General features: G+C 45.5%; 1 protein-coding gene across 5 annotated transcripts; it reads left to right on the top strand.

Moving 5' to 3' along the window:
* The first annotated feature begins 26,016 nt into the window (after positions 1–26,016).
* Positions 26,017–58,257, top strand: LYRM9 (LYR motif containing 9). Of its 5 annotated transcripts, XR_008549415.1 has the most exons (6): positions 34,865–37,972; positions 38,090–38,229; positions 39,813–39,905; positions 41,084–41,226; positions 56,691–56,866; positions 57,254–58,257. XR_008549415.1 is itself a non-coding variant. In XM_037493501.2 (4 exons), exons 2-4 carry the CDS (start codon positions 38,104–38,106, stop codon positions 41,099–41,101), a joined length of 237 nt encoding a protein of 78 aa, XP_037349398.1. In that variant the 5' UTR covers positions 26,017–26,052; positions 38,090–38,103; the 3' UTR covers positions 41,102–51,572. The 5 variants fall into 5 exon arrangements, 4 of the variants coding, with proteins under 4 accessions (XP_037349398.1, XP_037349399.1, XP_054544524.1 ...); XM_037493501.2 differs by lacking the exons at positions 34,865–37,972; positions 56,691–56,866; positions 57,254–58,257 and adding an exon at positions 26,017–26,052 and having other exon boundaries at positions 41,084–51,572; XM_037493502.2 differs by lacking the exons at positions 34,865–37,972; positions 56,691–56,866; positions 57,254–58,257 and adding an exon at positions 29,197–29,206 and having other exon boundaries at positions 41,084–51,572.
* The last annotated feature ends 13,300 nt before the right edge of the window (positions 58,258–71,557 follow it).

Below are 71,557 nucleotides of genomic sequence, written 5' to 3'. Positions count from 1 at the left end.
ATCTTTAATGACTCCACAGGACTCTATAAAGTTCATGGGAGAATTTAGAAAGGGGATGTGAATTGTAGAAACCCAAGAATCCATGTGAGGTTAAATAAGACCTTAGTTTCTAGAAAGGTCTGACGAGGAGACACAGATGTTGAATTTCAGACATGGATTGTATCTTCTCAATCATGTAATAGGTCCTTTCATGTTATATATCAGTACATTAAAGCCAAGAAAAATTAATAGCCCATGGTCCCAGGACCCACTTGGGACCTGTGCCTTACTCCTGACTTATATTCTTTATTATAACACTGTTTCAAAAACCAACCAAACAATAAAGCCAAACAACCAGAAGACAATTTACAGAAGAGGGGAAATGCGGATGTGCAGGCAGATTTTCTTTATTTGACGAAATGGTAGGAGTCAGTATAATTGAGATTCAAAGTATGAGATTTATCCATGAGACTCCCTTTCAGGCCTAGCATGTCCCCAGACAGTAAGGACATTTCTCATTCAAGGCTGTTTGCAAAGATCTAAATGAAAAAAAAATGAAGACTATTATTAGACAAACAAACCTTAAACCTTTTGCTAATGTAAGAAACAAGAGTAAATTGCTTAGTTACTGTCTATGGTATGTCTAGCATAATGTGAGTGTTAAAATTCTTCTTTGAAGTGGAAGCTATAATCAATCCTCCCGTCTTTTTAGCTCAGGCTTAAAAACATGCAGTCCTCTTACTAAGCAGTAATATCCTATCTCTGCTGCCACTTTCCCTGGGAAGGTCCAACCTGACAAGATTTCTCCCCTTCTGTGATGGAGTTGCTGGAAGTAATGTTAATATGTCCACTGGTGTCCTTTGTTCTGGTCCTCTTGACTCACACCCCTCAATTCCATATCCCTGCTCCAAGACCAGCTCATCACTGCTGTTTTCTGCTCATACCAATTGAAGATGTGTGACTTCTGATGCACACCAGCATCTGTGCTGAGGCTACCAGTGTCCTTAGCTGAGAACTGATGTATCTGTGCCAAGAGTACTATTTGCTGCAGCTGTCAGACCTATGTCTGAATCATTGGTGGTTGTGATCTAAGTTTCTAGAACCTAGGCTGAAGTGTAAGCCATCACTTTTGTTGGCTTCCTTCAAAGGTCATTGTAGCTCCCTTCACCTTGGAACTCACTTGATCCCCATCCAAAAGGTCGGGACTTTTCAGGCAACCAGCTAAAGGACAACCTCAGAGTCAATGCTTGCTGCCTTTGTCTTTGAACCAAACTGGGTTGCTTTAACACTATACAGCTGGGTGACTTGCAGCAAACAGCTTACCACTCTAGGTCTAATATTCTCATTTGTTAAATGGGAGTAGGACTTATGTCATTGGGTGATTGTAAAAATTAAATGAGGTCAGGGCCTCCCCGGTGGCGCAGCGGTTGAGTGCTGGGTTGCGAAGCTGCCCGCGGCCTCTGCGGCGCCGGTTCGATCCCCGGCTGTTCCCCGGCCACTGGAGGAGGGTCCCACATGGCGCGCAGACCTCTCCTGCCGCCCGCTGCTCCCCTCAGCAGTGTACTTCGGTCCTTCTGCCTGTTCTGCTCCCCGCTCTGGCTCTGGTGAATTCTCTCACCCTCCCGCGCTTCTGACTGTACCCAGTGCCTGAATAAACAAACAAACAAACAAATAAATAAATAAAACATGCCTCTATTAAAAAAAAAAATGTAAAAAAAAAAAAATTAAATTTGGTCAAGATGTCCATGTGCCAGGCGTGGAGTAAATATTCCACAAACATTATGATAAGTTATCCTTTGGAAACTCTTCTGCCCCCAACCAGTTTTTCTGAACACATCTGACTCCTAAGACTTTTTTTTTTTTTTTAACACTTTTTGTTTCCATTTTTGGAGTACATTCTCTTTTGTTGTTGAGGTGACATTGCTTTATAACATCATACAAGTTTCAGGTGTGCATACTGAGTGCTTTCTATGTGCCTGGTGCAATGCCAGGCACTTGGCATTCATTATCTCATCTATTTCTCACAACAGTCCTGGAAGACAGGTACTCATGAAAGTCTTATTTTAAGGCCCATAGAGACCAAATGGACTTGCCTAAGTTGTCTGGTAAGTGGTAGAGTCAGGGTTTGAAGCTAGAATAAACAAATACCAAGTTGTGTGATCTTAGCTGCTCTGATGTGTCACTTCAGGATAAACAGGATAATCTCTTGCACAGGGTTTTGTTTGTTACTTTACTATTGTTACTGAAGAAAATTCTGTAATGTCATATTAGGCTTAGCAGAAATCCCTAAGCTGGGATCACGGTCCTTTACTCTCCAGTGTGTTCTGCTTATTTGTCCAGATATGCCGGCACAAGAGTGCCTCTCACCCCCTGGCCTCACAGGGAAGCCATGTTATCCTGAGTAGAAAGGGTGTTTCTTAGTCTTTCACAAAACTGGCCTTGGCCCTCTTCTTCCATGGCAAAGGTATAAGGAAAGGCCAGGAAACTTCACACTCCTTTTATTAAAAAAAAAAAAGAATCTTTAGGGGGCTTTCCTGGTGGCCTAGGTGTTAAGTCTCAGCGCTACCACCTCTATGGCCTGAGTTCAGTCCCTGGCCAGGGAGCTGACCCACATGGCATAGCAGACCTCTCCTGTCTAGCCCGCTGCTCCCCTCACCAGTGTATTCCTGTAAATGTGCCTGTTCTGCTCCCCACTCTGTCTCTGGTAAATCCTCTCACACACACCCCTGCCCTGTACCTCTGGCCTACACCCCAGTTCTTCTATGCAAAAATAAATAAATCTTTAAAAAATTCATGTAGACAGAATGTTGGTTTTGCTTATTAAATGGTCATGCCTTGCTTTAGATTTTTAAAATAAATTTTTGTTTTGCTGTCATTTCAAACTTACAGAAGTGTTGCAAGAAGAGTGTGACCTTCACTCAGATTCACTAATTGTTCACATTTGTCCCATTTGTTTTCTTTCTCTCAGGCTCTCTTTCTTTCTTCATTTTCCCCTAAATCTTTAAAAAGTGAGAGACATCATGTCTCTTTTTATTCTAAATAATGTAGTGTATGTTTTCTAAGGCCAACCGCAGAGCCACAGTTGCAATCAAAATCAAGCACTTTCACATTGATACAAGACAATAACCTAATCTATAATTCATATTTGAATTCCCCCCAATGTTCTCAATAATGTCCTTTAGAGATATCTTCTTCAGGTCTCTATATAATCCATTTCAGGATTATACACTGAATTAAATCAAAATTTCTCTTTATCTCCTTTTATGTGGAACAGTTACCTTGACATTCGAAGATTAAAGACCATTTACGAGGCACAGTGTACTCACATGTGTGCCTGTCTGGTGTTTCCTTTAGATTCAGATTATACATCTTTGGCAGAAATACCACTGTCCTTGGTGCATCCTATCAGCAGACACGTGGTGTCAGTTTGTTCCAGTAGTGGTGATATTACCTTTGGCTATTTCATTAATAAATAATTTGTGGTAGCCTTTTAGCATGTCTCCCCTCCACCCCCGCCCGCCATTCATGTATTGAAAACCTAATGCCCAAGGTGATAGGAAGTAGAGACTTCTGGAAGTGTTATAAGTCTGTGAGTGTGTTATGACAGATTTTCATTAGGGAACCTGGCAGCACTCAGAGAGGCGGAGGGAAGATCTTTACGCCGGCGGACTTTACACCGGCAGGCCCAGAGGAGCTCTCTCTCCAAAGTCTGAACCCCAAGCAACTAGGTTACAGGGTATTTATTGACTAAAGCAAGGGGTACAGTCAACTGGGAATGCATGAGTCAGGGTGTGTGTGGCCTTGAGGGCGCTTACCAGTTGTTCCCTAAAACTTTCAGTCTACAGGCTATGTCCCAACTTCAGCTAATCAACAGGTCAGCCTGACATTTTCTACTTCAAGAGAGGCACCCTCAGGAATGGAATTAAAGAGAGAGGCCTGAGAAAATTCCCTTGCTCCTTCCATCAGAGGAGGTCTGGCCAGAAGACACCATCTAAGAACCAGAAGGTGGGCCTTTACCAGAATGCTGACTCTTTATCTTGGACTTGCCAGCCTCTGGAATTGTGAGAAATAAATGTTGGCACGTTTATGAGTCACCCCCACCCCAGTTGTGGTGTTTTGTTATAGCAACAACCCAAATGGACTACACATGGTCTAAGTAAAGATTTGTACTTTTATTCTAAACATAATGGGGTGCCATTAAGAAGTTCTGAGCAGGCCAGTGATGTTTTCAAAGGTCACTCAGGCTGCTTTGGGAAGAGTCAACAGTAAGAGGACAGGGAGACAGGCTTGCAAGTGTCTTAGGTTCTTGGTTTCACCCGCAAGCACAGAGTCAAATATTTAAAGTGCAAGGACTTTATTTGAAAGGAGATTCCAGAATATTGGTGGAGATGTGGGGAACTGGGACAGAGAAGGGAAAATAGTCAATAAAAGATGCAGCGACAAACTGGAACTTAATTCTCCTGAGGAACTCTGGGGGCCAGTGTGTAACAAGCCTCTTTGATTACCTTGTCCTAGGGATGAAGAATGTGGGGTTGTTAGGGGGAAAGGATGTCCTGAACAAACTCCATACAGGCTTTGTGGACTCCACCCTCACAACACTGGGAATTACAAATCCCATCATCACCAAAGGGAAGGTTGCGAGGACCTGAGGGCAGAGCTAAGCAACTAACTCTTGGTTTGAGTATTTAACTGGCCATGTGGCTGGGGGTCACCCTCTTGGCCACATGGCTTGCTGGGTTTTTTCGCCACCTAGGTGGGTCATTGGGATTCCAGGTGAGCGGAACGGGTAGGATGCATTTACAAACTTCTCTCCCTCTTTTTCTCCCTGAGTTATTCATTTCCCCTTCCCTTGTAAATAAACCTTTTATCAACCTTTTGTGTATGTCTGCAGTTTAGCATTAATAAATCCCCTTTAAGCATGCAGATGAGGACCCACAGTCAGGCAACCTGTTTTATATCGGGGTTACTCTGTAACAGGGTGTCAACACTAACTCCGTTCTGTCAGTGGTTGAGGGCAGTTGCCATCCTGTGCTGTGGAGAGCAGGCTTCTTCCATCCTAGAAAGCCCTCAGCCAAGGAGGTGCAGTGATGCAGGTGTGGCCTGCAGTGGGGAGGTCTGGGGGGCACGAGTGCAGCATTATTCATCCAGGGGCAGCAGGCCCCCAAGTGGAGGCTGATGCTGTGGAAGCACATGCTCACTGCTATGAGGGCAGAGGCGGTTGCAACAGTGACTTTTGCAAAAACGGAACCTGGAGAGGGAAAGCTAAGACCTCATGGTCGCCATGGCATTTATTTGAGAGGTCATAACTTGAGAATTCTTCTGGATTCCTGAAAATAACTGGACCATCAGCTGGATAGGAATGTTTTTGCAAGGGACTTTGTGGCTCTAAGAGAACTGACCCGGATGTGAACCAGAAAAATATGCTCTGTTACTATGACATGCCCCATTTCTTCCCCCCAGGGGGTGCACTTTGAATCTGTTTCTCTCTGTGACTGGCCTGGATCTCATGCTCAAAACACAACTTTCCTGCCCAGTTTGGATTTCTGAACATCCACTCCAATTTACCTCCCCAACCTCTGACCTAAACTTGGTGCTCTGAACTCTGTCCCTGCACACACCTTTTTCTCTGTCATCTGACCTGGTCATGACCCTCTGCCAGCACATTGCCTCATCTTGCCAGCCTGGCATAACTCCCAGAAAGGCTGCCCTTGGCTTGTCCTATTTTATTTCTCTCCCTAATTTGACACTGACATCGACAGATAACAACAAGGGAGATCCCAAGCCCTAGGGCATAACCAGTGTCATTCAAGCACCACCAAGTTAATCTGCAGCATCTAGGATCATGCCAGCCTGGAATATGAATCTCCACTGCTTGGCATGAAAGTATAGAACAGCTTTTGGAATCGACAGATATAGAAGCCATTTGTCCAACCAGACAATCCTAATCTCTAGACAGGGTGCTCCCAGACTTCAGTTTCTGGGGAGGATAGAAAAAAACCTGATGTCAGAGAGGAACAAAAAGACCTATAGATCGTTTTCCTGTGTACTTGGCTAACTCACAGCTGCCCCGTGCAACTGTCTTCTGCCCAAATCAAAGCCACGGTTAAGAATGCCTTAGCCCTTGATTTTAAACATCTTTATCATGGCACTCGATTTTACTGAATGTGAAATATCCAGCAAAAAAAATACGTGTTATGCGAGAGAAATCCAGTTAACTACAAATTAATAGGGGAGATGCTTGTATGCCCTTAATGACCACAGTAAAATTTGGAGACCCCTGAGAGACCTTGTGGGCACTCAGGGGCATTCCTAAGTCCTGGATTTGACCAGAAGTTAGTGACTTTAGGCTAACTGGCTGCCTGCCTTTTCAGTAACACTGGTCTTGGGAAAAGCCTTCTTTTATTCTCATCTCTTTTCTAACAAGCCTTTATCTAAATGCAAATGCAATTCCAACCTTTTGATTAGGATATTATATAGTCATCCATTCCAGAAAAACCACTCTTAATGAGTGATTTTATTTCTGACTCGACATTTCTTTGAGTGGAAAGTTCACTTGTGTGCTGCTCCTGATGGAAGTGAGCAGAAGGAGTCAGTCTTTATGTGGAGGGGAACTTCTGCCAAGTTTTCTTAGATGGAAAGGTGTTGGTTTTTATCATCACAGATAGGGGGTGAGAGTGGAGGGGGGAAGTGAGGTGGAGGTGCGACATTCTGCCCTAAAATATTTTTCTAAAACATGTTGGCAGCTAAATCTGGCCATGTTTGTGGGATTGGGTGGGGTTTTTACTTAAAATGACAAAAGCAGGGCATACTTCATCTTAGGATTTTAACTGGAGCTGGGATATATATATACATGCTGTGAAGACCCCTCAGTGGCAACCTGATTCAGTGGGGCCCTTGTTTACGTCCTGGCTTATCACATGACAGCTGAGTGATCTTGAGCAAATTACTTCACCTCTTTGGACCTTCAGTTCCTTATTTGAAATAATTCTATCTAACTCATCAGGTTGTTAGGGGATTAAATTAAATGAATTCATTTTTGTAAAGTGTTTAGAATAGAGCCTGGTATACAGGACATTGCATAAATGATACTATCTTTTCTTGCTTTTCTTTCTCTAATAATATATTCTACCATCTATTGAATACCTTTTAAATGTCAGGCATTGTGCTAAGTCTATTCAGTACTTTATATGCTTTAATCTTTAATCCTCAAGGATACAAAGCAGCATTAAGATCCCTATAATAGTTTGAAGTGTCATCTTGGTTAGGCTATAGTATCTGGTAATTTAATCAAACACTAATCTAGGTGTTGCCATGAAAGTATTTTGTAGATGCGATTAACATCTACAATCAGTTGGCCTTAAATAAAGATTACCCTCTACAGTGTGGGTGGGCCTCATCCAATCATTGACAGTCTGAGAGCAAACCCAGAGGTTTCCCAGAGAAATCCTGCTTCACAAAAGCAGAATGAACCTTGCCTGAGTTTCCAGTGTCCCCTACAGATTTCATAATTACAGATTTCATAATTACAGTCATGTGTGTGTGTGTGTGTGTGTGTGTGTGTATGTGAGAGAGAGAGAGAGAGAGAGAGAGAGTGTATGTGTGTGTGTGTATAAGGAAACTGAAGAACAGAGAAATCAAATCATTGCACAAGGTCAGGTAACCTGGAAGTGGCAGGATTTGAATCCAGGTCCCTCTGACAAAACTAACTTTCCACTATAGGATGTTGTCTCTCATTCATAACATTTCAGTTGTAGGTGAGGGTACTTGGGATTTCAGGCTATTTATGGAGCATGGACTGCTCTCTTACCCTAGAACTTGAAAAAGAATGCAATTCCTCTGATCATCTGTCTCTGCTCTCTATTTTGGTAGCATTTGGAGGAAAGACTGGAGAAAGCAGCAGGGAGAATGGAAAGGGAGAAACAAGGATTTTATCCATGGAGCTTTTGATTGCAAGCAGTGGAAATCAGCTATCACCAAGGTACACAAAAGGAAAGCATTTGAATGTTATAGAGGTGCTTTGGGGGCTGGACCATGGAGTTCAAGCAAGGGACTCACTATAGGGACAGCCTGACGAGCTCCCAACTGTCACAGAGACTGACCTGGAACTGGCTCCTTCTCCTTTGGGTGAAGTGCTCAAAGGGGTGTCTGTCCATCTTAGCAGCTTTGGTCTCATTCTTTTTTTTTTTTAGAATTTTTTTTTTAATTTAAAGATTTATTTTATTTATACAAGAGCTGGGGTACAGGCCAGAGGTGTGGAGGGTGAGATGATTCACCAGAGACAGAGCGGGAAGCAGAACAGGCAGAAGGACCAAAAGCACTGCTGAGAGGAGCAGCGGGCAAGAAAGGAGAGGTCTGCCATGCCATGCAGGATTCTCACCGGCTCGCCGGGATCGAACCGGCAATGCAGAGGCTGTGAACAGCTCCACAGTGTGGTGCTCAACCGCCTGCACCACCAGGGAGGCCCTTTGGTCTCATTCTTGTCCCAGTTTGTGTGTGCGCATGTGTGTGCGCGCATGCGCACACACACACACACACACACACACACACACACACACACAGGAACAGTCTGATGGCAGGAGGTATACTAGGAATTGTTTCAGGGCAGACTGAGGGACACCCCAGAACCCTCCAACCTGCCCGCTCTACATAAATTCTGTCATCTGCCATATCAAGACAAAACATACTCTAGTGCACAAAATCTTTAATAGAAAGGAACTTTAATACAATTAGTGTGCAATAAAGAGATGAGAAGGGAAAGATGACGTTTCTAAATCAAGTACCCCAAGTTACCCATCCCCTTGTGGGTAAATGCCCAGCCAAACAGGGGTGGCCCAAAGCAGGGCCACTGAGGCCCTAACGCTTGCCACAAATACAAGGCACCTCCTGGTGGGGACCCCTAGAAAAGGGCAGAAGGGCCCAGGTTACCAGGGATGAAAGGAGCAAAATCAAAATCAAGATAAAAAGCTGCGATTGTTACGCCCCCGCAACCATGGGTCTCTCACCCACGTCTGTTTCAACCAGTTCAGGACCAAGAAGCAAGTGCAGCTTCTTCACATGTCTCTCTGCTCCACGTGTCTCTTCCTTCTGGCTCTCCATCCTGCTGCCTTCCTACCCCAGTCTCCTCTCCAGCTTTCCCCCTCCCTGTTCAGCTCCACCCTTCCCTGGGTGAGGCAGGGAATCCGGAAACTCCCCTTTTCCTGGGGACTACCCCGTTACAGAATTTCTTTCCACAGAAAAGGAGGGAAGCTTTATTTCCCCAAAGAAAATTGGGGCTCTTAATGAAGGACATGGAAGCTTGACAACTAATATAAATGACCAGCAAAAGATTCTTAGATTGAATCCCTTTTGACAAAATGTTTCAGGAAGATTCTATCACTAGTCTCCAGAAATGGCTTTTAGGTTTGTGGGCTTATAAGGAACACATCTCTAGGTTTTAGCTTAAGATTTTGAATGAAGTTTCTGTGTATGTAAATTTCCACATTAAAGACAAATAGCAATAATAATAACAACTAATCTTCATCCAGCAGTGCAGGCATTGTTCTAAGTGTTTCACTTGCAACCCTGTGAGGTGAGTATAATTATTATTACCATGTCACACAGGAGAAAACTGAGGAATGTGGAGGTTAACTAACTTGCCCAGATGGCTAATGAATGGCAAGCGGTACACAATAATGTCTTTTTATAATTCTAATCTTAGAATATTAAACAGGATAGGAGACTGTCATAAAATCACAAGCTGAGAAGGTCCTAGAGGCAAACCTTTCTCCTGGCTGGGGAACTGACAGGTTCTGATGCTGGTTTGATAAAGACTCTGCCTTGATGTCTGATCTGAGATGTTCAATTCCATTTTCTTAATGGCTGTCAATCAGTTCCCCACTGTTTCCCCTGAGGCCGGGCCCAGCAGGGGTGTCGTCAGCATTTAGGAGTAGCATTAAGAACAAAGCCTGATGGGGCTGTTTGTTTTTCCCCAGTGAGATTGCCCATCCTTCAACACAGTCGGGAATAAGCTCAGATGTCGCTCAGAGCTGAATGAATTGCTTCCCAAATCACTGGGCTCCCCAGAGGCACCCACTATGACCAGAGCAAACCAGAAACAGGATGAGAGTTCATAGGGTGCCTGCTATCCCTTCTGGTTCCAGGTACTTTGCTCTTAGACCAGAGACATCCATAGAATATAATGTGAGCCACCTATGCCGTTTCAAATTCTCTAGTAGCCATATTTTACAGGTGGAATTTTAAAAACATTTTAACACAATAATCCAAATCTTTAAACAATCATTTATTGTGTAATCAATATAAAAATGTGCTGATGAGGTGTTTCACATTCTTTTTTTAAAAAGATTTATTTTTTATACATATAAGAGCTGGGGTACAGGCCAGAGTTGTGGGGGGTGAGAGGATTCACCAGAGACAGAGTGGGGAACAGAACAGGCAGATTGACTGAAATATACTGCTGAGGGAAGCAGCGGATGAGTCAGGAGAGGTCTGCTGCGCCATATGGGTAGCTCCTGGCTGGGGATTGAACTCATGCTGCAGTGGCTGGGGTGAGCTTCATAGGTTGTGTCTTAAGCCCTTGCACTACCAGGGAGGCCCCCATTTCACATTTTTTTATTCATATTGAGTATTTGGAATCCAAGTATGGATTTTGCCCTGGGCACATCGCTCAATCTGGACTAGCCACATATCAACAGCTGGAAGGAAGGCCCTAGGTAGCTAGTGTCTGCCTCAGGGGACAGCAAAGCTCTAGATCATAACCCTTTCAACACCTTCCTCTTCAAGTATGAGCACCTGTGAGGTGCCCGCATGGCCAGGACCATAGAATTGATATTCTGGAGAGGTTGACAGATAGTGAACAAGTAAATATGCAAATTAACAAAACAAGATTATGGGCCTCCCATTAAATCTCAGTGCTAAGGGTTAAATCTAAGACCTAAGGGTTAAATCTCAGTGCTATCACCTCCAAGGTCTGAGTTTGATCCCTGGCCAGGGAGCTAACCCCCATGGCGCAGCAGACCTCTTACTGCTCCCCTTAGCAATGTATTTCCGTAGATCTGCCTGCTCTGCATCCTCTTCTGTCTCTGGTAAATCCTCTCAGCCTCCACACCTTTGGCCTACACCCCAGTTCTTCTATGCAAAAATAAATAAAATAAAATAAATAAAACAATCTTTAAAACAACACCACCACTGGGCCTCCCCTAGTGGCGCAGCGGTTGAGCGCTGGGCTGTGAAGCTGCCAGCAGCCTTTGCAGGGCCGCTTCGAACCCTGGCCACAGGCGAGGGTCCCACATGGCACTCAAACCTCTCCTGCCCCACACGCTGCTCCCCTCAGCAGTGTATTTTGTTGCTCTGCCTGTTCTGTTCCCTGCTCTGGCTCTGGTGAATTCTCTCACCCTCCTGCGCTTCTGACTGTACCCAGTGCTTGCATAAATAAATAAATCTTTAAAAACAAAACAAACAAACAAACAAAAAAACCCCACCACCACAAGATTGTGAAGGGCAGCTGTCTCAGAGTGACTTTGGGTGGGCACTGGAGTGTGGTGGGCAGAGTGGGTGGGGTGCTTTCTCTCAGGAAGGGATGTCTGAGCTAGAAACTGAAAGATAGAAGGAACCAGCTGTGTGGAGAGGGAGGCACAGTCTTCCAGGTAGAGGTCAGAGGCTGTGTAAAGGCCCTGGGGCTGGAATATCTTTGGCCTGGAAGATGCAGAGAGGGTGACTGCATGTTTGGGTACAAATGGCTAAAGAGCTGAGTACACAGAGGATCAGATTGCTTGTTCAGGGTATTCAGGATTTTGGATTTTGTCTGCAACATGAAGAGAACCTACTGACCCATTTTGAAAAGGAAAGTGGCAGAATATGATATCAAATTTTTAAAAAATGGTTATGGCTAGTAACAGAGTTTGGGCCAATAGGGGCCCCTTTCTCTCACTCCCTCCCAAGCACACAGATATGCCTTTTGCTAAAGAAAAAGAAATTAAACAAAACAAAACTGAATTATGTCATTTGCTAGAAAGGTAAATAATCTTGGGCCAGGGACTAAGACAGAGTAGGAATAGTCCAAGGGGATTCTGGTTGCTTGGGGGTGGGAATAGGGCTGGGAGGAGGTTCCAGAATATAATCCTTAATGGCCAGGGGCAGGGGTTTTCATGCTGTGCTGAGACAGGAGACAAGACTTGGGCTCATTTGAAAAGGACTCTTAGAACTGAAACCCCTTCATACGTGCAGGACTCTGAAAGAGGTCCTTCATCTCCCACTGAAATGGCTTCCTTCCCTCACCGGCTCAGGGAGGAAACAAGTCTTGTCTTTGTCTTATAGAAAATAAGAATCTGTAAGAAATTAGAACCTCAATCCTGTGCCATGTGGAGGGGTGGAGTAAAAAATTATGCTATATGAGTGGTGTGGGAATTGGCAAATTAGTCCCAGACCAAAGGGTTAGGCGAGGACTAGGAGAGGGAGACCAGTTAGGAGGCTCCTGCAGTATTCTTGTTGTTTCTGAACTTCAGTGTGCAAATGAACTGCCTGGGGATCTTATTAAAATGCAGATTCTGATTGCCTCGGTCTACGCTGGGACCTGAGACTCTGCATTTCTAACAAGCTCCCAAGTGATGCCAGTGGCCCATGTTGCTGGTCCCCAAGCTATACTTTGAGTAGCAAGACTCCACAGAACAGACACATGGTGGCTTGGACCAAATTGGTGATGAAATGGAGAGAAAAGGATGTATTCAAGAGATAGGTTAGGGAGAGAATTGACAGGACTTACTGCACAGCAGATAAGGAATAAGGGGAAAGGAGAGCCCCTTGATTTCTGGGTTTCTGACTTTGGTAACTGCGTGATGGTAATGTCATTTATTGACATAGGGAAGACCATGGCAAGAGCAGGCTTTGTTTTCTGTTTTGTTTTGTTTTTTGGTGGGGGGGTGTAGAGGAGAGAAATGGAAGATGGGAGGATTGTGTGTGGGAGGGATCAAAAACTCAAGGCCGGGCCTCCCCTGGTGGCACAGCCGTTGAGTGCTGGGCTGCGAGGCTGCCCGCAGCCTCTGCAGTGCCTGTTCGTTCCCCAGCCGCCAGCAAGGGTCCCACAAAAACAACAACAACAAAAAAAAAAACCTCAAGGCCAAGGGGCCTCTCTGGTGGCACAAGGGGTTAAGACGCAACCTATGAAGCAATCTGCAGCCACTGCAGCACGAGTTTGATCCCCAGCCAGGGAGCTACCCACATGGTGCAGCAGACCTCTTCTGTCTCGCCCGCTGCTCCCCTCAGCAGTGTATTTCAGTAGATCCACCTGTTCTGTTTCCCACTCTGTCTCTGCTGAATCCTCTCACCCCCCACACCTCTGGCCTGTACCCCAGTTCTTATATGCATAAATAAATAAATCTTTAAAAACACCCCACAAAACTCAAGGCCAAGCAGTTGCAAATATTATGCCTTATGTCCTTTCTCTGCAAAATGTTACTAGGAGGCATCCAGGATAAGGATTATCTATTTTTCCAGTGTGGGTTACTGACAACAATCTTTGCTTTGCAGGTCCAATCTGACAAGTCATAAAGGCTTAATAAATAGCTAATTTTGTAAGTGAGGTTCAGAAATGACCAGCAAATTCCGCAACTGCCTCTCACATACTCAATACATACCTCCCATGATTAGCACAAGTGATCTCAACACAAAAATCATTTGAATTTAGGATCTATCATTAGAATCTTTCAGACTCCTAGTCATGTAGTCAATGTGAACAAGCAGAGTGCTTATGAATTGCAGTATCCAATAAGTGATATAATGTACATAGTTACATTTTTTAAAAAAGATTTATTTATTTATACAAGAACTGGGATACAGGTCAGAGGCACAGGAGGGTGAGAGAATTCACCAGAGACAGAGCAGGGAACAGAATGGGCAGATGGACCAAGGACACTGCTGAGGGGAGCAGTGGGTGAGGCAGGAGAGGTCTGCCCCACCATGTGGGTTTCTCCCTGGCTGGCCGGGAATCGAACCCATGCTGCAGAGGCTGCGACTAGCTTCACAGCGCTGTGCTCAACCCTCTGCGCAACTAGGGAGGCCCAGTTACATTTTTTGACAAATATTTATTTCAAAAAGGAAAAGAAATGATCCTTGTGTGTGGTGGGGGGCTCTGCTAGATACTATTACAAAGAGTTTCATATTCAGTAGCTAGCTACAATGATTCTTCCAGATAGGTTCATTCTTCCTGTTCTCACACAGAAGGAAAGTGAGGCTCAGAGGGGGATGAGTAACACGCTCAAGTTCCCCTGCAGTCTGTGGATGGAAGGGCTGTCTTGAACCTTTGTCTGCCTTAGTCCAAGTGCTTTGTGTGGGGCTCCCAATTCTAGGCTCTGTGCCATGTGCCAATAAGGATGCACAGAACTTCAGAAAACATCACTCCAGAGATGTTTAATCTAAGCAGAGAGGGAAGACAACCTTGCAAATGTACTTGACATGAGGCCTTGTTTTGGTAGTTAAATCCCAGTGTCACCAGAGATAATTCATTCAGAGTCAGGTTGAGGAAGGCTCAGCAGAGTCTTCCAGATAAGGTGTGCATGCAAGGTGGTCAGAACGCAGAGAGACCCCACTAGGCAGCTATTCCTGGCAGTGACTAATGCAAGCCAGCAAGAAGGTAGCCTCTGCTAGCTAACAGGGTTTCTTTTACTCTTTTCAACCTCCCATTTTCATCACTAAAATCCAACTTGGCTTTTCCAGGTCCCGGTTAAATGCTTGACTTCTTTAGATTGAGACAGTGTCCACTTTCCATTCGCTCCTGACACCCTGTGATTACTTCTATCATTGCTGTTTCCACAGTAAGTGATTGCTTTGTGTTTCCTTCTGAGGCCAGGGACTTGGCTTGGTTAACCTTTTTTTTTTTTTTTTTTAAATAGAGGCATGTTTATTTATTTATTTATTTGTTTGTTTGTTTATACATGCACTGGGTACAGTCAGAAGTGCGGGAGGGTGAGAGAATTCACCAGAGCCAGAGCAGGGAGCAGAGCAGGCAGAAGGACCGAAGTACACTGCTGAGGGGAGCAGCGGGCGGCAGGAGAGGTCTGCGCGCCATGTGGGACCCTCCTCTGGTGGCTGGGGAGCAGCCGGGGATCGAACCGGCACTGCGGGCAGCTTCGCAACCCAGCGCTCAACCGCTGCGCCACTGGGGAGGCCCTGGCTTGGTTAACTTTTGAACCCCCAGAGACAAAAGAGTCCTTGGCACAATAATTCCTGGTTGACCTATTTTATTTTTTTTACTTGCAAGGAACATTTGTTATTGAACTACTGCAACTGTTGAATCATGTGTGGTCCTCTTGTCTGTCCTCTGAGGGCAAGATTTCTTTCCTGACAGAGGTTGTATCTTGCACAGTCTTGATCTTATAGCATGCCTTGTAGCTAAATGCTCAATCATTAGTTGCTGAATAATGGACGAAGAAGAGAAAAGCGTTTTCCTTATGCCAGTACTTTGCCTCTCTGGGGTGGGATCTGTCAGTTACATTGAGTCAACAATGCAAGTAAATCAGCATCAGCCATGTTGAGGTCTCATAAATCTTCAAAACAGTGAGGGACATAACACCCTCTTTCCTGCCCGCTGATGATGCACTGAGTCAGGAAGAGTCAGGTCTGGGACAGGTGACTCTCCTCCTAGGACACATGTCACAGTGTCAAATCCACCACCATCTTTTTTTTTTTTTTAAGATTTATTTATTTTATACAAGAACTGGGGTACAGGCCTGAGACGTGGGTGGGTGAGAGGATTCACCAGACACAGAGCGGGGAGTAGAGCAGGCAGATGGACCGAAAACACTGCTGAAGGGAGTAGCGGGCATGACAGGAGAGGTCTGCCGTGCCATGTGGGTATCTCCCTGGCTGGCGAGGAATCGGACCCGCACTGCAGAGGCTGCAGACAGCTTCACAGCGCTGTGCTCAACCCACTGCGCCACCAGGGAGGCCCACCACCACTATCTTCTCCCCCTTTTCTCTGGCTCTCCATCAGCAGGAGCACCCATTCTTCACTTTGTAATTTCAGGAACACTTATTTTGAGTTAGAATGCAAATATTTGGGGGAAGAGGGAGAAAAATCATCCTGAGGATCAGCATTTTCTAAGGATTCCTGAAACTGCCCTTCCTTATACATTTTGGTCATCTGGTTTGGATGGAGAGGTAGAAATTGCTCACTCACTCAGTGAAACTGGGATACATTTTGTGCATTTTGACACTGGCAGGCCAGCTGTCCCCTGAGAGGTCTGTTACCATGGCAAATAGTAAGGTCATCTTGTGATTACCCACTTGATCTGAGATTGTTGTGTCTAGACACTCATGCCCAGGACATCACCCAAGAAATCAAAGACCCCTAGGCCCACCCTAGTTTCTAGTTTGTCACATCTTCTCCAGCCGCTTGGACCATGACAGGGTTTCCAGCTCCTTTCATATTCAGGCCTGGCATTTCCTTGCTCTCTGCTCTCCAGGGGCAGGGCTGCTTTCAGCGTTTGTTGCCTCTTCCTCCCCCCGCCCCCCCCACCCCCCTCCCTCGCCCAATCCGGGAAGGACCTGGCCTCTAGGACAGCAAATCCATTGCACCACTTAGGTTTAATTAGAGCACAATGACAGATGATTAGTTTACACATCAAAGCACTGAAACAACTCAACAAATTGGCCCCATCCCAAAGGCCAGCACAGGAGCTGGCCTTGAACTCAGAGACTGCCTACAGGAGGGCTGAGGAGCCAGTGATGAAAGCTTGGGCGCCCCATGCAGAGGTGCACTGAAGGAGTTCTGTTTCTCAGTGAAGAAATGGATCCCAGCTGTTTCCAACCTAATGGTGCCTCTGCTTCTCCCTCCCACTTTAACTTTCCCACTCCAAGTCCTGCCTTGGCTGCTGCTTAAAGTTCGTATACAGTCAACTCACAGAGATACAGGGGCTGATTACTAATCTGTAAGTTATGCGGTCCTGTTGGTTCTCTTTTCTACACTGTTACCCTCCCAAGTAGGATTTTGAGCATTCATTAGGACACCTACCAAGGAATGATTGAGAAAACAGATACGTTCATCTTCAAACTAGGCCACTTCGGTGATTTTTTTTTTTTTTTTTTGAGTTTTGATGGGAAAGGAGATAGAAAGTAGGTTGTAATGAGGTCAATAAATTATTTCTGAGCATCCTTCACAGAGACTCTTCCCATTCGTTATGGATGACCAAGAGCCAGGTGAACACATGAGAACATTCTAATTAGATGGTCTTGGCCTTTTATTATACATTTCAGATCCTTTATTGTCATGCTGGAGTCCCAGAGAGACTGATGACATGTTTGGAGACATAGCTGTTTGGTTCTTCTAGCTCAAAAGATTAGTCTGCTTGTTAGGGTTCAGTGTGGGGTGGGGGTGGGGGTGGGGGAAGGTCATTGTTTCCCTCTGAGAATGAATTTGGCAGTCTCCTGTCCAGCAGCACATGGCAAGTTTATTAAGGAAAAAGAGACACCTGTATAGACTCAGGTGGGCAAAGAGCTACAAGGCACAGAGCAAGGGACGTCCCTCTAGATTGCTCTCTGATGGAATTATTCTATGAAATTTATCACTTTGGGGTTTGGTGGGGTTGGTTTTCTGTAACAACTGATGATCCTTTCTGCCCCCACCTCCGGATCCTGAAAACATCCATAGCCAGTTTTAATAACTTTTGTTAATCATCCCCATCTCCACCCCAGATAACTTCCACCTTATTCCATCATGCTCATACTGATATGAGCATAAGAAAAAAACCTTAAAGTCCACTCTGTGGTTGAATCAAATTGACCCTTTTACTTGGTCTACAGATATGCTCATCAAAGCAATTGGCATGTCATGCTTCAAGGTCATGCACTAAATCAACAGCAGAGTGGAGAATAGACTCTAGTCTTCATAGCCCTTATCTCTCAGGATGATGTGATCTTTTTAATTATTGGGGGAAACAGGACTGTGGCAGTTCAAATATCTCACAGAACACAAAGGCTCAGGCTCTCTTCTGAACAATCAATGGAGACCCAGTTCCTGGTGGATACTTGTCCTGACTGTGGGCCTTGGGGGTAATTGGACATCAGCCTCACCAGTGTGATGTGGGCAGACAGATGAATGCTGGCTGCCTCTTGCACAGGACAGTGGCCAGGAGCGAATCTGGGCTCAGACTGCTGTAAGCAAAGCACTTCAGAGGGAGGATGACACTGCATTATTAGCATAAACCAGGAGCCTATTGATCTGGCTGATTAGAAAACCTTCCAAGGCACTGGGGTAATTAGCACAATTTACAGAGCAGCAGTTATCAGCTTCACTGCTTAATTAACAATGTAAATATCTTTCTAAATGACATTTTATAATCATGATCAGACCCTCTAGCATTTGCCCCATAAACTGCTAATTTCTTCCCAGATGTACGGATAGTTGCCTTCTTTCCATGCCGAACATCCCATTTCTGCATCACATCCCATCAAGCGTTGTAGATGCCCCACATTGCCTCTTTTGTATCTTACTAGGGGTCTGTTCAGACTTTCTCTCTCCAGCCTGAAATATACAGTCTGCCAATTGAACTGGCAATTAAAAGTACTTAATTAGACGTGAAAGGGGAGTTCTGTCATGTTCTGGATTCTGAACTATTTTTTATTTATGTGCTTAGCAGGATAAGTCATCTTAAATTAGCATCACATTTTTTCCTCTGAAGAGCATGTGAGAAATGAGGCTATTAGGAGGAGAGGTTTAACACAATATTTGTGTACACTAGTCATGGGTGCAGGGAATCATCCCAAACGCATATGTTGCCTTGGCAAACAGGGTTATTCTTCATATTTATTTTATTTCCTTATCATTTCTCGTTGAATTAATGTTTGTGATAGAATCTTTGGCCTGCTAATCAAACATATGGGCCGGGAACTTAGGCGTTTTATTTATTTATTTTACTTTAAATTCACCCATTCTTTTGAGTACCAGGCCCATACTAAAAGATTATCATTTCATGTCTATTTCCAAATGGCATACACACAAATTCGAAATTTTACAGAGTCGTGGGGCTGAAAAGTCAGAGACTTGTAACCCTCACTGGAAAGAATGCCCTGAAGGTTTTCCTTTACTGGAGGGGTGATGATTTCAGCTGGTGGATTATTCACTTCTGATCTTTTTGCTCCCACTAATTACACAGTGGCCTGCAGTTAAACTACACAGTTAACGGCAGTTAAACATCTCTGAAGTGTGTGGAAAGAGAATTTAATAAAAACCGGTGCATATAACACTGGTAAAATGGGAGGGAAGGAAAAAATGAATTTTGGAGGAATTTGCTGTGAGTTTTAATGAACCCTCTTGCCCTTGTTCCCCATTATCATAGATTTGTGTGATAAGTGCCAATTATATGTGTCATAAGTATACTCCTTTTTGTTGAAGACAAGAGATCTTATGTGTGATGCAAATAAGGGTTCTCAGAATGCTAATTTTGTAATGAGCCAATGCATTCTTCAAGGAGTTTATAGTCTAGAGAGGGGAATAAAACATGTGCATAAATAATTATAATGCAAAGTAGGAAACTGGTGTGTCATGAGACAGCACAGAAAGAATTGCGGCCAAAAAAGAAGGGTGGAGAAATAAATTATAGTTGAGAGTTTCTGGTCTGCTTGAAGGTTGAGGGAAATTGGCATAAAAGCAAATTGAGCTATTGGGTGTGGTTTCCAGATGAGGGGAACAGCTAGAAGAAAACATAGAGGTGAGGCAGCATGAAATTTCAATGAGCAACAAATGTTTACCACTGCCATTCCGGGAGGAAGGTGAAGGAAAGCAGTATAGATATTGCTGGGTGGTGGTTGAGGGCTTTCTCACTCAGAACTTAGAGTCCAAGGCTCCGAATCATTAGCACCATTTTCGGAAGACCAAGGATTGGCAAACACTTTGTAAATAACCAGGCAGTAAATATTTTAGGCTTTGTAGAACACGCAGTTTCTATCACAACTACTCAACTTACTACTGTAGCACAAAAGCAGTCACAGACAAGACGTTAATAAATGGGAATTGCTGTGTTCCAATAGAATTTTACTTAAAGACATTGAAATATGAATTTCATGTAATTGTTACGTTACAAAATAGTCTTTCAATTTTATTACTGGCCTCTGCTATTGGGATAGGCAGAGACATGAAGCTGTAACCATCTCTGAGATTTTCTTGGTCTTTAGCCATATCCTCATAACTGCAGAGCCAAGGTCCGACATGCTTCCATACAACCCCACAGGGAGCTGCGGGGTCAAGGCAGCGATTATAACGGCGCATGCGTGCATCAGCGGTTGCGGTTCTGTTCAGGCTGTGGGCTCGGCCCAAGCATCAGCGCGTAGCACCAGGGCAACATGGGAGCTGTGTGCTCCCGATGGGTTTAACAGTAGATGGTATTTAGGAAGAAATACCTAGATCGGGAGTTTTGGCAATCCTCGTACAGTGAATGGGATACACTGTCCTCTGTTGCCTTGAATCTACACTTTGATACACTGTACCTGGCAGCTCTAAGCCACATTTGCTGTGCCCGCGTAGGTCTTTCTGTAGATCACAGATTAATAATAACTTGCGTTTATTTCCTGGTAAAATGGGAGGGAAGGAAAACATGAATTTTGGAGGAATTTGCTGTGAGTTTTAATGAACCATCTTGCCCTTGTTCCCCATTATCATTGAGGTTGTGTAGTTTCTAGCAAGTGATTTTTTCCCCTCCCACCCCTCATCCCGATCACTGCACCAAATTGCCCTAGGACTGAGACTGGAGTTTAGACTGGTGGCCCTGTGGGGAGCCTCCTAGCACCTTCCAGCTATTCTCCCTGGCCAGCTTCCCTGACAGCTAGTGAGGGGCACGAGGACAAAGGTCCAGAAGGAGCAGTGAGGCAGCTTTTCCTTGGTGAGATCCATCAAAGCCATCATCTATCTCATTTCTAGATACACCCAACATAACAAAGAGTTTTTAAAAGACATAAAATAATATTTTTTTTTTGGATTTGAAATTACAGTTTGTGTTTGAATAAGATTGATCCTATGTATTCCCTTCCCCTCATATTCCTTATCTTCTCTTCTGCTCACCTGGAAACGTCTTCATTTTTCTTTACAAACAAGAGCTTACACTGAATGATATATGACAAGGAAAAGGTTAATTAGGTGACTAGCTTAATTTTACATTTCAAGAAAAGGGGTGTGGTCGACGGACCCAAAGGCCGCCTAGGAGCTGAAGCTAAGGACCAGAACGAGCCCTTATACTTTTGACAGCATGGAAAACATTGAAACTTAAGAGCAGTTTTGGTGTCGTGAAGATGGACACCAGTTGTATCTGTTGAAGCGTGAGTGAGTGGAAACAGACAGCTCAGACAACTTGAACGGTGGCTTCTTTTCACTTTAAATAACCCCTCTTTGGAGTGCTCTCAAGTAGTCATAGGGTGAATATCGTAGGGCCACATTTTATTTCTCTGACCTGATCACATCTACTTTCTTTCCTTGTTTTCTGCCACCAGGACATCTCATATGCACAATGGTTTTGTTTTCTTTTTCTATATCCCCAGAACTCCAAAGATGGCTTGAAACCTGATGGGTGTTCCATAAACAACTGTTGAACAAATGGATGAACTTTAGCTATGATGGAGAATGGAGAAATAGAGTGGAGACAGTCCAGTGTGTCTCAAACTTAAATGTACTGAGGAATCCTCTAGAGATCTTGTTAAAATGCAGATACTGATTCTGGGGTGGGAGATTGTGTATTTCTAATAAGCTCCCAAGTAAGAACTAAGCTGCTGGTCCATGAGTCACATTTTGAGTAATAAGACCTCTAGACCACTTTGGTATGTTACTTAGAATGAACAGGTAGAGGAGAGTAAAGAAGCAGGAAAGAGGCTATATCTGTAGGAAGAAAGATTTTGGGAAGACAGGATAAGAATATAGAGACCCCGCAGAGGGATTGGCTTTTCAAAGGCAGAAGAAAATTTCCCTCAGTGTAACAGGAGAGAAGGAAAAGGGGTAAGTAAAGGAGGACATTCTTCAACTAACAGTTTCTGACCTATCCCTGAGGTCATTAGCTGAGAGTGAGGGTGGGAGCAGGCTGTGGGAGTTCTGAGAAACTCCCCCCTCCCAGGAGATACCCAGTATGCATTTAAGTTTGGATCATAAATTTAAAGAAAATCCTATGAGCTCTGTTGTGTCGTTTTCTCAATATTAATCTCCTTGGGACCAGGTTGAGTAGTGTGGCAGAAGGTGAGAGGAACCAAGGAGTTAAGGGTATTGGTTAGGGAGAGTGATTTTAATGGTGGGCCACAAGAAGTGAGGCACTGGTACAGGGCAAGGCACTGTTTCTCAGTTCCTGCTTTTATGGGTCTTACAGGATGCGTGAGAAGTTTAGCATATCTATGTGGAGAACTCTGAGAAATCTTCAGGGGGCTAAAGCAGGACAGTGGCAAGATCACTGGGTCCCCAATGAAGAGTAGAGAAGGCAGGGAGATTGGGAGTGAGAGAGATGAGTTCAGGGTCTGGGCTATGACCCAGGGCGTAGCATGGCGGTTTGTACGTGGAAGTCTCAACAAATGTTTGTTGAAGTGGAACTACACATTTCATTGAGCAGAACACCCGATTTCCTGTCCAAAATGAATACTGGTTCCCCTTAATTAATGATCCCCCTTTTTTCCTGGGATTCACTTCACTTTATCAGGCCTTTTTCTTTGGGAGAGCATCAAAGGACAACTCCCTTCTTCCCCTCATTCTCCAGTCCCCTCCTTTTTTTCTTCTTTCTCCCCTTTCTCCTTTTATATAACCACCTCTCTCTCTTCCTCGAAGTAATCCTATTTAATAAAGTTGATTGTTTGGCACAGCCTCCATTTCTATTAATTGTGACATTTACTTCTTATCTGTAGCCATCTGAAGACTGCGGATGTAGTCAGTGGAAACAGAAATACATTTTGAATAGGTATTTTAAAGTGGGTCTTCAGTGAAATGCCATCAAAATGCAAAAAAGAAAAATCTTTCCAAGCACGTTTACTCTTTTGATAGTATCTCCACGTACACGTTCAGCATGCATCTATACTTTTTATGGGGAAAGTTCCATTCCAAATGTGATTTATACAAAAAATTGTGCGCATGTGTGTGCACATTATTTATAATCTGAAATCATGAGACTCTGAGCATATTTTCAAGAGATGAAGAAGTGGAGACTCTGATTCAGAGATGACATACGTCTGATCATCAATGTCTTCTCACGTGTGGCCACTGTAAATATATTGCTGGAGAACACATCTAGTGATATAGAGTGATATATACTAGTCAGCAAGTTTAGATTTATGGAGCTGCAGAAAGTAACACAAGACAGAGGTCCAGGAAGGCTAACACCCTGGCGGTAAATTACTCTGCAAGTGCATGTTGTAAACAGTCACGATTGCATCTTTTTCCCTCTTGTGCTCCTTTTTACAAAAATCTTGAAATTTTTGCTCATCCCCCTTTACAACCCAGTAATAAAAAAAAAGTGACTAGATGTCTGAGATTTCACAGAGCCTTTTATACCCAATATTTTCACTGTCTGAAAACCAAATCTTGAGTAACTGGGGAGGCTTATGTTTCACAACACCCTGGAGTGGAGAAGATTGGCTGGTTGGGTTTTCCATCTTTGACATGGTGTCCCCTTTTGACACATTCACCAGTCACCCCATGCCCCTCATCCTGTGTTCTGGCAGGATTTGAGACATGCAAATTGCAAACTGGTAAATAGCAACTTTGCATATTTTAAATAGAAGAGAACAACGTGTTACCACTCATTCAGTTCACAGGGAAATCTGAGATAATGGGGAGTGAGAGGAAGGACTGAGTGAGGGTCCTAAGTGTTTTCTTCCAAGTGTTTATTATGCTTATTAAATCCATTGTACGATGATGAATTAATTTGAATTATTTACATGGTCAACCTTTGAGACAATAACCTGATTTGATCAGAAGATGCAAATGTATCATTTCTCTTTGAAACCCAAAAACAGGCTTCAACTGGAAGAAGCATCAGAACTTGTATCTTTTCTTACAGATCCTGGTTACAAACCTATGGTTGTCAAGTTAAATGACATGATGTCAGAAATCAAGAGAATGTGGAGATGTATTTCTAAGGACAGTCAAGAAACACCCCTGTGAGGACATGTCCCCTGGATAGCCAACTCGTAGATGACAAATTTCTCAAGTAAAAAGCCTTTCAATCTTATTTATCTGAAAATATCCATGCACTCTGACTCAAGGGTGCTGACCTGCTCAAGTTCCAGTATAAAGGAAAATGACATGATAACATTGGCTGGGTTTTCATTACATGATGGGTCTAGTGTCATTTCGGTGAATGTTTGGACTGGAAAGAATTCTTCGGTTTTACTACTAAAGTGGGAAGAACTGAGGGTTGCTGTCAGGTTCAAAGTATTATAACCCAATTATTCAAAACCTAGGTTCCCCATTGTGACTTGGGAAAAAAATCGGGAATGTTGTTCAAGCTTATCTTCTTTTTTTCCCCCTTGTGTCGGGATACATAGAAGGAATTTTGGCCAAAAGTAAAATTTCATGTATTGAAAAGACAGAAGAGGCCCAAGTGATTCTGAAGGTGGAGACTCTCTGAGGTAAAGCGAACAGCTTGCATCTTGAATATTTTATGAGATCCAGGTTTTAGAACAATGTTTCTGATGCAGGAACACAGCGATCTAGGAACAAAAGGGAGATGGGTCCAGGGAACGGACTGTGAAATTTCTTCAAAATATTAAGTGATCCTCAGGCTGAAAACCGGAATGGATGATGATACTGCAGATTTTTCCTAAATAAAGACTTCAGAAGCTTAATGATTTATTGATTGGCTCTGCGCTAATAATGTGCCCCTCACTATGCACTTGTAAATAAGGGTGTTACAAGGGTGCAATTGTGCCTTTCAGATATATTTGGTCCAAGTCTACATTTTGAAATTAAATTGAGGGAGTGAAGCAATAATCTGAATATTTCAGGGGAAGAAACCCCGCGTGATCTGGAGGAAGGTTTGTGCATTGGGTGACCAGGGAAATAGGAGAGAAAGGAGCTAGTAAAAAACAGAAGAGAGAAAAGCCTTGAAAAACCCACTTGTGTTAAGAAATATCCTGTGCATATCCTAAAAAAGAAGATAAGTTTCCAGGTGTTACCACAGAATGATATTTTCCTTAAAAGAAGGAAAAGGAAGAGGAGGGAAAAAATAAAAAATAAAAGAAAGTTGTCCTGTTAAATCAGCTATACATGGAGTCTGTCTGTGTAAGGAAATCAGCCTTTTCATTACAAATACGTTTAAAAAGCCCCAGAGAAGAGAGACGTGAACAGAAGCAATATTATCCACTAACAACCTAACTCCCTTTTAGACATCAGCTGAGAGATCAGCAGCAGCATTGAACAGGGGGTTTGTCTTAAGATAAAGACTCATCTTTATTTCTTTTAGGATATAAAACTTGTATTTAAATCAATTCAGAGGAGCACTTTAGCTTTAAACATTAGAGAGCGGGGAGAGCCTATTTAATAAAACGGTATTATTTCATTTTCAAAGAATGATACTGGCAGTAGCTCGGAGTTTAAATTCTGTATTCTTTTCCTCAATTATAATTATAGATGGGCCTGAAAGGAAGCAAGCCTATTACTGTCATATTTATTCTTTTGACAGGTGTTATGGGACTGTAATTTGATGAAATGACTCAAAACGCAGATTCCCATCCAAATATAATTCCTGTCATCAACACGAGTGTTTTAGGAAAAGTCCTCCAGCAGCAATCCATATTCAGGAATATGGGGGAGAGCCTGCCTTCAGGGCTTATCTCCGAGGTAGCAACAGCCAGAAGGAAGAGTGGGTGTTTAAGGTAAAGAAGGCTGTTAGGGAGACAGCTTTCTTTTTCATCTGGGTGGGGTTAGATCAGGGAAGGGGCACCCGGCGGAGTGCACGTTGGATTCCCTTATTAGCAGACGCTGAGTACCGCGACCGGCCGGCAGAGGGCGCTCGGTGCAAGTCTCCAGGCGGGGGTGGTGCTGCGCCGGTGCGGGGCGGGGGGTGGAGGCGGCGCAGGCGCACTCGAGGCCGCGCGTCCGGGGCTGACGTTCCCCTGTGGAGGCGGGTGAGCGGCGCGGCGCGGCGCAGGCCCGGGGCGGGGGCGCGGAGGGCGCCTAGGGGAGGGGGTCGTGTCGGGGGCGGGCTGGGCCAAATGGAGCCTCGGCGAGACCGAGCGGCGACCTTTCCCAGCAGAAAGCCGGGCGCACCAGGGCGACCTGGAGGAGGGGAGAGGGGAAGGCCGCAGGGCTCGCGGAGGGCGTGAGGGAGCCAGGGACTCTGCGGAGACCGGCCGCCGAGTTCTTGGTCTGGCGCGCATCTCGGCGATTAGCCTGGGCTTGCCGGTTTAAAAAGCCGGCAGAGCCGCTCTAGGCGTATTCGGCTGGAGCACCGTGGAAAGGCTTACGTGGAGTGGCTCCCGCGTTTTGGTCTATGCTTCTGCAGAACAGATCACGTCACTCCCAGGCCAAAACCCCTTAGCCGTGTGCACTGATGTTTTGTTTGCTTTTAGATAACACAGGATTCACCCAGTTGACAGTTGAAGGTCTTTTCCTGTATTTGCAGAGTTGTGCATCCTTCACCATAATCAATATTAGAGCATTTTCATTACCTCCAAAAGAAACCCCTCCTTTGCCTGTCACCTGAACAATCTCCCATTGGCCTCAGCTCTGGGCAGCCATTTATCTCAATATCTATAGATTTGCCTATCCTGGACATTCCGTGTAAGTAGAATTGAACAGTATTTGGTCCTTATGACTGGCTTTTCACAGTGTACTGGAGGCTCACCCGTGGTGTAGCATGTATCACTGCCTCATTTCTTTTTGTTACATGGTAATATTCCATTGTATGAATGTACCGTATTTTATTTATCCATTCATTTATTGCTAAACCGTAGCGCTAATTTAAGTCCTCACTGCTTCCTAGGCCTTTCTGGATCTGACCCCACCTTCCTGGCCAGTATCCTCTTTTCTTATGTCCTCCCTTCTTCCTGGCCTCCTGGCTTGGAGGGTGGGGAGCTGGCACTTCCTTCCTCCCTTAGACTTGCATGTAGGCTGCTTTCTGTTTTTTACCGCTTCTCCATCTTTACCTTCACTTGGCAGAATCCAACTCCTCCTTCAAGTATCGGATTTCCTGTTCCTTTCTCTAGAAACTTTCTCTGGCCCTTAAGTGGACGAGAGACCCAGATTCCACTTTGTAGTAATTTAGCAATACTTGAATAATTGGTGTTTCTTGTTCAGATATAGTTCCATTGGAACAGTGGCTCCTTGTTTGTTTCTCTGGCACTAGTTATAGTTCGTACTATTTCAACACAGGTGTGCACACACATGCACCTACTGGGTGTCAGACATAGCCCTTTGTGTATGAGGGATACAGCCACAAATCAAACAAATTCCCTGTTTTTATGGAGCTCACATACCAGTGAGGAAATACAAACAGAAACAACTGGATATACATTGTGTGGTGAAGAGTACCTTGAAGAAAAATAGAAGGGCTACTTGAGTTCTACCTGGATACCTGGAAACTGGAGGGGGTGAGCCATGTGGGCCTCATGGAATGGTTGGGTATGTGAGGGCCAGCAAGGAAGCCAGAAGAAGGGGGAGAGAGGACAAGGAAAATCCAGGAGCATTTAACTCTAGTCCTCCAGTTCAGGGTATGTATAGAAAGAGCTTGAGTTGGGAAAACAGAGGCCTAGGTACAAAGCCCAGCTGTAGCTCTCACCTAGTTCTGTGTGACCTTGGGCCTCAGTTTCCCTCTTTTGTATAGTAGGAGTAACAGCCTTGTAGATTAGGTGGTCCTATAAAGTACCTGCCCCCTCCCTCTCTACCCCCCCTGCCCCCACCCTCATCTCCCTGCCCAGTGTCTGATATCTGGTAGGCGTACACTACATTGATTTCTTCTTTTTTCTTCACACCAGTGTGATGTGTTGGGAGGCCACTGGCACAAAGCAGTATGACGTTACAACAGTTTGATTTAGATTGCTGGTTGCTTAGCCTAAGACCAAGACCATCATGCTTGCATTTTATATGGCTTTCCTGGCTTTTTTTTTTTTTTTTTTCCTTTGGCTGGGAAGGCTCACCAGAGTTTAAAGAAGAGTGGTTTTGCTCTCACCACTTTACTTTATTTTTTTTTTGTGTCTATTTTATTTATTTTTTTTATAATAAATTTTATTTTTATATTCCCCATACAATTGCAACCCCCCCATTCTGACCCCAATCCCTCCCCTCCCGCCCCCCACCCCCCAAAAAGTGTCTCTGTTTCATAGTTTTTTGTTGATTTTGATTTTCACTTTCATATAGTTATTCATTTTCCTGGTCCTTTATTTAAGTTTTCTAGATTCCTGCTATGAGTGAGACCATCTGGTATTTTTCTTTTTCTTTCTGGCTTATTTCGCTGAGCATGATCCCTTCCAGCGCCATCCATGTTGCTGCAAATTGCATGTGTTTATCTTTTTTGAATGCTGAGTAATATTCCATGGTATATATGTACCACATCTTCTTGATCCAGTCATCTATTTTTTGGGCATTTGGGCTGTTTCTAAAGCTTAGCTATTGTAAACAGTGCTGCTATAAACATAGGTGTGCAGGTGCTCTTTGGAATTGATGTTTCTGTGTCCTTTGGGTAAATACCTAGGAGAGGAATTGCTGGATCATATGGAAGCTCTATGTTTAGTAGGTCAAGAAATCTCCACACAGCTCTCCATAGTTCACCACTTTACTTTAAACTAATAAAAGCTCAGGCTTCTTGGGCTGACAATATGAAGTTCAGGTTGGCTCCTGGAACTTTGAGACAGCAGGTGTGGTATAAGCAGGCCAGGATTCAAATCCAAAGGACTTGACTTTGAGACCTGGCTCTGCCCTCTGCTGGATTTATGACTCCAGGACAGTCACTTTCCTCCTGGCTTTAGTTTTCTTTTTGATAAATGAGAATTACTCACTGCATATTTATTGAGCTTCCATTACTTTCTGGCACTGATAACTCTGGAGGGGTGATGAATACAAGATAGTCTCTGTTCTCTAGAAGCTTCCACTCAGCAAGGACCACAGAGAGCCAGGGAGAGCAGGAAAAGTTAAGGTATATACTCGCTAGCACCAGTACTAGGTACTTTACATGTTAGCCTGCTTTGTCTTCACTCCCCCTGAGGGGCAAATTCTGTTCTCCAGTTACAGAGGAGGAAGCAGAAGTCCAGAGAAGTAAACAAGTTACCCAGGATCACCCAACTGGTAAATGGCAAAGACTGGCTCCTAAATTAGGGTTGTTTGTCTCCAAAACCTGCCCTGTGTGCTTCCATCACATTGTTACTGGCTGATCACAGAGCAGTGTGGTGACCCTGTCATAGGTGTTTGGACAGCACTGGCTGGGCACCTCCAGGAGGTGACATGGGAGCTGCATCTTTAAGGCTAAAAAGGAATTCTTGAGACTGGTAAAGAAAGCAAGGTAAGAGAAAGATGTTGAAGACCACAGCATGTTTCAGAGATGCTATTAACAATGACAGTGATTGATAGTAAAACATAACCTGTGCTGGGCATGGTGTTATGTGGTTCAGGAGCACTGTTTACACATCACAGTGATTCTATGTAAGAAATAGTATTAGGGCCTCCCTGGTGGTGCAGGCAGTTGAGCACAGCGCTGTGAAGCTGTCCGCAACCTCTGCAGCCCTGGTTCAATCCCGGCTGGCTGGCGAGAATCCCACATGGCACGGCAGACCTCTCCTGTCATGCCCGCTGTGTCCCTTGGCGGTGTATTTTGTCAGTCTGTTCTGTTCCCCGCTCTGTCTCTGGTGAATCCTCTCACCCTCCTGCACATCTGGCCTGTACCCCGGTTCTTATATAAATAAATAAAAATAAATCTTTTTAAAAAAAAAGAGAAATCGTATTAGTTGCCCCATGGACAGATGTGCAACACACTCTGAGATAGAGGTTAAGATACTTGCCCAGGGTTTCACAACTGGTGAGCTATGGAGCCAGGATTTGAACTCAGACTATCTGATCCCAAATTCTATGACCTTAACCTTCAAGTTCAGAATGTGGCTAAAATGCAGGAAGTGTAGGAAGAAGGCTAAGGAGAGGAATTTGATGAAAGAAGTTAGAGCCAGATTTCAGAAGGTCATGGTAGAGAATGCTCCACAGAGGTTTTGGAGAAGGGGCTTTATTTGGTGTGGTTTTTTTAGGATGTGTCCTTGATGGACCTGTGGGGGTTGTACTGGAAAGAGGGGATGACTAGGAGGTGTTTGGGGAGACAGTCTTACCAAGCCGGGAACTAAGATAATGCCAAAGGGCTTGAAGGCTATACGGAGAGGGATTGGAAGAACTGAGATTGCTGCCCCTTTTCTAGCTTGGGAGAAGGGGCACATGCAAAATGGAATGCTGGAGCTTCTTGCAACGTTCTCCACCCAGAAGAGTGATTGCATATTTAAACAATGGGCCAGTTGTGCAGGCTTAATTCAGCTTCTGTTATTGCTCAGAGGGTATCATTTCTGGTTATTTTCTGTAGTTCTTTCATTAAAAAAAAATGGCTTTGCTCATTCATATTTAGGTGCCCTATGTCAGGGTTTAAAGTGGGGTTGTAGGTCTGTTTCTCAGCATCTATGCTGGTGATACCAGTTGGCTCCTAAGAAATTTCCTTTGTGGCTTCGTTTTCACTCTTTTATTAGTCATATTCTCCTTTGGATTTCCTGAGAAATTTTAAAGCATTTCCTTAGTCCTCCTTTTCTTTGTGTAATTAACATCAACCTGTGCCTTCCCCCCACCCCCCACACACCTATATTCAGGGGTAAACTGTAGGTGATGTTCTTGGGTTTCTGAAAAGTGTGGAGCAAGGTTTTGTGGAGAAGGTTGGGAATTAGGTCCTGGGTAACGGTACAGTTGTGTGCTTTTATGAGTACTTAGACCTGGCCCTGAACAAGCCCCAGGGAGAGTCCTCTGAGGGGTCCTTAGCCCTGATCTGGGTGGCATTTGTGGAAAGCTCAGATATGCACATACCTGCAGCAGGTAGTATTAGAAGCAGGTAAGGGCATGGGCTTTGGCATCAAATCAAGTGTAGGTTTGCTTCCAACCTTACTATGTATCAGCCGTGTGGCCTCTGGCAAGCTATTTAACCTGTCAGAGCCTCAGTGTCTTCAGCTATAAAATGGTGTATAATGATACCAACCCCATAAGATTGTTGTGAGGACAAATGAGTGCTTAATGCTTACCTGGCATCTATTAACCACTCTCTGAATTGTAGATCGTAAGACAAATCATCAACAGTGTGGAAGGTTCCTGGTAGAAGAGTGAGGAAACGTGTCAGGCTCTTCCTCCCTGTGGCCCTGGGGCTGAGTCCAGGGCCAGAGTCCAGGGCCACACATGCTAGGTGCTGAGTGGGGTTGCATGGGTGACTGACATTGCTTGCAGGGGTTAATCTCTCTCTCATTGTACCCCATTTGTAACTGGTATGGGATTGTCTCTGTGCTTTTGTTGTGCTGAATTGAGTTGAGTTGGATAACAGACAGGATCAGGCACCCAGGAGATTGTGGTAGATTGTGACTCTGGATTGAACTAATAAAATACAAGATGGGGAAACAGATTGAAGAATAGTTTTTGGGAAAGAGGTGCCTTTGAGCCAAATGCCAGAGCTACATGAGGGTCCTGCTCAGAACACAAGAACGCTGCGGTTTTTCTACTGGACAGTATGTTTAAGAGTGAAATTGATAAAGAGGGTGTGTGTGTCCAGAGGAGGGTGAGTAAGATGGGGACAGTGGAGATGATAGCACCTTCAGGATCGCTGACTTGGGAAAGAAACAACCTAGAGGCTGGGGTAATTGCCTTTGAATAATCAAAGACTGGACTTGGGAGGTAGATTAGGGGAGATCTTACCCCAGAAGGGCAGTGCTCAGAACAAATGGGTAGAATTTTACAGAGCAGATTTAGCTTGTGATCAGAAGGACTTTCTGACAGCTTGGGATGAATGAAAATGAAGTGCTCAGCCTCTAGAGGTCATGAGCTCCCTGCACAAGGGTCATGGTAGGGGAGAAAAGCTGATGACTTCCTGCCAGGGATGGAGAGGAGAGAGTGCTTTGATGCTGGATAGGAGAAGGTCGATTGCAGCACTTGGTTTTTGAATGACAGCCTACTTTGGATTGTTTTTTATTCACTGAGCTAACACCTTTCACTGGCAGCCTACTAGGAGTTAAGCCATGCTACCTGCAGTGTTTTTTTCCCCCTCCATAACTTTATAATTCATTAAAGACTGCAGGATGAATAGCCAGAACTCAGTTCTGATTCAGGAAAAGGTTAATAAATTGTACTTAATCTTTAGTTTAAGAGAAAAAGGGTGCATTTTTTCTCTTTAATGTATACAGAGCCAACTGAATCAATGAAATCCATAAACCTCCCCAGTCTCAGTTTATATCAGGGACTTCTTCTAGTAGGCCATTCTTATTTTTTTAAAATATTTTATTTATGCATATAAGAACTGGGGTACAGGCCAGAGGTGTGGGGGAGGGGAGAGGATTCACCAGAGACAGAGTGGGGAACAGAACAGGCAGACTGACTGAAATACACTGCTGAGGGGAGCAGCGGGCGACTCAGGAGAGGTCTGCTGTGCCATGTGGGTAGCTCCCTGACTGGGGATCGAACTCGTGCTGCAGTGGCTGCAGATTGCTTCATAGGTTGCGTCTTAACCCCTTGTGCCACCAGGGAGGCCCCATTCTTACTTTTGATAGAAGTATTAAATAGCTGCAGAACATACTGTTTTCCTACTTTTCCTGGCGTGGGAAAAGGGTGGGTGTGTTCTCTCATTTAACCCTCCCATCAGTCTTGCCATGACTTGGACCTTTGTACTTTCACTATCTTACTACTTAGTCTTCAAGGCAAAGGAAAGTGGCCTGAAAGTTGTTGGTGAGGGGATGGGGTTCAATTGGACACTCCTCTGTTGCGTGACCCCTGTGTGCCAGGCACTGTAGGAGTAACACAGTGACAAAGGAGCATGTAGCCCAGTAGCAGAGGAGAGGGAGCCAGGAAAAGTATAGCATGAATGGGGGGATTTGGTCGAAGTTCACTTGGAGAATGGCTAGTACTCTAGGCAACGCCCACCACGGGCTCTGGAGCCAGACTTCCTGGGCTCGAAATCGTGGCTTCTACACGCAGCTCTGTGACCTTGGACAAGTTTCCTGCTTTCTTTTTGGTCTCTGTTTCTTTATCTGTAAAAGGCAAGTATAATGGTACTTTCTTAGAGTCATTATTATTATTATGAGAGTTAAAATTAGTTGATTCACATACACTATTTACAGTAGTGCCTAGCATATGATACATATTCCATTGGGCAACAGTAGTAATAATTGTAAGTAATGATGGTGATTGTTATTAAAGGAACAATAGGTGGTGTGTCAGAAGGCTTGGCAGGTAGAGGAGTGATGAGGGAGGAATCTGGGCTTGTAAGAAGGCTGTAGGTATTGTCAACCGAGAGTGTTTAAGACTCTATACACTAGTGATAGGGAAGCTGTGGAGGATTTTTCCAAAATAACTTTTGTTTTGAGAATTTTCAAAATATAGAGAAATTGAAATAATAGCACAATAGCCACACTTACACTTACTATCTAAACACAATATTAACATTTTGCCACATTTGCTTTATCATTTCCTCTACCTTTCCTCTTTCTGTGTTTTTTTTTTCCCCTGAATCATTTGAAAGTAAGCTGCAGATGTGATGATATGTCACCTATAAATCCTTCCACTTGCATCAGCTAAGAATAAGAAAATTCTCCCATATAGCTATACTGTTGTGATGCCTAAGAAAGAGAATAATTTATAATCATTGGAACTATCATGTAATGTCTAGCTGTGGAAATATTTTAAGTTAGGAGATTAGGTATTGTGACCAGGTGTGGAAGATGACTGGAAGGGCAGGTAGATATCATTACTGTAATCCAGGTAAGAGATGATGAAACCTAAAAATAAGAATAGGAGAGCAATTTGAAGTGTCTACAGTCTTCCCACTGAGTATGGGGGCAGAGTGCTAGGTCAATTAGCACCTGGAAGCCTAAGGACTTCCAGGAAGAAGCACCAGACCTCTGAGAAGTGCTGAAGGCTCAGATCTGCAGGAAGCAGATAGGGGTATTATAGGTAGGAGTAGGAGTGTTCTTTCTTCATGGGGATATTGGATATCTACTGTGATAGGTAAGTTTATGGGTCAACTTGACTGGACTATGGGGTGCCCAGATATTTGGTTAAACATTATTCTGGATGTGTCTGCAGGGTGTTTTTTTTTTTTTTTAAATTATTTATTTATCAATAGAAGAACTGGGGTGTAGGCCAGAGATGCGGGAAGTGAGAGGATTCACTAGAGACAGACTGGGGAGCAGAACAGGCAGACCTACGGAAATACACTGCTGATGTGACTAGTGGGTGAGACAGAAGTCTGCTGCGCCATGTGGGTTAGCTCCCTGGCTGGGGATTGAAATCAGGCGGTAGCAGTGATAGCACTGAGACTTGACCCCTAGGCCACTAGGGAGGCCCCTGTAGGGTGTTTTTGGATGAGATAAACATTTGAACCAGGACCAAGTTCCCTAGTGTGGGTAGAACTCATCCAATCACTTGAAGACCTGAATAGAACAATAAACTGACCCTCCCTGGCGTAAGAATTCTCTTGCTTAATGGCCTTTTAACTGGGACATTGACTCTTCTTGTCTCTACAGCAGCTTCCGGCCTTCAGCCTCAAACTGGGACAGTGGCTCTGGAGACATGGGACTTGCCAGCCTCCATAACCAAAGGGGCCAATTCCTTATGAGAACTCTCCTTATGTACATGTATATCTCCTGTTGTTTCTGTCTCTCTGAAAAACCCTAATACACTACGTCAGGATTCTCTCACAGTGCTGAGGCCATGACAGGTAAATGCCCTAGGCTGTCATGGAGCCTGCCACTGAGGGCTCAGTCTACCTGGACTCTGCCGCAAATGGTGGAGATGTGACAAGGATGGGCAGGGGCCAGATTACAAGGGGCTTGAAGCCCAGGGAAAAGAGTATGGATTTTATTCTGTAGGTCAGTGCTTTCCAAACTTTACTGCCACTTACATGATTTTTTGTCATATCCACATTTCAGTTATACTATCTGTTTGATACATTTAAAAAAATCAAGTGTCTGCCCATTCACTTTTGAAACTGTCTTAAGCCATAACACATAGGAAATTTTAGGATTTCCCCCCTCATTACACGTGAAAATAATAAAAAAAATTACAGTAAAACAATGTTGGTTTATATGCTGCTTAAAATAATTTCAGGAATTTGTTTCACATGAATGATAGGGAGTAGGGGTGGATGTTAGGGGTAATAGGCAGGGTCATGACAGGCTGAGGTTTATTTTGGAAAGACTCACAGTGGGTGCCAGAGTGGAGGTTAGATAGGAAGGCAGGGAGACCTGCTGGGGACTCTTGCAGTGGCCTGCATGAGCTATGATAAGGGTCTGAACTGAGGATGTGCGGTGAGAATAGAGAGGGACAGAATTGAGGGTGATTAGGGTAGAATTTGATAGGCGATAGAGACAAGTGGCATGGAGATTGAGGGAGCAGGAGGAGTCCGGGTTGATGGTTTGGGTTTGGTTGCCTGGGAAGATGGAGCTGCCTTTAAAAAGGGCAAGAAGACTGGGTGGGGAGGCTAAGGTCACTCCAAAGAGCAGGATATGCAAAACAAGCACTCCCAGGGCCATAGGGTTTGACTAGGCTTTAGTGATGATGCTGTGAGGTTCATTGTCCCTTAAATAATAGCAAGCCTACACTTTAAATTAAATTAAAACATTTTTAGTTTAGCTCTTTTGAGTGGACCCACACATGCATTCTCTGCCAGTTATTACTGAGAATGACTAAGTATTATAATTGAGCTGAAAATAATCTCCCGCCCATACTTGCTGGGTTGGTTTCTAAGTATTGCTTGGGTTTTTAAGTAATGAAACAAAGTTGTGCTCTTTCCAAATGTTAATTTTGAAGACTGCAGATGGTAGCCATCTGTTACGCGACTAGGATTTTACAATATTTGATTAGCACTTTATATAGTTTGGGGAAACCTGCCAGTGGAGTCTGCCCATCAGGTTGGGGTGGTATGTCCTCTATGGCAACCCTTGAAGGTCTTTGTCCCAGTTGTATCGGACTCCCCACTGCTTGTTGGGCCAAAGTGTGGCCAGTGGATTGGCAGGTTGGTATTTATTGCAGAAGGACCTTAAGAAGCTCTGCCCTATTTGCATTCTTCCATGGAGCTGGAGCTCATCAGAGTTTATTGTAGAAGAAATTGAGAGGTGAGCCTCTGTCTATCAGTTAGGATTTTTTTGGTTGCAGAAACAAAATAGCATCTCCAACCTGCTTTGGTGGAGGGGATTCATTAGCTCAGATCACTGGCGGTCTAAGGGTGGGGCTGTTTTCAGGTGGATAGTTTTAGGCACCAAATGAATGCCTCAGATGGTTTTGCTCAGGGTCTCAGCACTGCCGCCAGCTGTGTGGCTTCAGTCTGAGGCTTCAAGAGGAGGCACAATGGCTTCCCTGAAAGAGGATCAAGTGTTTTCAGCTGAGTCAAGTCTAGAGGGAAAAAGCGGAGTCCTTTCTGGTCCCTCAGCATAGGTGTTGAGAGTCACTGTGATTGGACCAGCTTCCACCGCGTGCCCATCTGTGAACCAATCCCTGCCACCGCTTGGATGAAGGCCCCTGATTGGTCAAGCCTGCAGTGAAGCCCCTCCCAGGCCTGTGGGCTAAGATCCGCTGTGCAGCCCTGAAGCCTTAGTTGCACTTCTCCCCCTGTTACCGGAAGGAGGAAGGACGGTGGGGGTGGGCGTCCACCTGCCCACTGCAGTGTCAGAGCGAGAGCTCAGGGTACCAGGAGGCACTGGCAAATTTAGCTGTGGAGACAGACATTTTTTGTTGCCAGGAAGATAACATGTTGGAAATGGAATGAAGGGGCCTCTGAAACCAGCAGTTAATAAGTTTCCTTTCTTAGTTTAAGGGCCTCTGATAGATTTAGTATGCTGGTTCTCCTTATTTATTTATTTTTTTGAGGGGGAGGGCGTTGTCTTTCTTCTTTTATGTTATTTTAAAACTAAGGCCAGTCGCTTAATCTTGGTCTTTTAGCTCCTTCATTTGGAACATAGTGCATTTCCCTCTCATACAGGGGAAATCTGCACAGAGGAGATAACAGATTCCATTCAGGCCAGTATAATAAACAGGGCATGAAGCGCTGGGGCCTGGGCCAGGCTCCACAGGCCTGGCAGCAGATGAATCCCTGGCAGTGTGGGAAGCACTGTGGTAGCTCCTTGAACAGGGCACTGTCACTCCCTGGGGAAGGACAGTCAGGAAGGGCTTCGCAGAAGAAGTGACACTGAGCTGGACTTGGAAGGCTGAATGCAAGTTGCCTGCACGCAGGACATGGGGATGGGAGCTCTATGCTAAGTGGTGGCTTGTGCAAAAGGCACCGAGAGGTGACATACTTGCTGGTTTGGACGGTCTGGGAGAAGGTCCCTTGGATCACCATGGAATGAGCCCAGGGTGTTGGTTCGGAGGTTGATTTGAGCAAGAGTGTGGAGGAGACGGGGAGTGATGGAATGGAGGCAGGGAAACCAGGAGGGATGTATGGTGGAGGTCCAGGCAGGAGTCTCTGGGGCATCTTGTTAAAATGCAGGTTCTTTTCTAATAGGTCTGCAGGAAGCGGCTGCATTTCTAATGAGCTCATGGGTGAAGTCGATGCTGCTGGTCCAGACCACACTTTTAGTAGGGAGGCTCAGACCTCTGGGCATCCCCAGGATTGCTGCCCAGCCCTCCCCTGCCCCAGTTATCTGAAGTCAGCTGCTTTCTCCATGACTTCAAGGCAGGGCCTTACTGCTTGTCTGCCCTGTCAGTGATACCTCCTCACTCACAGGCTGAAGTTGGTCTCCAGAAAGAAGATGCCAGGATGAACCTGCTCGTTTTACCTTTGGTCCTTGCAGGCCTGCTCTGACCTGTGATTTCTGCACAACTGAATGCCCAGACTGAGCTCAGGTCAGGGTGTGCAGGGCACCTGGTCTCAACGCTGCTGAAGCCTGCTTCACTGTGTGCTGGAACCTGGGGCCTGGGGCCAATTATTGTTGCCATATAGAAGGATGTTCTGTTTTCCAGGCACAGTTCTGCAGATGGCCCCACTGCCAGGGGCAGAGCTGGTCCAGAGGCCGGTACAGCTCTACCGGTACCTGCTGCGCTGCTGCCGGCAGCTGCCAACCAAGGGCATCCAGGAGCATTATAGACATGCTGTCAGGCAGGTGGGAACAGATCCCCTGGGACTGGGCTGGGGTGGGCACTTCCTCTAACAGGGGACCTGTCACCGGGTTGGGGGCAGGGGCAGGGATGTGTTTCAGGTGGTGGAGCCGCAGTGTGATCAGAGCCACCAGAAGCTGGGTAGCCAGTGCCTCTGTCTGGTGCTGCTTCAGGAGACAGAGGTGGCATCACCCAGCGCACCAGCCCTGTGTCAGGGCTTGACTAAGGCAGCTAATGGGATAATGAAGAGAGCACGTGGGACACGTTTTGTCAGGAATCATGGCCAACAATGCACACCTGCATTTAATCATAAGAAAATGCCAAGCAAACCCAAATTGAGGGGGCATCTACCACATGACCGGCCCAGACTCATCAAACATGTTAATGTCATGAAACATGGAGAAGGGCGGGAGAACTGTGGTGTGGAGGAAGGCAAAGGAGATGTGTTACTGTAATGAGTGATCTCAGATTGGATCCTGGATCAGAAAAAACGGTGTTACAAACAGCAGCATTGGGGAAATACTGGAATAAGGGCTGTAGATCAGCTAATAGTGTTGTATCGAAATTATATTTTCTGAGTTTGGTTGCTGTAGTTATGTAAAATGAAGCCCTTTTTGTTAGGAAATTCACACTGAAGTGCTTAAGGGGCCAGGCACAAAGCCTGCAACTTTAAAATGCTCCCAACATCTTTTATACAAACACATAAGAAGAGAACAACAATAAAGCAAGTGTGGCAAGATGCTAACCATTGGCACCTCTGGCAGGGAATTCTTTCATGTTATTCCTGAAGCTTTTCTGTAGATTGGAAATTCTTTCCAAATAAAAAGTGAAAAAGTAAAGTCAATACAAATATAATGTGGAAAGTTTAAAAAAAAAAAAAAAGCAACAGAATTGTGGAAACATGGAGTAGGAAGCATTTAGCTGTTTGAAGGTGATCCCCGAGGTGAGCATCTGAGGCACTTGGTGGACGTGTGGGGTTGATAGTGATGGAAGAGGAGGCACCAGTTCTTCTGAGGGACACTGAGGGCCATTCCAGTGAGCCTGCGTCTCACTTCTCAGTTACTTCTCAAGGGTGAACATCTGGTCAAAGCAGATGACAGCCCTGCATTGCTCTGCGTGGGGCCTGGCTGGATTTTCTGAAGTCCCCTGCTCCATGGCGCCTCCTTTCCCTGCTTGGCTTTCCAGCAGGGGCCAGGAGAAGCCCTGTTCCTCCCTGTTGTGAGAACAGGCAGAGCTCTCTCTTTGGTAAAAGCAGGGTTCTGGCAGGAGCAAATGAAAAAGAGATGTTTCCCTTAAGCTCCCACTGCCTGGTAACCTTGGGGCCCCGTTTGATTTGGAGGTAGCTTGGGGGCCAGTCTTTCTTTCCACAACTGCCCCTCTGGCAGGAATGTGGAAATACTGGTGTTGCTAAATGGCAAGCAAGCTGGGGTTTCTGAAACCCTTTCCTCATCTCTGGAGGGGGACTGCTGTCACTGTGTTAGGGAGAGTGATGTTGAGCATGAAACAGTCAACCTGGCTCATCAGGGCTCCTCTGGAGCTGCTGGTTCTGTGAATTTTGCTTAGTCATCTTTTATGCTTAAATTTCCAGAGTTTCCGGGTTCATTCGGATGAAGACAATCCTGAGAGAATCCAGCAGATTATTAAAAGAGCCATTGAAGATGCTGACTGGATCATGAACAAAGTAAGTACTTGGCTTCTTTCTCCATAGGCCTGCGGCGGCCTTGATGGCTATACTCTCAGTAACCACCAGAGGTCACTCCTGCCCCACAGTTGGGAAGGATCCGCTGCTCCTGCTGCAGAAGCTCAACATTTCTGGTGATCACAGATGCCCTGGTGGTTGCATTTGTTTTCTGCAAGGAGTGGGGAGTGAGGGGAACCCTCAATCCCTAAAGTCCAGTTTCTGTCTAACAGTGCTGAATTAACTGATGGGGAGGGGAGGAGAAAGAAGAAAGAACTGCCTTCCTGAAAGTTAGTGTCAAAGCTGGCACAGCCTGAGCAGAAGGCTGGCTTGGTGGTAGCGAGCTCCTCATCTTGGCAGGTAGTCAGCCCGAGGCCAGGATGTAGAGGAAACCATCAAGTTTGCTGGGGGAAGGGAGGAAGGCAGGAAGGCAGGAATAGAGACTGGTTGGCTATTTCTTACATGTTGGCATTAGAACTACCTAGATTGGTTTAATAGGAGGCCCCTCCTCCTGGCTTTCTAAATCAGGGTCTTCAGATGCAGGGTCCCTTCACTTGTTAAACTCGGTGATTGGACTGAGATATTTTTTCTTTCAACAAGACTCATCTCAGGGCCTCTGTGGTGGCACAAGGGTTAAGTCTCAGCACTATCAAGCTATCAACAGCCACTGCAGCATGAGTTCAGTCCCTGGCCGGGGAGCAACCCACATGGCACAGCAGACCTCTCCTGTCTCACCCTCTGCTCCTCTCAGCAGTGTATTTCAGTTGATCTGCCTGTTCTGCTCCGCATTCCGTCTCTAGTGAATTCTCACCCCCGTACCTCTGGCTTACACCCCAGTTCTTCTATGCATAAATAAAATAAATCTTTAAAAAAAAGACAGCTCAAAGTAAAGGATGGACATGCCACAACTTTCAATTCTACTTCTCCAGTTTCTTTCTTCTGACCTCCTCTTTCCTCTGACCCTATCAGCTTCTCTTTCCACTAAAGAAGAAAGGGAGTTGAGGCACCAGCCAGAGATCGCACCACCTACAAGGCTGCTGGCTGGGTCACCTCACCCTCAAACCCCAGGGAGCCCCTTAGGAGGCTCCTGCAGCCTCGCTGACCCGGCTCTCAGGCTTTCCTGGGTCCTCCCTCCCCCATTCATTTCCTCACCATCTTCTAATGATCTCTCTGTCTTGCAGTATAAAAAACAAAACTGAGCCCCCATGGCCAGGAGAATGAAGCTGTCTAAGACACTGAAGTTGACAGGCCTCTCTTCTGGAACTAACCAGCAGCAGCAGTTTGGGATCATCCATTGGCCCTGCAGGCCAAGGCAGAAAGGCAGGTGAGGGAGAAGCTCAGACAGCTCCTCTTACCTTGTCTGTGACCCCAGCATCCTGTGTTTGCCCTCCCAGCCGGTTATGATGTAAGGTTGGGGAATGTGCTTTTACATTACTCTGAACATGATTTATTTTGGGCGTCCTTCTCTGAGCCTGCAGCAGGCAGCACCTTGGACGGCAGCCTGTGTGGAGGCGAGCAGGCATGGGTTTTGGAGCCAGGCAGATCTGGGTTTGAATCTCAGCTCAGCACCTTTTCAAGCATGTTCCCTGGAGTCCACCTTCCTCTGTGAGGATTAAGTAAGATGAAGTTGAAGAACCTAGCCTGGGACTTGGTGCGTGGTGGTGCTAGTAAAGGTCCCTCTGAGGAGGTGTACCTACCTCTGCCCCCCATTGCTCTGCCTGGCTCTCTCTAGCCCCCTCCATTTCCAATGTCAGTTGTTTGTGTGGGGCTTGTCCTGTCCCTGCCTGTCACCATCAAGCCCTCAGAGCTACGCCAAGCCCAGCAGTCCGCCAAGCAATTGGGCACCATCCTGCCTAGGGAAGCAGAGCCCTGGCCCTTGCCTTTACCGTGTTCCTGAGTGGTGGATGTGCCTTGCGTAAAATACAGAAGGACGCTGAAGGAGCTATAGTAGATACCGCCCTGTTGGGTCTGGACTGGCCCTTCCTGCTTTGCTGCCAATCGGAAGGCAAGAAGGAAGGTGATGGAGAGACTGAAGCCGGTGGAGAAAGAGACTTGAATCACACCCAATTCCATACAAGTTGCTCTTGGGTTACTTACCTCACCTCTGCCCTCCTGACGTGGTGAGGAGTCATGAGCTCTAATGCTTGTCAAATGCTTCACGTGGAACCGGGCCCCAGAGCCGGCTACCTGCCTGTGGCTGGCTGCACTGGTCGGGAGCTCTGCTTTGCAGAAAGAGATGGAAATTCAGAGCTCGAGCCCCTTTTCAAGGTCACAAAGCTAGTAAATCTACCAGGATTGGAAAGAAAAAGAGAGCAACAGAGAAGGAGGGGGAGAAAAGGGGGGAGGGGAGGGAGGAAGAGAGGAAGGAAAGGGAGTGGTGGGGAAGGTCCAGAGGGAACTGGCCAGAGCAGGAGCAGCAGGAGGATGCAGAGGGAGGCCACGCTGGTCCTTAAGCTCCCCAAGGACTCTCAGCGGGAAGGAAGAGCTAGCGTGTTTGTGTTCTTGTGCTTACACAACTTGAAGTGATGCAGACATGTCTGCAGGCACCCACTCGACGGGCCGGTAACGAAGCACATCGATTTGTGGGCGCCCTGGTGTCTTGTTGAACACCTGCTCGTTCCTTCTCCACATGGGTGTTCTCCACTGTGCGCTGTCACACTAGGTGTTGAGGACTTAGCCTGGGAGGGCTGCCCTCTCTGCCAGACTTCTCTGCCCCCACAAGGGTGGGGGCAGCTGAGGGGTTTCAGGCCAGTCCCACAGCTGAACCTACCTTCCTCCCCCATGCTTGGTTTTAGCCCTCTGAAGTCAGGGCCCTCTCCTGCATCACGGGGGGGGGAGGGGGGTGTGGTGGTTGCATCCCAGGCCTTTCACCAGCAGGAGAGGTATGAGTGAAGACTGGCCAGGGTTTGGAAGGGTGAGGATACTTTTCCCTTGAGTTGCCCCTGCAGGGAGTGAAGGAGAGAGGCAGAGAGGCCGCCACCTCCAGAGGGAGCCCTGGAGCTCTGCCTTCCTCAGCAGCCTTCTTGTGCTCTTTTTCTCAGACTTCCACAGCCCTGCATGAACATGCGGGTGGGTGGGTCTTAAATCAGCTGGGGTCTTGGCTTTTAAATGCACACAGCTGAAGTTTACAGAGTAGCCCCCGAGAATCAGGAGATGAAGGCTTGCTGACCGAATCAGGTAGTATGAACTCCAGAGCCAGGTGGATCCAAGTTTAGATCCCAGCCCTATCACACTGTGGTGGTGTGATTTTGAAGCTGGTGTGTGTGCTGTTAATTTAGCCCTTGAACCACCATAGGTTCTTGTTGCACGAAGTCGTGAAAAGGAATTCACAGACTTTTTAGATAAGTAAGCAGAGAGAAGCAAACTATTCAAGAAAGGAAATTTAGAGGAAAAAGAACACAAGCAAAAACTCCAAGGCAGCAATGCCAAGGAGGGCCAAAAGACTCAAATATGGGCCCTTGTCTGAGGGAGATTTAAACCTTTTATCCTCTATTCCAAAATCTCACCATCCTATTTTGTGATTGCCTTCTCCTAGTCTCTGTACTGCTCCGAACAGATGTGCCCTTTTCCCAGCTCTTACCTTAGAGTTTCCCTCTCTTTTTAAAGATTTTTTATTTATATATGCATACAAGAACTGGGGTGTAGGCCAGAGGTGCGGGGGCAGGGGTGAGGTTTCACCAGACAGATTGGGGAGCAGAACAGGTGGATCCACTGAAATACACTGCTGAGGGGAGCAGCGGGCAAGCCAGGAGAGGGCTGCTGTGCCAGGTGGGTTAGCTCCCTGGACGGGGATAGAACTCATGCTGCAGTGGCTGCAGATAGCTTGTTAGTGCTGAGACTTTTACCCCTGGGCAACCAGGGAGGCCCCTACAGTTTCTATTTTTACCTCCCCTGTCCAAGGTCTGTTAAAATTTACTATCCCAATTAACCATAAATTTTAGTCTTAAAATTTACTGCCCTGATTAGCTCTCCTGAATTTCTCTGCCCTTACTTCAGAAGCCTCTTTAACTCTTCTGAAGTCCCTGCCTGTACTGACCCTGAAGCTGCCTCATTAACCCTTACTTGCCCTGGAACTCAATTTGGGACTGGGTCCTTAACCAGCAGGGTGCATAATCACACGATGGAAGATCAAGGCAATCCAAACTGACAGGCAGGCAGCCGTGACCTGCATCTCGCATCTCGCTGGTCTCAGGTTCACCCGGGCATGACCCTTCTCTTTAGTGAGGTCTCTCCTCACCTAGTGTCCAGGTTACAAGCACAATGCCAGCAGAAAGCACCTGAGATTTACAGTCTACACCTTGGCTCGTGTATCTTCACTCACTTTGCCTCACTGGTATTTGCATAATGAAGCTTTCAGGTCTGTCTGTACAATGAAAGGCAGTGGCTGTTGGAGACCCCAGGCCTCCTCCAGAGATCGTGGCACGGCTGGAGAATGACTCCTGGGCCACTTTAGTCTTGAGTACTGCCACTTGCCCAGGTTTTCCCCTTCCTCCGGTTGGAATGTGTTGAAGATGGGAAACCTGCTGTCAGAGAAGGGCTGTGGGTAGTCCTGGCCAGCTTGGAGGTGGGGGTGGACAGAGGGGCTTTCCTGGCAGAAAGGGGCTTAAGCACAGACACGAGCAGCACTCCTTGCTCAGGAACTCCCATGCTGTTCAGTGTGGGTGAGATATCATGGACCCAAGCGATGGTTTTGTCATCCTTTCTTTAAGCAAATTGTCCCCTTGAGAGGGCTTTTGAAAAGCAGGGGCCACGCGCTAGTCCTTGTCGAATCTTTAGGGCCAGCTATGTGCCTGTTACCCAGGTGGTGAGCTATACATGTTTGTTGAATGAAGGAGTGATAATACCAAGCAAATCAATATCTCTCTTGTTGGGGGTTTTACTGCCTTTGATGGGGAGCAGAATAGCTGACCCCAAAATAGGCCACTTGAAATGTGGCATATTAAGTGGACAATGTGGATTGTCTTAAGCTTCAGCTTTTAGGACCCAAAATATGGGGAGAGCTCATGATCTCCCTTTTAAAATGCCTAATGAATTCACCTGTCCCGGGAAAGAAGCTATCTCCAAAGATTACTCAGCTACTGTAAAGTAGGTGTAGCAGATAGGAAGGAATTTAGCAAAATTTGTTTGTTAAAATACCTGTCATTGGGCCTCCCTGGTGGCTTAGGGTTTAAGTCTTAGCACTATCACTGTTATGGATCGGGAGTTCAATCCCCAGCCAGGGAGCTGACCCACATGGCGCAGCAGACCTCTCCAGTCTTAAGGCTGCTCCCCTCAGCACTGTATTTCAGTAGATCTGCCTGTTCTGCTTCCATTCTGACTCTGGTGAATCCACTCACCCCCACCCCATACCTCTGGCCTACACCCTAGTTCTTCTACACAATAAAAATAAATCTTTAAAAACAAAAATTCCTGTCATTGTCTTCTGCATGGCCCAGCAACATGTTATTTTTTTTTTCATCTCCCTGTGAATTGCCTTCCTTCCGTTTCTCTTTAGTCCAGAATGACATGTATACACCTATTTTGCCTAATTATCTTCAGATTCTTTGTGTGGATTCCCAGACTTATGTAATTAAATTGCTTTTATTTTTCTCTTGTGAATCTATCTGATGTTTATTTGATTATTCAAGCAGCTGAGAAGAACCAAGAGAGGAAAGGGAATTTCCCCTCCCCCACAGTTTCTAGTCACAGGGGAGGCTTATTTCTTGGCTAAGTACTGGAGGGTGTATATGTGTGGGAGGCTTCTCTTATCCTTGGAACTCAGGCGCTGATTTGGAGGTAGGAATACTTGCCCTCCTGCATGATTGATCAGCATAGGTGCCTCCTATAGATTTTCTCCAGGAAGTTTGTCTTGAGATAGAGAGAGGATTTCCCCCAAAGCAGAGGTTATCAAGTGTTGATATCCAAACTTCCTCCCAACTTTCTAAATGAGCTCTTTTTTCCCATCCTCCTTCCCTAGCTTTTCTATGGGCTGGAGATTAACACTGGCAACTAGAATGAACGGAACAAACCACCTTTGTTTTAGGTGAAACTTGGCAGGTTTGATGTGAGGGACTAACCTCTAACAAGGGAGGAATAGTTATAGTTCAAGGAAAAGATAAGAAGTTACCTTAAGAGGTTAAGAGCACTGCTATGAAGAGGGTATATGATGACCCCCAAAAGTCACAAGGTTTCAACAATTAATATAAAAGGTAATGGGGTTGGAACAAGTTAAAGGCTTCTGGTAATGCACTGCTTAATCACTTTTGAGCCTCTCTGAAGAAAGGAAAAGTTGCTTCTGAGTGGACCAACTTTGACTCTTTCTTTTAAAGAGCTTGTAAGGGAAGGGGAAACAATACTCACCAGTTACCTACTATGTGCTTGGGTTGAGCAGGTGATGGGGACACGAAGATGAATTAGTGCTACCTGGTCCTGGTCTCATTTACTACTCTTGCCCTACCACTTCCCAGCACAGTGCCTGGCACACAGTAGGAATGTCACAGCATTTGCTTAATGAATGGAGACCATGGTTCTTGCCTCTATAACTTGCTATCTGGTAGAATAGACAAACCTTTGTATGGAACAAAAAATAGTTTTCCTTCTACCCTTCTGAATTTGTGGCTGAGACCTCTTGTGTCTTGTGTATAATAAAAGACAGATTAACAGGAGAAAAAGTTTAATAACATGTACTTTCTGTATAGATAGGTGAGATTCAGAAAAACCGAGCAACTCACTAAATGGCCTAAGCCACTTCCTTGAAGTAACAGCTAAAGACAAAAGATGTTGGGGGTGGGAGAGGAAGACACAGTAAACAGGGTATGGGTTGTTGTGCAGATTTGAGTTGCTGCCTAGTCCATGGATAACAAGAAATAAGATTCATTTCCCCTTTTGGTATCATTCCACTATAACTTTATTTCCATAAATGATACTCTGAGAAGTGCTAGGACTCTATTTAGATAGCAGTGAGGTTAGAAAAGAGGTATGTGCTCATGAACAGGCACTTGGATAGCTGAAAACAGGGCCAAGTTGTTCCAAAATACCAGACTATCTCTACTCCCACTTACCAACCCCTATAGGCTATGACCAATCCTGAGGAGACACGGACATCTCTGGAGAGAGGGAATCTTCCCACCAACATCCGGGGAGGTACCTCATTTTCTTTAGATCTCTGAAACTGGGGGCTCGTAACCTTGAAGTTGACTAAGCCCCTATGTCTGTGAATTTCAACCACTGGCTCAAAGCAGCCTCCCATTCCCAAACTGATGTGGGTTTTTTTTACCCCCATTGCTGGCCTCCCTCCTGCCCTGCCCTTGATGCTTCCTGGCACCCACATTGCTTGTAAGTAGATTCCTTACTCTCCCTGTGCCCAACCTGTTTGTTCCATGTATATTTGCTCATATTGCTCCTGTCTGGAATTACTGACCTGAAAAACACTATTTTCTCTATCTTAGGCATTACCTCTTCTATGAAGATGTTCTTTGCTTCCCTTAAAATCTCATTTCCCCTTTTCATGCCCTCTTTAGGTTAGGGTGAGAGTGACTGACTCTTTTGCCTCATTCTATTGGTCAACACAAGTCACAGTGCTAGTCCAGATTTAAGGAAAATGAAATAGTCTCTACCTCTTGATGAAAGGAGTGTTTGCATGTAATGAGAAGAGGCACTGCTTTCCTGCAGCCCCTATTCTGCTCAGCAGGAGCAGCTTCCTGCACTCTGAAAGCTAGTGCTAACCTCCCTGACCCTTTATTCTTCTGCCTTCCAATGGGTTTCTAGAACTTAATTTCCTTGAGTGAGCCCCTTCTTGAAATGCCTGGATTGGTTTCTCATTACCAAACACTTACTGATACAGAGCCTCGGGCACTGTCCTCTCAGGAAAAATCCCTTTAAAAGATTTATTTCTTATAAAACTATTCTTGAAAACTGAGGAAATGAATTGGGACGGAGACCCTGGTATGTGATTCTGGAGGTCCCTCCTTGGAATCCATCATTGGCTGAATCCTCTTATCTGCCCAGCATTGACTGGGGGGCCTGACCTGGAGGAGGAGAAGAAATTGTCCAGGACTTCCCAGTGGTTCCATTCCAACCACATTTTCCTTCTTTCTGGTTGTTAACTGCTCATCCCAGCATGAAGGAAGCAGTGGGATTATTGTCTCCAATGTATAATGATGAGGGAAACTGAGGCTCAGAGAGGCTTGAAATGGGTGTGTGTGGCAAATCCAGAAGAGCAGCTCTGTGCTCTGTCTGTAAGTTCATGATCTCATCACCAAAAAACCAGAAAAATTCTGGGGGAGATGTGGAGGGAAGATTCATTAAGCACCTTTATTATGTTCACACTGATTTTCATGTAATAGTTCATTTGGCTGAATCTACACCAAGACCTGTTTCATGATTCCCACTGATGAGAAAAACAAGGCTCATGGAGCTTTGATGAGTTGCCCAGAGTCACACAGTGGTAGATGTGAGATTCCAACCCAGGCTGTCTAGTCCCAAAACCTGTGTTCTCCCTGCTATACCACCACCCCCGGAAAAGTTGCTGAGGGGGGAGAGAGGGGCTGGTACTGTTGGTCATTTTCAGGGCCCTTTCTGCAAAAGTGCCTGTGTGTGCCTGTCTGTGCCATGACAGGCTCTCCATGTAGTTGCTCAGATGTTGGTTCAAGCTCTGGGATCTTCCAGTTGAAGGTTGAGCACCACTCATTTCTAGACTCTAACCTGCTGTGTTTAGTGCTTTAAATGTGTTAGCTCCCCTTCTCAAAAACCATGCCAAGTGGTTATGATTATCTCCATTTTATGGACGACAAATCTGAGGCTTGGAAACATTAGGTAACTTGTCCCAAATCACGAAGTAAGTGTCAGGATGGGATTTGATAAGGACCTGAATCCACCTGACTCTAAGTCTGTGACCCCTGCTGGACTTCACTCAGCTTAGAGCAATGAGGAGCGTGACCAAGTGGACTCAAGGTCAGTGTCATGAGTCTCTTTAAAAGGATCATTATTATAAAGAAATTTTAATGAAAATAAAAATGCTTGTGATATGATGCTCCTGAAAAAAGTAGTACATAAAATTCCATGCGCATTGTTCACATATAACCAATAAACCATTAATCAAACTTGCCTATGTAGAAGAAAATAAAACTAGAGAGAACCATCAAAATGTGAACAGTGGTAGTGAAGTTCTGGGTGATTTTTCCTTCTGTTTTTCTAAATTTGTCAAATTTTCCTCAATGCAAAAAAAGGCCTTTTTAAAACAACAACAACAACAACAACAACAAAAGAGCCACCCTGGAACAGGTCAGTTAAAGAAAAGATTGACAGAGGGGAACCCTTCAGGCATCAGGAGGGTAGAAAGGAGGAAAGGGAGGCTGGGAGCCAAGTTCCTCCCCTCCTCCAAGAGGAAACCATCTTGGTTTTTGAGGGCCCTGCCTCAGTTGGTCTCTGAGCACTCACTGTGGACACCAGTCTGGGCTGGGTGCTGAGGCTGGCCTGGCCCACCAAAGGCCCCGTGCTCTCCTGACTGTACTGTTTATCTTTGTGTCTTTAAGGACAGGAATGAACACAGTGCAGGTTTTCTGATCCAGCAGACCGGGTGAAGGAGGAGTCAGAGTCCTCAGTGGTTTTCATTGGGATTTACCCGGTACACGGCAGGCAGGGGTGCTGGGGGGCCAGGAGGCTGGCAGTCCTCCCAGCCCCCAGCAAATCCGCACTGTCTCTGGGCTTTCTGGCGTTCTCTGCTTCTGCTTCTTTGCTTCTCTCTCGGCTTCTTTTCGGCTTCTGCTGCTGCTGGCGTCCCCATGACGCTGCCCTTAAAAGCACAGTCTTAGCCCAGGTGAATCCATCTACCTCTGCCCACACCCTATTCCAGGTGCCCACCATCAGGCATGCATTCAGGACAAGGATCCATCATCTATCCTGATGGCGGGAGGGCAGAAAAGCCTGACATTTTTCCTTACCCTACAGTGTCCCAAGGCCAAAAGCAATGGCCTGTGCTTGGTGAGAGCACAATAAAGGTTGAATAGTGAGCATCTGCAAGGTCATTTTTTAGGACTGGTGACTTGTCTTTGAGACCTGACTTATCAGCCAAGCCTCTAGGATGAGATAGGAACTGAATTTCACCGTGTTATTAGTGTACCGATGCAAGAGAATCCAGAGGACTCAGCTCTCCTAAATCAGTTTCTCTTTTGTTCCTCTTAGGGCTGCCATCTTCTCTGATGAGGAAACCTCTTCTCAGGTGGTGCAGAGGTCTCCATCAGCTCAGGGACTCTTAAATTGTGGGGTTTGAATACATGATATTTAATTTTTCACTATCTAGCTGCTATTAGAATCATTTGGCTACTTTATAGGCCAAACCATTACAGCTTCATGATGGCCCTGCAAGGCGGTTTCTATCCAGCTTCATCCCGGATCAGCCACCAATCCCAAGGCTCCTTTCTCCCAATCTGCTCCAGCTAAATCATGTCACCTGCTCTCACAGGCCCAATGCTTCAGCCTCTAGTCCTAGCTGTTTTGCTCTCCTGCCTACTGTGCTCACCCCCTTAGTCCATCTGCCACACACCTCACTTCTCGTTCAAGACTCCTTTACAAAGTCTTTCTTGACTTGTGTTTATCAGTAGAGATGGAGTTCTACCATCTCTAGAACACTGCAAACACTCCATACTTACACTATCTACACTTGGTTGGGAGCTAGGAACCTGGTATATGTTATCTTGAATTCTGACAGCAACTATGTGAGGAAGGACTGTTGTTTCCTTCTCAAAGAAGTGAAGACTATCCCAGGCTCTCTCAGGCATTGATGGTGGAGCCAGGATCAACACTATCTGTGAACAGTCAGTGTAAGGTCAGGAATGAACACAGTGCAGGTTTTCTGATCCAGCAGACCGTGTAAAGGAGGAGTCAGAGTCCTCAGTGGCTTTTCAGGTTTTTATTGGGATTTACCAGGTACACGGCAGGCAGGGATGCTGGGGGGCCAGAAGGCAGGCAGGTCTCCCAGTCCCCAGCAAGTCTTCACTCTATCTGGGCTCTCTCTGGCATTCTCTTGGCTTCTGCTCGTTCTTGGCTTCTCTCTCGGCTTCTGCTGGTGTCTCCGTGACACCACCCTTAAAAGCCCAGTCTCAGCCCAGGTGAATCCCATCTACCTCTGCCCACACCCTATTCCAGGTGCCCGCCATCAGGCATGCATTCAGGACCACAAGGATCCATCATCTATCCTGATGGCATGAGCACAGAATAGCCTGACATTTTTCCTTACCCTACAGTCAGGTTTTGCCAGATCAAATTGGATTACTAAGCCAGGTGCTGGCTCCTGTAGCAGTGGCGACTGTGCATTCCCAATAGTCCTCAAGTGACATCACTGATGGTGCCAGGGAATATCCTTGTGCCTTGTTCAGCATCCTCTGGGTTCTAAATAATTTGCTTGCTGACATTTGACCCTGACTGGGGTGACGGGGCATAGAGTAGCAGTCTGCTTGGAGGGGGAGCAGCTAAGAAGGGTCTGAAGCTGCTCTTGGGCAAAAATCATACTGCTTATATGGACTGAGTATTTATATGAGACAGATTTAGAATGGCTTCATGGTGATTATGGGGGACTAAATCCCTTACACAACAATTGTGGAGGGAGTGAGGAAAATTTGGGGATAGAGTGCTGGATTAGGGAAGCAGAAGGTAGAAATGTGGTTGTAGGACGCTGTAGGGTAAGGAAAAATGTCAGGCTTTTCTGCCTTCCCGCCATCAGGATAGATGATGGATCCTTGAGGTCCTGAATGCATGCCTGATGGCGGGCACCTGGAATAGGGTGTGGGCAGAGGCAGATGGGATTCACCTGGGGTAAGACTGGGCTTTTTAAGGGCGGCATCATGGGGACGCCAGTAGAAGCCAAAAGAGAAGCTGAGAAGCAGCAGAATGAACGCCAGAGAGAGCCCAGATAGAGTGGGGATTTGCTTGGGGCTGGGAGGACTGCCAGCCTCCCGGCCCCCCAGCACCCCTGCCTGCTGTGTACCGGGTAAATCCCAATAAAAGTCTGAAAAGCTACTGAGGACTCTAGGACTCTGACTGCTCCTTTACCCGGTCTGCTGGATCATAGAAAGCCTGCACTGTGTCCATTCCTACCCACTACAGAAGCCAAGTGTCCAGATAAGTCGCCCAACCTCAATACCCAGAGTCAGACGCCAGGTGGTCTGCTTTCATAGAGAGCACAAAATGTCATCTGTTCTTGGAGGAGCCTTCAGTCCAAAACACGTGTGAAAGAACTTCTGTGAACATTAATAATAAATAGTCATTAAAATAGCTCTGAAATGATGAAAACTAGTAGGACTGTTTAGGACCAGATGGATCTTGTGGGGCAAGCTCTCCAGTGCTCACCATTGAAATTAATTGCTCATAAAGTGTTTTGGGCAGAGAGAGGGATTTGTTAGGTCCTTGTTGCCTGGAAGGGTATTGAAACTCAGGTCCTACTAGACAGAATCCAGCCAGTGTGAAAGTGGTGCACTGTTCCCTTTACTTTCCTTGTTGATCATTTCACCTTTTTTGGGTTGATGAAGACATTACTAAACATCCTTAAATGACATCACTAATGGTGCCAGGGAATATCTGATGCCAGGGCAGAGTCCAGCACCCTCTGTGTTGGCCAGTCAGGGCTGAGCAACTAGCTTGTTGGGGGGTGACCCTTATCTCTTTCCATTTTAATGAATGCCTCTTTTTAGGGTAGCAGTAGACATCCAAGCTATTGCACAAGGAGGTGTTGTTCTAGCATCTGTTTCCTCCTTTTATTATTGATTGGATTCTAGGTTCTGGTTCTGAGTGGTAAAGATAATAAAGAAAGAATAGCACATATGAAGCTATTTCATCATTTTCATTGGCATCCTTGTCATCCTCATTTTCTGATCCATCTTGATTCCCTGAATCAAGCTCAGTATGTTTTTGAGCTCATGCTCATTCCGAGTATTGTGGTAGGTATTATGAAGGGCTACAGCAATGACTCTTCAAGTATGACTCCTATGAGTTCAGGAAGCTTACAGTTTAGTGGGAAGACAGACACTAAAGAAGTAAATCTATGCTGTGACATTGTGACTAATAATTATTTGGGTCATACTTCTCATATGCTATTTGGTTTTCATTCTCCAGTTCCTGGCTCAGCGCTCCCGAAACCCTTGGCATTTCCTAAGTGATGAGAGCAACAGCAGTGTTTTGTTATATCAATGAGTTAACTTTTGGACTGTACCTAAGCATGGAGGCTGGTGCCTGGAGAACCAACCAAGTAATTAGAGGGTTGCAACTTTCAGTCCTACCACCCAGAGCTCTAAGAAGGGCTGGAAGTTGAATCAGTTGCCAATGACCGATGAGTTAATCAATCATGGCTATGTAAGGAAGCTTCCATAACAACCTAAAAGGAGAGGGTTCTGAGAGCTTCCAGATTGGCAAACTCATGGGGATTTGGGGAGAATGATGATCCCACAGAGGGCATGGATGCTTGGGGTCCTTTCCCCATTTGTTGCCCTATGCATCTCTTTCATCTGGTTGTTCCTGAGTCATATCCTTTTGCAATAAATTGGCAATGCAGTATGTAAAAAGTCCCTTTGAATTCTGTGAGCCATTCTGTGCATGCTTCTAGTGGCTCTAGCAAACTCAAGTTGGGGATCCTGCTAACTTCTGATGTATAGCCAGTTAGGCAGAAGCACAGGTAACAACTGGACTTGTGACTGGAGTCTGAAGGAGGAGGGGCAGTCTTGTAGGACTGAGCCCTTAACCTGTAGGATCAGACACTATCCAGGTAGATGATGTCAGAATTGAGTTGACTTGTAGAACAAAACTGGTGTCCAGAGAATTGCTCACAGGTATGGGGTAACTCCTCCCCCCGATTTAGCATAATCGCCAAAGAGTGGTATAGGAAGCACAGCAGGAAGACCCAGCCTAATCTCCATGGATTGGGTGGGGAATGCACACAGGGAGGACCTCCCAGGGGAAGTAAGATCCCAGTTGATAATTGGTGAATTGGCTTTTTGGTTTTGTTTTGTTTGGGTTAGGGGGTGGGGGATAATGAGGGCAGGAAACAAAGAGCATTTCAATGGATAAAAGGATAGCAGAGCAAGGGTCTAGAGAACTTGACATGTTCATGGGCTTCCAGGAAACATTTTGCGTTTTGGGAGCACGAGAAGCACCGCTGGAGATGACTAGGATTGCTTAGCCAGTGTGAGGCTGTGGATTTGGGATTTTATACCAAGCAGTTCAGAAGGCTGCATGTGTTTCAAATGTATATACTAGCAGGTAGCAGATCACAGTGATGGGAGTAAAGATGATAATAATAGCAAACACATGCTATGTGCCAGCCATTGTCCTAAGCAGTTTATAAATATTCACTAATTTACATAAAGATCCATTATAATCCACCTTTGTCTTCTAATACCAGGAAGTGAGACCAAGCCAAAGTCTTACGGGAAAGACTTTGTTGGGGAGAACAGAGAACAGAAGCAGACCTCCGCAGAGTGGTCTGGAGCCAAGTTCTCAAGTCTGACAGAGCTGGGCTTGAAGGAGGACAGGCTGGGAATAATCCAAGAGAGCTAGGTGACGACCACAGGTGGCTTTGGGATTTCTCAGTTCAGCTTCAATGGTAGAATGTGTACCATTCCCTGAGCCTGGGGGTGGAGGCGGGTGGGTGCTGGCTGGTTTAGCTTCTGCCTTTGCTGTGAACTGCTGGTAATAATGAGGTGCCCTGGATGCTCCTGGTCCTTGGACAATGGAATACAAAAAATGGACCAAGATATGGCCAAGTAAAAGTATTTCTATGTTATGATCAAAGGCTGAATTTTAACAGTTTTATAATATCGACTGGCTGGTCATCTGTCAATTAACAATATGAGTAATGAAGGCTTTTGTGTCCTTCTCAGTGGTCTGTGTGTGGGGTAGGTTTAGGGATAGGTAGTTTTCAGACCACGCATAGTTTAATGAAAAGAACTCTGGCCATATCTGGAATGCTGGCCTCTAGTGCTAATTTGCTATTTTCTAGTTCTCTGAGCTGGTGCAAACCACTCGCCCTGCCCAAATCTCAGGTTCCTCATCTATGGCCTTCATGGAATTGTTAAGAAGATAAAAATGTGTGAAAGCGCTTTGTAGATGGTAACACCTCACTGTATACGAGGTGATGAGATGCTGAGGAAACTGGATGTGCACCAAACCAACATAAAGCTGGCATGTTCCTGAGTGCCAACATCATGATTTGGTATCATGTGGGAAATGTAGCCGGCAGAGGGCTTGGTGGCCTTTCACGACATTCTCTTCCTAGGAGAGGAGCCAGCGAGCACAAAGCAGGTTCAAAGAGTTGTGTGTCCCAGTGTAGGGGCAGGACCTGGACACAGAGCAGGTTTTCTATGACCCAGCAGACCGGGTAAAGGAGGAGTCAGAGTCCTCAGTGGCTTTTTGCAGGTCTTTTATTGGGATTTACCCAGTACACAGCAGGCAGGGGTGCTGGGGGGCTGGGAGGCTGGCAGTCCTCCCAGCCCCCAGCAAGTCTTCACTCTATCTGGGCTCTCTCTCTCTTCTCTCTCCTTCTGCTGCTTCTTTCTCAGCTTCTCTTTCGGCTTCTGCTGGCGTCCCCGTGACGCCTCCCTTAAAAGCTCAGTCTCAGCCCAGGTGAATCCCATCTACCTATGCCCACACCCTACTCCAGGTGCCCGCCATCAGGCATGCATTCAGGACCACAAGGATCCATCATCTATCCTGATGGCGGGAAGGCAGAAAAGCCTGACATTTTTCCTTACCCTACACCTGGACTCCACAGTGCACAGTTGTCATGTGCTTTATGGACTTGGGATAGCTGGGGAGGGAAGGCCTTTCAGATGGCGGTAGTAGCAAGCATGAAGGCACAGAGAGATAAATAAATGCGGGGCTATGAGGAATGTCAGACACGGTGCAGGGTGTTTGCAGGAGATGGTGAGAAACCACAATCCACTGGGGCTGGATGATATGGACGAATGCTACTGTGCTGACCAAATTATCGCAAGCATGTCTACTCTTGCTCACCCATTTTGTGATCCAACATCGTGGTCAGAAAGTTCTCATGTCTAATCTAAGTCCACACTGCTAATGGATGGTTGTTTCCCCTGATTTGTCTTCAGAATGATGGAATCCTAGAGTAGAAAAGTTTAGGATGGAAGGTGTAGGGTAAGGAAAAAGTATCAGGCTTTTCTGCCCTCCCGCCATTAGGATAGATGAGGGAACCCTGTGGTCCTGAATGCATGCCTGATGGCAGGCACCTGAAGTGGGCACACCTGGGCTGAGAGACTGAGTTTATAAGGGCGGCGTCATGGGGACGCCAGCAGAAGCAGAACGAGAAGCAGAGAATGCCAGAGAGCCCAGGTAGAGTGAGGATTTGCTGAGGGCTGGGAGGACTGCCAGCCTCCTGGCCCCCCAGCACCCCTGCCTGCCATATGCCTGGTAAATCTAAATAAAAGACCTGCAAAAAACCACTGAGGACTCTGACTCCTCCTCTACCGGTCTGCTGGATCAGAAAACCTGCACTGTGGCCTGTCCTGTCCGTACAGAAGGTCTCACAAGGACAGACACTAGAGGCAGGGGCAGGGGTAATTAGTGAATCTTGGGCTAAACCTGGCTATGGAAGTCTCCAGAAATTGAAGGTGAGGCAGAAAGATTATCAGCCAGAGGTGGGGCAGAGAGGACTATTAGTCTTAGAAGACTGACCCAATCTGACCCCAAAGGGATACTTTCCAAAATAATTCCATCAAAGAACACTCCTTGCCTTGGCAAAACACTGCTTGTGCCTTAAGACTGCCCGTCTGCCCGCAGGCATCTCTTTCCTTGTTCTTTCTTCAGTAAACTTGCCATGTGCTGACCAGTGGGAATGTCTGAAGAATTCTTCTCAGAGGGGCCCAGGAATCCCACGCACTGAGCTCCATCATCTGAACACCATCAAGAAGAGGCAAAAACTCCCCGGTGGCGCAGCGGTTGAGCGCTGGGTTGCGAACCTGCCTGCGGCCTCTATGACTCCGGTTCGATCCCCGGCTGCTCCCCGGCCACTGGAGGAGGGTCCCACATGGCGCGCAGACCTCTCCTGCCGCCCGCTGCTCCCCTCAGCAGTGTACTTCGGTCCTTCTGCCTGCTCTGCTCCCCGCTCTGGCTCTGGTGAATTCTCTCACCCTCCCGTGCTTCTGGCTGTACCCAGTGCATGTGTAAACAAAACAAAAAAACAAACAAACAAATAAACATGCCTCTATAAAATAAAAAATAAAAAAAAAAGAAGAAGAGGCAAAACCCACACTTTATAGGGAGCCCCATCTTGATAAATGTGCTGGTCTGGATTCCAAAGCTTGTCCCTGAGGAAAGATTTTGGCATCTAGAATGACCGGAGTAACCAACGACAGCTTTATCCTGTCCAGGGGGAGAAGCTCTGGCTGCTCTTGGGTTCCTAGGGAGATCTTCTTTGTCTTTCTGATGGATGAAAGGACTTGTGATTCCCCCATTCAGTTCATATGGATGAACCCAAGGTAAGAAGCAAGAAAAAGAGGTAGGCTTCATCTTCTTTGTCTTTGTAATAGAATAATTTACCAATGCCAAACAGCATGTTGAGAAGCAACATTCAAAAGAAAAGTGACACAGGTTTTTAAAGGTAAATGTTTATTTCTGACTTAAAAAATGGGTACTTCTGGTTATATTACAATTGTTCCCAAAGCAAGAAAGTGATCTCTGCATCAGAGGGCCCCGTGTTCAAATTCTGACCTGGATATTTATTACAGTAATGAAACATTTGTCTCTCCCTTATTGCCCCATCCCATAAACTCCTTTATTTACCCTCTAGGCTTAACAACTTTGTTTTTACATTTCAAGGAAAAGAATACACTGAGAAAATAGCACCAGCACTGCTGACCACCAGGTGACAGCAACAGCAACAGCAAACAGGCACCAACCTCAATCGCCCCACCCCAAATCTCCAAACTCCTGTGTCACCAGGATGAGATGCTGACCCTTGTCTATTGCCCTCCCCGCCACTACTCTCTTGTAACTCCGGATAAATACCCCAGCACTCTGTCAGAAAGCAGGACGGTGGTCTTTCAGACAGGAGTCTGCTGCCCTTCTCAATTTGCCCACAAATTACTTTCCCCTCCTCAAACTTTCCTTTTATTGGACGAGCAAACTGAGACCAGCGTTCGGTAACACTATTTCTGAAATCCTGGGCAAGTTACTGCCCTCTTCTGAGCCTGTTTCTTGTCTGTAGGACAGGTGGGGTAGCGTGGTAATGCTTTCTCTACAGGGTTGTTATAAAAATGGGCACCTTAAGCACAGAGTCCTGGAGTTGATGAGCCCCACCCCTTGCCTGTTATTCGTTTCTCTTGCTCCTCTCATTTTCTCTCATTTGTTTTTTTTTTTTTTTTTTTTTTTATTCTTTCCCAGACCCTCTTGCCTGGACCAAGTGTTGGGCCTGCCAGAGGGACTTCAGGGCAGAGCTCACAGCTGTTTTCCTTCATTAGCACCTGGGGCTCAAGCAGCTCTCCCCACCCCCTCTCCGGGCCCCCCACCTGGAGGATCAGGGAATTCCTTCTGGAGGTAAGCCATTGTTGCTCTCCTTTTCATCCCTTTCATCCTCCTTATCAAACCTGGTGATGAAACCCAGTGGCCTCAGACACATAGCTGTGCTGTCAACTGCCCTTTCCTCTGGAATTTAATCAGAATTTACGGGCCAGCTCTTGGGGCGGCTACAGTTGGGAAGCTCAGTATATTCTGGGCTTCTTAGGCGGTGTTGCTTATCCCATTATTGCAAATACTGAATGTTCTGATGTTCATTTTTTTACATAGGAAGGCATGGAATATCAGACATTTTAATAAGAATTCCCCATGGAGAGGAGACTGCCTCTCTGGGGGTCAGTTGCCACTTCAGAGACCAGCGATACAGCTTTATAGCAAGAATTATAATTAAACAGGCTCCAGAAAGTACCTAAAATGATGTGTCCCTGTGACCAGGAGCTAGTCTAGATTCAGGACAAAAGAGGGAGACTCTTTCTTGAAAATGATACCAATTGGCCAGAGCAAGATGTTCCTACCCCCCAGTTTTTTCCTCTGAATAGTCGGGAGGAGTATTGGCTGGAAGCCATTTGCTTAATTAACTTCGGGCTCATCAGTTCATTGAACCTATGAATACTTATTGTGTAAATTTATTCAGCTCTATTAGAACAGGAAAGATGTTGTAAAGGTCAGGACTGGACACAGTGCAGGTTTTCTGATCCCATGCAGACCGGGTAAAGGAGGAGTCAGAGTCCTTAGTGGTTTTCGCAGGTCTTTTATTGGGGTTCACCAGGCATATGGCAGGCAGAGGTGCTGGGGGGCCAGGAGGCTGGCAGGCCTCCCAGCCCCCAGCAAATCTTCACTCTATCTGGGGTCTCTGGTGATCTCGGCTTCTCTTTCTGCTTCTGCTTCGGCTTCTGCTGCTGCTGCTGGCGTCCCCGTGACGCCTCCCTTAAAAGCACAGTCTTAGCCCAGGTGAATCCATCTACCTATGCCCACACCCTATTCCAGGTGCCCGCCATCAGGCATGCATTCAGGACAAGGATCCATCATCTATCCTGATGGCGGAAGGGCAGAAAAGCCTGACATTTTCTTTACCCTACAGATGTTTACATGGTTCAGAATTCAGAAGGTACACTGTAAAAGTCTCCCTCTAACCCAGTCCTCCAGTCACCTGATTTCCCTCTCCAGAGGCAAGCAACATTATAATTTTTTCCCCTATCTTCTTTGTTATTGTTTTTTTTTAAGATTTATTTATTTATGCATACAAGAGCTGGGGTGTAGGCCAGAGGCGTGGGAGGGCGGTGAGAGGATTCACCAGAGACAGTGGGAAACAGAACAGGTAGATCGGACATCCTTTTCCCCCAACAGATCTACTTGAAATACATTGCTGAGGGGAGCAGCAGGCGAGACAGGAGAGGTCTGCTGTGCCATGTGGTTAGCTTCCTGGCCAGGGATTGAACTCATGATGCAGTGGCTGCTTCTAGCTTCATAGTGCTGAGACTTAACCCCTCGTACCACCAGGGAGGCCCCCTCTATCTTCTCTGAAGCTATCTTATGCACAGAAAACCTGTATGTACTTTTACTTCCCTTGGCATTTTTTCCCTCATAAATGGTAGTCAACTATAAACTCTGTTCTGAACATTGATTGGTTTTAATTTAATAAATGTTGAAATTCTTTCCCTAAAATGCATCAAAAACATTTTTATGATTTGTTTTGGTTTATTGAATGATGGAATCACAACTTTTTTACAATGGTTTGTTTCCACTCTTTTTATAAATGACACTGCAGTATGTAACTCTGTACAGATGTTATTTTATACACTGGCAAGTTTATCTGTAGGACAAGTTCCTAGGAGGGAATAGCTGCATAAAAAGGTATATTTATAATTTTGAATGATATGGTGTAAGGGGCAGGACAGGGCACAAGGCAGGTTTTCTGATCCCATGCAGATCGGGTAAAGGAGGAGTCAGAGTCCTCAGTAGTTTTGCAGGTTTTTTATTTGGGGTTCACCAGGCATATGGCAGGCAGGGGTGCTGGCTGGGGGGCTGGGAGGCTGGCAGGCCTCCCAGCCCCCAGCAAGTCCTCACTCTATCTGGGCTCTCTAGCGTTCGTTCTGCTGCTTCTCGGCTTCGGCTTCGGCTGCGGCAGCTGCTGCTGCTGGTGCTGGTGCTGCTGGCGTCCCCCCGTGACGCCGCCCTTAAAAGCACAGTCTTAACTCAGCTGAATCCCATCTACCTATGCCCACACCCTATTCCAGGTGCCCGCCATCAGGCATGCATTCAGGACAAGGATCCATCATCTATCCTGATGGCGGAAGGGCAGAAAAGCCTGACATTTTCTTTACCCTACAGTCCACCCCCTCAGGGTTTTCTGCCATACAGTCTATACATATATATACAATTTTCTAAGCAAATAAACAATGCAGCCATGGCCCACAAAAGCAAATACATCAAATATAACAAAATACAATATAACAAAATACAACAGAACACAAATAAGTCCAGGCAGGGCACCAACCAAGTGCAAAAGACAATTATTGGTACCAGCAGATGAGCCACCAAATCTGCTGCCGAAGGCACTGCTCATACGAGGGAGGGGAAATCACACACGGCATCTGCTATAACACACCAGGAGCCGTCAGGCTTCCTGGCCTTCTCTGGCTGTAGTCTCAGCTACAAGGCACACACAGCATCCACCCCCAGGATGCACTAGCTCTGGGATTGGCAATTTTATTCTGTTGGGGGTAATCGCCAACCCTCAGGGTTTCTGTCTGCAGTCGCTCCAACACTCGGCCTTCATGGCCACCCACGCGACTCACAGACCCCTGCTCTCAAGCCAACCCACTGCACAAGCACATGGGTTGGGGATCCAAACTTTGCATTTGGCTTGGGCTCCACCCCAAGCCACATTCCCCACCCGTCCCACAAGGACGGGCTCCTCAGCTCCTCACCCTCACTCAAGAATGAGCAGGGCATCACCCATAGGTGATTTTACGAGACTCACAGGGCTTCAGCATACCCAGGCTGCTTAACAGCCGCTTTAGGGCTTCTCAACTTAGCATCAGTACCAGCTTTTGCCACCTTAGTTGGCTTTTCTCCTCCACCTGGCCATTGGGCATACACAGGCTGCTTTTGGCCATCTAGGCCCACTGGCCACCCCCAGATTCTCAAAAAATAAACATAACCTGCTAAGGTCCTCCGCCTTCTGGCAGGATTGTCAGTCCAAAATCATCAGTTCATCAGTCTATCAGTCCATTGGCCTCTCCCTGCTTCAGCAATGGCCTGCTGCCTCAGGGGTCATTGGCTGGTCCTTTCCGGTGTCGTTGGCTGGTCCTATCCGGTGTCGTTGGCTGGTCCTTTCCGGTGTCGTTGGCTGGTCCTTTCCGGTGTCGTTGGCTGGTCCTTTCGGGCGTCTCCTTCACGCCAGGTCTCATCCTGTAGCTCGTGGACGTATCCATCTTCTATACCGCCATGGTGCCTCCAGCGTCGTCACAGGCAAAGTCTGTTCTCCTTAGTCCCTCCAGGTCTTCGGAGGGCTCCAATACCCGTCTGCATGGATCTTGCCGACATACGCCAATTGTAAGGGGCAGGACAGGGCACAAGGCAGGTTTTCTGATCCCATGCAGATCGGGTAAAGGAGGAGTCAGAGTCCTCAGTAGTTTTGCAGGTTTTTTATTTGGGGTTCACCAGGCATATGGCAGGCAGGGGTGCTGGCTGGGGGGCTGGGAGGCTGGCAGGCCTCCCAGCCCCCAGCAAGTCCTCACTCTATCTGGGCTCTCTAGCGTTCGTTCTGCTGCTTCTCGGCTTCGGCTTCGGCTGCGGCGGCTGCTGCTGCTGGTGCTGGTGCTGCTGGCGTCCCCCCGTGACGCCGCCCTTAAAAGCACAGTCTTAACTCAGCTGAATCCCATCTACCTATGCCCACACCCTATTCCAGGTGCCCGCCATCAGGCATGCATTCAGGACAAGGATCCATCATCTATCCTGATGGCGGAAGGGCAGAAAAGCCTGACATTTTCTTTACCCTACATATGGTAAAATTATTCAGTTTAGAAGTTGGACTGACATCCCTGTCAGCCACATGCAAGAGTGTTTTCAACATGCAAGTATGTGTTATTGAGTGTTTATTTTGTTCCACTTACATTGGAGGTTAAAGAGGTGGAAGTAACCTTCAGTGGCTTAAGGTAAAGAGGTAAAGAAAGCAAAAAATACAATTTTAAAAGGGCAAAAGACTTGCACAGATGCTTCACCAAAGGTATATGGATGGAAAGATAAGTGAACAAGCACATGAAAAAATGCTGAGCATCACAGTAACAAATGAAAAATACATAATAATATACCATTAAACATCATTTAGAATGCCTAAAATAAAACATATTGACAATTTCAAATGCTAATTAAGATGCAGAATAACAGGAACTCCTATACCTTGCTGGAAATGCAAAAATGGTAGAGGGACTTTAAAAAGCACTTTGGTTGTTTTTTTTTTTTTAATTTATTTATTTTTGTTTTATGTATACAAGCACTGGGTACAGTGCTTGGGAGGGTGAGAGAATTCACCAGAGCCAGAGCGGGGAACAGAACAGGCAGAAGGACCGAAGTACACTGCTAAGGGGAGCAGCGGGAGCGGCAGGAGAGGTCTGTCGTGCCATGTGGGACCCTCACTCAGTGGCCGGGGATCGAACCGGCGCTGCAGAGGCTGCGGGCAGCTTCTCAGTCCAGCGCTCAACCGCTGCGCCACCAGGGGAGGCCCTATTTCTTATAGTTAATACACATCTACCATATGACCCAGAAACCTTACTCTTAGAGAAATGCAAATTTATGTCTGTTTATAACAGTTATTTGTAATTGCTAAAAACTGGAAACAACCCAATGTTCCTTAATTAAGGAACTTGTAGACAACTGTGGCATATCCATTCAATGAACTACTAGTTTGCAATTAAAAGGACTGCTGATACAACACTGAATGAAAACCAAGCGTCTTAGGCTAAGTGAAAGAAGCCTGATTCAAAAAGGTACATTCTACATGATTCTATTTATCTGACACTCTGGAGAAAACAAAAATAGAGGGACAGAAAATAGATCAGTGGTTTCTAAACATCTCTGAGCTCACAATCTGAGCTACATGATCTCTCAGCAACTAGGGAGTGCCTCTTATCAGTGGACACAGCTTTAGAATAATTGTAGTATAATACATTTGATCTCACACAAGATACTATGGTAGTAGACCCTAGGTTTGGGGGCTGCTTGCTAATCCACTTACTTAAAACTCTTTCTATCGGGCCTCCCTGGTGGCGCAGCGGTTGAGCGCTGGGTTTTGAAGCTGCCCACAGCCTCTGCGGCGCCGGTTCGATCCCCGGCTGCTCCCCAGCCACAGAAGGAGGGTCCCACATGGCGCGCAGACCTCTCCTGCCGCCCGCTGCTCCCCTCAGCCATGTACTTCGGTCCTTCTGCCTGCTCTGCTCCCCGCTCTGGCTCTGGTGAATTCTCTCACCCTCCCGCGCTTCTGACTGTACCCAGTGCTTGTATAAATAAATAAAAAAATTAAAAATTTAAAAAAAAAAAACCCTGCTTTAAAAAAAAAAAAAAACTCTTTCTATCCCTGGCTACACATTAGAGTCACCAGGAGGAGGGGCTAAAACTGATGTCTGGTCCCAATAAGACCAATTCATCCAGAATCTGTAGCTGGAGGGCTGGTATTTATAATTTTTAAAAGCTCCAGATGATATTTTTTCCTACGTCATGTTTTTACTACCTTTCCAAATCATTAAGGCAACAGACAATAAACAAGGCACAAGCAGAAGCAAATTGAAAAATGTTCAACATTTTTAATAAAATTTCAGAGATGGGACTCTCATTTTGTTATACTATATATTTTTTAATAGCATACTGCTTTCAACTCTATTTTTTTCCCTTTCAATATAAAATTCTATACTAGAACTACATCACAAACATTTTATCAATATGCAGGGAGAAATTTTTAAGATTAGATCTATACAATGTTAAAATACTTACATTCAATTTATCCTACTATCTTATCTATGAGGTTACAAGAAGGTTACCCTGAGATCATTTTTTGGTATTTTTTTATTGAGGTAACATTGGTTTACAACACGGTATATGATTTAGGGATATAGAGTCATGCCTCTTCAGATGTTTGTTAACACACCACACCTACCGCCAAAATACCCATAGTCCTCAACCAAAGTCTACAGGGTTCCATCTTACCCTCCCCCTCAAGTAGCCTCAGTTTGTTCAGATTTCTAGGGTTTCATTTGATTTTGTCCATTCTTTAGTTGTTGTGTTTTTATATGTTCCACAGCGAAACCATCCAGTATTTGTCTTTCTCTTTCTGACTTACTTTGCTTAGCATACGCTCTTCCAGTTCCAACCATGCTGTCACAAATGGCAAGAGTTCACCTTATTTTATCTATAATCTGAGAAGTGCGCCATTGTGTATAAATGCTCCACTTAATCCACTCCTCTGTCACTGGGCACATGGGTTGTTTCCATAACTTGGCTATTGTAAACAGTGCTGCAATGAACTTAGGAGTGCAAATATCCCTTTGAAATCGTGTTTTTACATTCCTTGGGTACCTAGGAGTAGAACTGCTGGATTTGAGATAATTTAAGATTGGGAAAAAAAGAATTTGACAATGAAATAATACTTTAGCCTGAGACAATAGACAAGAAATAAAACACTGATCTTCTTTCTAAAATCGCCCTACCCTTTATGTAATTAGGGCCAGCCACCACACCTTACAATAATATAAATCACTTCACTGAAGCTACTTTAAGCCAACAAGGTAATACAGTGAAAATTCTTCTCAGCTATAAATAGAAAATTAGAACAAAGAAAATCTCCTGAATAATCATTTAAATGACTCCAAAATGGTTTTTATTAAATATTTACATTACTTTTATATATATGTATTACATGTCATTATTTTTGAGAGATTATCAATGAAGTTACTCTTCGCCGTATGGGCCCGAGATTCACATTCAAATGGTGTCTCCAGGGCCTCCCCGGTGGCGCAGCGGTTGAGCGCTGGGCTGCAAAGCTGCCCGCAGCCTCTGCAGTGCCGGATTGATCCCTGGCCGCAGGCGAGGGTCCCACATGGTGCAGCAGACCTCTCCTGCAGCGCCCACTGCTCCCCTCAGCAGTGTACTTTGTCAGTCTGCCTGCTCTGCTCTCCACTCTGACTCTGGTAGATTCTTTCACCCTCCAGTGCTTCTGACCATACCCAGTGCTTGTATAAAATAAATAAATAAATCTTTAAAAAAAAAAGAAAAAGGTGTCTCCAGTGGATAACTTTGTGATCCTACCAAGCTACCTGCCTATTGGCGTTTCCTCTACTGCTCCATGGCCGCCCGGGAGGATGGTGAAGGAGAGCAGAGGGCGCGAGATCTGAGTGCACCTGGAGGGCTCCTGGAAACAGGGAGTTGAGCTCCAGCGCCAGAGGTTCCCCATGAGGTAGGTCTGGTGGGGGCCCAAGAATCTGCATTCCTACCAAGGTCCCACGAGTTAACACTGCCAGGAGAAGACACAACTTTGAGAGCCACCGAAATAAAGCAGAGACATAATATCAATTGCATAATTCTTTGTCTCCCCCTCCCCCGCCCCCGTCTTGACTGACAGGTTAAGAAAGGGGAGAAATGGCTTTATAATTATGTGAGTCAGCTCATTTTATTTAGTACACATCTTCAAGGTGATTATATTATCTCATTTTATGGAGGAGAAAATTGAAATTCCCCCAAATGAAATGACTTGCCCAGAGCTTTACAATGAGGAATCGGTGAATCTGGGGTTCACACTCAATCTATCTGGTTTAGCCACAGCAATTACATCAGTGGAGGGCTTTTCATTTCCTTTTGTCTTCCTATGTGATAGTCTGTTTTCTATTTCAACTCTATTTTTTTTTCCCTGTGGGTGTTCTGATGTATCTTCAGAGTTCAGTCCATCAGTCTGGAACAAGTTATTTTGGCTCTTTCAGCCTCGCTTTCCTGATGTGTAAAATGGGGGGGGGGAGGGGAGTATATTACTCACCTTGTGGTGGAATCACAAACACATGTAAACCACCTGGCAAACGCAAGGCACACAACACTTGGCACCTGCTACCATCACCCAATAATCTCTTGTTCTACTACTCTCTCGCGTTAGCCATCTTAGTCACAACTTCCTCCGATCATGTGTTTGAATTGTCTTATCAGTATGTCTCCTTATGGCACCTATTATATAACAGGGTATTATGAATATTAAATGAGATAGCAAGATGCATAGCAACCAGCCACTCAACAAGCAAATATTTATTAAGTATCTACACTGTGCCAAGCATGGGGTACAGCTATGAAGTGGAACATCCCTGCCCAAAGGAACTTAGATGCAACAGCGCCGCTGGTGTAGTGGTATCATGCAAGATTCCCCAAAGGAACTTAGATGATTATTCTTGTCAGTTCATTGTGGAGGTGGCAGAGATTAGATCTCTGACATTTTCATAAAACCACTGCTGCCACCTCTCCGATACTGTTTTGCTTTGCTTCTGAGCTTCTTTGCTTTGTTGGTTGGTGGGTCTCAGCATGCCCTGGAGTACTTCGAATCCTACTTTTGAACTCCGAACAGTTCCCTTAAACAAATGGAGCTGATATCATATAGCTGAGACACCTTCTGGTCACACTATCAACGGTGTAGCAGGTGTGACCTGCTGCTGTGATTCTCAAGACAGCTACAAAAGCTGGAGTCAAGAACTTGCTTTTCCTTCCAGCATCTGCCACATCTGAGAATCTAAATTTCCATAATTGGTGCAGATCCTGAGAACTTGTCAAGGTCACCAGTGTCTTTCATGTTGCTAAATCCAATGCTCAGTTCTCAGTCCCCACCTCAGCAGACCCATCTGCAGCCTCTGGCAGAGTTCATCCCACACACTCTTCTCCCTGGAACACTTTCTTCCCTTGGCTTTGAGAAGACCACAGTCTCCTGGTCTATAGTTTCCTCCTAACCTCTAAGGAGTTGTCCAAAACTGACCTCATTGCTCCACCTGACTAGCTTGATCTCTTTACCTTCCCAGCTAAAAATACTCCCATCCCTTCCAGTTGCTCAGGTCAAAATTCCTAGAATCACCCTTTATGCCACGCTTTCACTTACACTCCACATATATTCCACTAGCAGATTTTGTTAGTTCTACCTTTAAAATATATAGAGAATCCGATCCCTCCTCCTTATCTCAGCTGCTACCAGCTTGGTCCCAGATACCATCATCTCTTGCCTAAATTCTTTTAATAGCATCCTCACTTCTATCCTTGTTCTCCCAGCTGATTTATTTTTGACCCCAGAGACCAGGTTGACCCAGATGGCATCACACCACTGTTCAAAGCCCTCCCCATGGCTCCCTGTGTCTCTCAGAGAAAAGCCAATGTTCTTAAAATGGCCCTAAGCCCCGCGTGATCTGGCCCCTAGGATCTCTTCCACTGTCTCTGCTCCTCTCTGCTCCAACCACACTGGTCTCCTTGTTACATTGCCAGGCTCAGCCCACATAGGGCCTTTGCACTTGCTAATCCTTCTTTCTGGCATGATGCTTCCCCATGCCCGCCTCCCCCCCACCCCCAGCACACACAGATAGTGGCATGAATTGCTCCCTAACCTTCTTTAATTCCTCGTTACCTGCTCAGTGAAAATTCCTCGTTACCTGCTTCTTGACTTCTCTGACCACCCTGTTTAAAACCTCCACACTCAGGAGATTTCTGGACCTACTAAACATAGAGCTTCCATATGATCCAGCAATTCCACTCCTAGGTATTTACCCAAAGGACACAGAAACATCAATTCCAAAGAGCACCTGCACCCATATGTTTATAGCAGCACTCTTTACAATAGCTAAGCTTTGGAAACAACCCAAATGCCCAAAAATAGATGACTGGATCAAGAAGATGTGGTACATATATACCATGGAATATTACTCAGCATTCAAAAAAGATAAACTCATGCAATTTGCAGCAACATGGATGGCGCTGGAAGGGATCATGCTCAGCGAAATAAGCCAAAAAGAAAAAGAAAAATACAAGATGGTCTCACTCATAGCAGGAATCTAGAAAACTTAAATAAGGGACCAGGAAAATGAATAACTATAAGAAAGTGAAAATCAAAATCAACAAAAAACTATGAAACAGAGACACTTTTTGGGGGGTGGGGGGCGGGAGGGGAGGAATTGGGGTCAGAATGGGGGGTTGCAATTGTATGGGGAATATAAAAATAAAATTAAAAAATAAATAAATAAATCTTAAAAAAAAAAATAAAACCTCCATACTCAACCATCCTTACCCCCTTCCCTGCTTTGTGTTCCTTCACAGACTTACTGTTTTCTAAAAGGCTAAGTGGTTCTGATGGGGTTCAGAGGATGGAGTGTCATTTGAACCCCGTCAGTTCCATATTTGTGTCATCTTTCACCTGACTGCTTCACCTGAGGATGGTAAGGACTTTTGTGTGTTTTGCCCACCCTTCTATACCAAGCACCCAGCATGGTGGCTGGCACACAGTAAGCCCTTAATAAATATTTGTCAAGTGCACAAGTGTCTGACATTTGGCAAGTTCTTACTATGTGCCAGGCACTGTGCTAAAAGCCCTCATGGAGTCTATAATTTCATTCTCTAGCAACACTGTGAGGTGGACCCTATTATTATTTTATAGATTAGGAAATGAAAACTTAGGTTAAGTAACTTGCCTGAGGTTACATGGTTAGAAAGTGTTAGAATTTGGATTTGAATGCCCCTTGCCTGCCAGAACCTAGGTCCCTAACTTCTTTGCTGTGGTGGTGCATTCAGTCTGGAGCCTCTGCCTCCAGGAAGTCTTCCTGAACCCACACTGTTGAGGTTTACACAGCACAAGGCACCATCTCGGTCACAGCAATTTCCTGTTACTATAGGAGTCCATTTTTAGGTCTCACTCCCTGTGGACTGTTTTCTACGATGGTGCCTTTTCGTGTTTACTTTCCCAGCCTGGCACATTGCTGTAGGAGGTTGTGTCTTCCAGGCATCTGGGTTGATAGTTGTCAGGCGCTGTGTCAGAGCCCACGACCATCGCATCTGACTTACAAAAGGTGGGGAGCAGGGTGGCCTTGGGACTTGTCTGCCTTCACCCAAGTACCAGGTAGAAACTCAGTAACTTCTTGTTGACTCAAAAGACCCAATTCCTTTAAGAAATTGACTTGAGGGCCTCCCCGTTGGCGCAGTGGGTTGAGCGCTGTGCTGTGAAGCTGTCTGCAGCCTCTGCAGTGCGGGTTTGGTTCCCGGCTGGCCAGGGAGAAACCCACATGGCGACGCAGACCTCTCCTGCCTCGCCAGCTGCTCCCCTCAGCAGTGTCTTCTGTCCGTCTGCCTGAAGTTCTGCTCCCCACTCTCTCTGGTGAATCCTTTCACCCTCCGGTGCCTCTGACCTGTACCCCTGTTCTTGTATAAATAAATAAATCTTTAAAAAAAAAAAAAAAGAAATTGACTTGAGTCCTCCAGGCCACAAAGGAGTGGATTTTTTTTAATGCCTCAAGGAGGATTCTTTGGAAGGGAGATATTTTGGCAAAGCTTGCTTTGCCAGGGTGCTCTTGGAGGAGATTGCTATGGTATCTTGCCCTTTCTGGGTTAGCTGAATAGCAACTCGTTCTCTCTTGATAGACACACAGTTGTGTCCTTGTTAAAAATTTTTTTAAATTTATTTTTATTTTATATATTTTTTACATCATTTTTCATTTTTGCACAATGTATGCATTTTCATTTTGGTTATATTCCCTATACAATTGCACCCCCCTTATTTTGACCCTAATCCTTCCTCCCCCTCTTCCAGAGTATCTCTGGTTTATAGTTGCTTGTTGATTTTGATTTTTACTTTATTATAATTAGTTTTTTTCCTGGTCCCTTATTTAGGTCTTCTAAATTCCTGCTATGAGTGAGGTGAAATAAGCCAGAAAGAAAAAGAATAAAAATTGTTTGGAAAGAAGATGCTTTTGCCTCAGTTACTGAGGGTAGGTTCAGCACAGCAGTGCTTCTTGCAACTTGGGTATGGACAGTTATGTAGTATTTAGGCAAAGTTCAGCACATTCCCTAGATATTGGTACTTTTGTTTCCTCTTAGCCATAATGTAACTTCTTGTAATTTGTCTCTGTGTTAAAAGCAGAGCACCTACCTTTAGGAATGACATGGATAGATAAGATTCAATTATGAGGGTTCTCACTTAATTACAGCTGATTGATTTTGCAAATAATGGGACCCTAAGACAACTTTGTGAACATGTAACATGTTTTCTTATTTATTTATTGTTTTTTAAATTTATTTTTTACATCATTGTTCATTTTTTAAAAAGATTTATTTATTTATACAAGAATCGGAGTACAGGCCAGATGTGTGGGAGGGTGAGAGGATTCACCAGAGACAGAGCGGGGGAACAGAACAGGCAGACTGATGAAATACACTGCTGAGGGGAGCAGCGGGCGCAACAGGAGAGGTCTGCTTCACCATGAGGGACCCTCGCTGGCAGGCTGGGATCCAACTGTGCTGCAGAGGCTGCAGACAGCTTCACAGCGCAGCGCTCAACCACCTGCACCACCAGAGGAGGCCCTCATTGTTCATTTTTAAACAATATTTGCTTCCCTCCCCCACCACCAAGTGTAGTCCCCATAGAATTTCCTTCACCAATGCACCCGTGCACCATCACCACAGTGCCCTGTGCTCCTCCCTCCCTTCCTCTGATCCCTCTCCCTCCTCCTCCCCTGCAGGATGTCTCTGATTTATAATTGTCTGTTTTTGTTTTGTACTGTTACTATTTTTTTTACACTGATGTCTTATTTGGTTCCCTTATATTCCTCCTATAAGTGAAACCATCGATATTTTTCTTTTTCCTTCTGGCTTATTTCACTAAGCATAATTCCTTCTAGCTCCATCCACGTTGCTCGAATGGCATGAGTGTATCTTTTTTGATTGCGGAGTAATATTCCATTTTGTATATATTCCACATCTTCATGATCCAGTCATCTGATTAGGGGAAGTCTCATGTTTTCTGATCCTATAAATTTACCAAGTCACACCTTATTATAACCAGCCCTGAGCTCAGTTGGAATATTGTGGCTGCTCAGTTACTTTGTTGGCTGACAATTGTTTTAATAAGTGAACTTCTGTTGATCTCCCTGATTTAGGAATCATTTGTT

The sequence above is a fragment of the Talpa occidentalis genome, unplaced genomic scaffold, assembly GCF_014898055.3.
Source record: "Talpa occidentalis isolate TD23 unplaced genomic scaffold, MPIMG_talOcc4v2.1 talOcc4.7, whole genome shotgun sequence".
Lineage (NCBI taxonomy): Eukaryota > Metazoa > Chordata > Mammalia > Eulipotyphla > Talpidae > Talpa > Talpa occidentalis.
This window is presented reverse-complemented; position numbering and strand designations above follow the sequence as displayed.

Excerpts from the sequence above, each read along its gene's own strand:
- LYRM9 (XM_037493500.2), top strand. Across the intron at positions 38,230-39,812 it reads ATAGACATGCTGTCAGGCAG|AGTTTCCGGGTTCATTCGGA; the intron begins GTGGGAACAGAT and ends TTAAATTTCCAG.